The following is a 60,948-nucleotide window of genomic DNA, read 5'->3' on the forward strand; positions in this document are numbered from 1 at the left end:
GCCAGCCCACATTAAGAGGCAAGGGCATCGGTCTTATCACTGTCCCACACTGGGTTGCTGGGGCTGTAGATTAGGAGGCTGTGAGCTGGCTAGTTGACAGACCCTTTTGCCAGGTCTATTGATCTTTTCCTCAGTGGCACTGGGAGCCTAAAGCTTCAGCCCTTGGTGGTCTTCTTATTTAAAAGAAAAAAGAAAGGAAGAAACAAAGGAAGGAAGGAAGGAAGGAAGGAAGGAAGGAAGGAAGGAAGGAAGGAAGGAAGGAAGGAAGGAAGGAAGGAAGGAAGGAAGGAAGGAAGGAAGGAAGGAAGGAAGGAAGGAAGGAAGGAAGGAAGGAAGGAAGGAAGGAAGGAAGAAAGGAAGAAAGAAAGAAAGAAAGAAAGAAAGAAAGAAAGAAAGAAAGAAAGAAAGAAAGAAAGAAAGAAAGAAAGAAAGAAAGAAAGAAAGAAAGAAAGAAAGAAAGAAAGAAAGAAAGAAAGAAAGAAAGAAAGAAAGAAAGAAAGAAAGAAAGAAAGAAAGAAAGAAAGAAAGGAAGGAAGGAAGGAAGGAAGGAAGGAAGGAAGGAAGGAAGGAAGGAAGGAAGGAAGGAAGGAAGAAAGGAAGAAAGGAAGAAAGAAAGAAAGAAAGAAAGAAAGAAAGAAAGAAAGAAAGAAAGAAAGAAAGAAAGAAAGAAAGAAAGAAAGAAAGAAAGAAAGAAAGAAAGAAAGAGAAAAGAAAGAAAGAAAGAAAGAAAGAAAGAAAGAAAGAAAGAAAGAAAGAAAGAAAGAAAGAAAGAAAGAAAGAAAGAAAGAAAGAAAGAAAGAAAGAAAGAAAGAAAGAAAGAAAGAAAGAAAGAAAGTTAGTTGTTGTAAAATGAGTCAGACCAGCCTTTCATTTTCACTCACTGGCTGACTTTTTTGGAAGTTGTACCATCTGACAAGACTCAAAAGTGAAAGGAGCAGACACTGTGGATTTTTTTTAAAGATACATGTTTGGCTGATACTTTTTTAACTTTGCCATCACTTCCTAATGACATTTCTTCCCATCTTGTAAAAATCTTCTCTTATAAAAAAGTTAAGCAAAACAACTAGCACACTGACTGTGCTTGACAACACATGCCTCATTCCATATCTATAAACCATGGTTTTTTTACAAGAGAGGGAACCATGTTCTGATGTCACTATTGGTGACTGCAGTGATCTGAATCCTGATGTCTCCCAATATTATTTTTCTTTACATTATTGTGATCAGTGGGCAAATTATCAGATTCCCAGTCTAAATATTAAGTGCTCAATCCTTTGTTGAGTCATTTCAGTTGTATCCAACTCTTTCTTGGCAAAGAATGTAAGGTGGTTTGTCATTTCCTTTTCCAGTTGAGTTTACTGATAAGGACTGTGGCAAACAGAGTTAAGTGACTTGCCCAAGGTCACCCAGCTACTAAATGTCTGAGTCCAGATTTAAACTCAGAAGATGAGTCTTTCTGGTTCCAAGCCCAGTGCTCTATCCACTGCACCACCTATCTGCCCACTTAATACTTACTTATCTATCTAAATTGTTCAACTGATTGTTTATTGCTCCTTACATCTCTTCATACATTTTCCTCGAATGCTTCACATAGCTTTCATACACTCTTCCTCCCTGGCCTTGCTGGGCTGCTAAAAAAGCACAGTCATAATCTAAACATTTTAAGAGCAGCTCAAGTAGAGAATTGAAATCTGCAAGCCAAGGTTTCAAATCCTGCCTCTGATACTTACAACTAACTATTTAGCCTCTCTTCCTCAGTTTCCTCGGCTATAAAAGAACTAGATTAGATGGCTTCTAAAGCATCTTTTTTTTTTTTTAAACCCTTACCTTCCATCTTGGAATCAATACTATGTATTGGTTCCAAGGCAAAAGAGTGGGAAGGGCTAGGCAATGGGGGTCAAGTGACTTACCCAGGATCACACAGCTGGGATGTGTTTGAGGTCAGATTTGAACCTAGGACCTCCCATCTCTAGGCCTGGCTTTCAGGCTTCTAAAGCTTCTTGAAGATCATATATCCACGAATCTATAAAACTAACTAAAGGCCTGATTTTCAAAAATAACCAGATCAAGTTTTCTTCAAAAAACTCAAATTGGTATTTTGGAGCTGGAAAGGATTCTAGGCATCACATAATGATCATTGCTTTTTATCATTATTATTTGATAAATGGTTATTTTTATCTAAAAAATTAGGATATAATTTATAGAACCTACCTTTTCAGGGCTGCTAGAAAGATCAAATATGACATTTTTTAAACCTTAAAGCACTGGGTTTATTTCGTCATCGTTACTGTTCGATAGTTACAGAACAATCTGATGCTTCATGACACAATTTGTAGTTTTCTTGGCAACAGTACTAGAGTGGTTTGCCATTTACTACTCCAGCTTATTTTACAGATGAGGAAACTGAGACAAAGAGAGTTGATTGACTTTCTCTGGGTCACATATCTAGTAAATGTCTGAGGGTGGATTTGAACTCCAGTCTTCCTGACTCCAAGCCTGGTGCCCTATCCACTTTGCCACCTAATTTCCCTCTTTGTATGACCTCATACTAAGGGAACAGTGTACTTATGCAGCAAAGTCTTGCTAGTCATCCAAGTGTTTGATGTTAGTAGCATTTTGATAGATGAAGTCAATGGTTTAAGGCCAAAAGGCTATAAAGCCCAAATGCCTATTTTTCTCTCTCCTATAGGGTTTCAGCATGAAGAGGGCAAAGCTATAGGAATGAACACTTAATGCCAGGATATTGAATTCAAAGCTTCTCTGAGAACACATCTAGGGCAAACGTATGGCTAAGTGAATTGATTCCTGTTCAGGAACTGACAACCAAAAGCCAAATCAGTAGGAGAGCTTTAAGAACTATAAGGAAATCCTTTTTTTCTTAGCTTTAAATTTTATTGATTTTTAACATTTTATTTTTATAGTTTGAATTCTAGATTTTCTCCCTCTCTCCAGCCCTTCCTTCACCCATCAAGAATGCAACCAGTATGATACAATACGATATCAATTATACATGTGAAGTCATACAAAACATAATTCCATATTAGTCACGTTGCAAGAAATAAAGCAAGAAATAGTAAAAATGAAAAAGTATTTATTCTTCAATTTGCACGCAGAGTTCATCAGTTCTGTCTCTGCACGTAGATAACATTTTTCACCGTGGGTCCTTTGGAATTATCTTGGATCCTTGCATTGATCAAAGTAGCTAAGTCTTTCACATTTGGTCATCGTTATATTATTGCTCTTATTGTATACAGTGTTCTTCTGGTTCTGTTCATTTCACTTTGCATCCGTTCATACAAGTTTTCCCCAGTTTCTGAAGGAAAATACTAATGGAAAATGGGAGAGAAACAAATTTAGAAGCCCCCTTTTGTGACTCATTTTGACGGAAAGTCTGGCACATGGCAGAGATTCAGTAAATGTTTGTGAATTGGATGGAAGGCAGGATCATGTCTACCCGAAAGCTCCCAGACATCTGGGTATCCAGATGAGTTCCTCCATTCACTCCTTCCATGAACATTTATTTATCACCCACTATGTACAGATAATTGGGCTGGTTGCTGAAGGAGGAGCACTACAAAGATGGTTGACACAGTCTCTGTCCTCATATTCGGTGCCAGCTCGACGTGCCTATGCATCTATGTATTTATAGGATTCGGGCTTCAGTTTTCCCATTTGCATGATAAGTGAGTTGGACTAGACAGTTTGTAAAGGCCATTTTAGCTCTGACAACCTATGACTAATATTTGCCTCACTTAGCTGTCTAATGAGTTGAATCCAAAATTCTTTTAATTTGGGGGGGAGACAGCACAGGCTGGGGAAGTAGGTGCAGCGGGGGAAAACCTTCAAGAGAAAAACAGCAAATGTACAGTGGAATCAGGAGGGTCTGATGTGTTTGAAGATCCCAGGCAATAGTTTTCAGGGGATTAGGAAACAAAGTACATTTTTATCTTCCACTTATAAGCATTCCTATCCCACAGCACATGAAAGACAAATAAGATGCCTGCCCAATATAATAGGTCAGATGAAGCAGTCCAGCTTTTTTGGCAAGTGGAAAAGGCATTTCAAATAGTCTAGATGGGGAAGAAAGGTTAGCATTTTATGAAAAATAGAACGTAAGATCCATGAGGACAAGAACTGTCATTTGTCTAGGATATGGTTTTTGCTAAATGCTGAAAAATGTAAACATTACATTAAGTGTGAAAATGGATTTAATTTTCAGGCTTATGGACTTAACAATGAGTCATTTAGAGATGACCTAACTTGAGGGACGCTGCCTCTTCCTATATACCCTACTCACACTTTTTTTCCCAAACAATATCATGCCATCCAAATTGGAGAGAGGCAGCTGGTGGCTGCTTACATGCTCCCAAGTCACGCTTAAATAAATAGAACCAGAAATCACATTCCCAAAGGAAGCAGGAGAACCATCAACAGCTGCCTGGGGCGCCAGGAGAATGTCCTGACAGATGAATAAAGAAGGAGCTGGTGTCATGCCTGGAATTTGAGGTTTGCAGGACCAACGGTTAACCAAGGACCAAAGCAGAGCATTTCTCTGTCTAATGGGCTCTGGGTGCCCATTGGAAATCGAGACTTCTGAACTAGGCCACATATGAACATGAAGAGGAAAATGTTACTAAGAATCTTTCAGGTTTTCTGATTGTCTCATAAAGGAGAGAGACAAAGACAGACAGAGAGACAAAGGAAGTGAGACAGACAGACAGAGAAAAAGAAATGGACTTGAGGATTTAGCTTCTCTCTTCCATCCTCAAAAAATAGTGACATCAATATTTTAGGGATCTGTGATTTCAGGGGTGTTGGGTACTCCATTCACAGAGATCACAACTCTTCTATGACTTGGTAAATAGTCTTTGAGAGGGTGTGATGGAAAAATGGGTTGCCCTCAGGGTCAAGCTTCTGATAATGGACCTCTCTGAACTTTTGCTTCCCAACAGATTTAATCAGCCATGGGGCCTGGGTTCCAAATCCTTCACTCTTGGTAGGAACCATCTTGGTTTGTGTTCCATGGCATTGTGGAAGGGCTTGAGTTCTCTGGATAATAAAGAAAAGTTAAGACCTGCTGTTTACCAGGTATGGCGGGGGAGAGGGAGGGTACTCTCGTGAATTAATTAAGCACTAGTTTAATTATGACACAAAAATCTTAAAATCTTCATTGGAAAAGGGATCCCTCCCAGGTCAAATCTTAAGTGGCACACAGCAAACATTTAATAAATGCTTGTTGACTTACTGACTGCATATATGAACACATATCTCTGGAGATTTCTGCAGAAACTAGTTCTTTGCTAGGCAGCATCCAATGGGGAGAATGTCAAAATGTGAAACAGGAACAAGCAGAAATTTATTTTATTCAAATCAACTGAACATCACACATGGGTCACTCTCAGAGCTGAGACTTCAGAGCTCCTCTAATCAAGCACTACCTGAAGCAGACATCTCCTCCAACCCTGGCAAGTGTTGTCCAGCCTAGGCTTGAATACCTCATTTGGTGGGGAACTCATTCTCTCTCCTGAGCAATCTACTTCATTTCTGGACAAACATAGTTGATGAGAAGCTTTGCCCTGTATCAAATGCAAATCTTCACACTCACATCTTCTGGTTTCTGCTCAGACCAGGTAGAAAAAAATATCATCCCTCTTCTTTGAGGCAGTCCTTGAGATACTTAAATATTGCTATCACAAGGGAAGCTAGATAGCACAGTGGATAGAGTGCCAGGCTTGGAGTCAGAAGATCATGGGTTCAAATCTGACCTCAGACATTTTTTAGCTGTATGACCTTGGACAAGTCACTTTCCCAAACCTTTACTGTTCTTCTGCCTTACAATTCAATCTATTCCAGGACAGAAGGTAAAAGTTTAAAAAATATTGCTTTCATGTCTTTCTGGATCTTCCCTTCTTCAGGATAAACAATTCCAGTTCATAAATCATGAGATTATAGAACTAGATCTAAAAGGCATGTCAGAGGTCATCCAATCCAACCTTCTTATTTTATATATATATATATATATTTATTTATTTATTTATTTATTATTCAGCCCTTCTCTTCCCTCTCCACATGATAGAAGGCATCATCTGGCAAAATATATAGATTACATATATCTATTTCCACTTCTTAGTTCATCAACCTCACTTTATAGATGAGGAAAATTATGGCCAGTGAGAGCATGTGATTTTCCCAGAGTTCTTTTGATGGATTCTCAGATGGCATGGATTCCAAGTCACTCGTTCTCCTTTGGGCTTCTCTCATTTCTCTCTTTCCTCAAACATGCCCCCCAGAAAATGAAGGGCCATCCATTCCCAAAGAATGGAAATACAACCAACACCCTCCCACTTGCAACTCTATGGAACATAATAGTCTTAGCATTTCATGAGTCAGTGAGTTTGTGAAGAAAAGACCTTTGAGAGCTCAGGTCATCATAAACATGGATTATCCTTGTTTGAAAGTGCTAGTTCATGAAGAGAGGTCTACACAAGTGAAAGCTTTTGGTAACCAGTTCTCACACCTTATACCTGCTCCTTACAAGCCTTGGCAAAAACACAGACATTCCAGGGGCAGCTAGTTGGCTCACTGGGTAGAGTTCCAGTCTTGCTGATGGGAGGTTCAAACCTGGTCTCCAACACTCCCAGTTCTATGATCCTGGGTAAGTCATTTAACCCCAATGTCCTAGCCCTTACTTTGTAGTCTAAGATTTTAAGAAAGAAGGTGAGGGTTTTGAGAGAGAGACAGAGAGAGAGACAGAGAAGGAGGGAGGGAGGGAGAGAGAGAGAGAGACAGAGAGAGAGAGAGAGAGAGAGAGAGAGAGAGAGAGAGAGACAGAGAGAGAGAGAGAGAGAGAAGGGGGAGGGAGGGAGAGAAGGGAGAGAGAGGGAGAAGGAGAGAAAAGAGAGAGAGAGAGAAAGACAGAGAGACAGAGACAGACAGACAGAGACAGAGGGAGAGGGAGGGAGGGAGAGAAGGGAGAGGGAGAGAAAGAGGGATAGTGATGAGAGAGGGAGAAGGAGAGGGAGAGGGGAGAGAAAGAGAGAAGAGAGACTCCAATTTCCCTGAATCTCTCACAAGAGAAATGATAAATGGGGTACCATCTCCATGGAGCCAGCAACTGACTACATGAGCTGTGCTGATCAAAGACCCCATCTCTTGCCTGGAAGTCTCTCTAGTCAATCAATGAGGCTGCCCTTCCAACTTACTTGTTTCCCAAACTTAAACATGGAAAATATGTGACTGAATGATTATAGTTTCTTACAATCAAAGGCTTCAGGCTCTCTTATCCTGGCCAGGGAAAGAAGAAGGAACAAGTCCTTTTATATGACATTTTAGAGGAAGAACCCAGACATCCAAATCCCTAGCTAGATCCTAACTGAGATTAACATAGGACAGACCAGTCCAGGATTTCAATAGCTAATATAATTATGCCTAATGAGTTAACAGGACCAAGAGAACCCCTGAGGGATCCTAGCAGAATCCCAGAGGGATCCCCAAGTTCAATGCCACTGTCTTCAGTGTAGTCTCTAGAGAAGGCTTTAGATGAGCCCAGACATTACCGGGCATCCACTCATGCATGGATGAGACATGCAAATGTTTTCTGTTAACTCAGGCTGGGAAGGGGGGGCAGGAAGAGTCCCCCTAATGGGTGACAGGAGAAAGCCCTTTGGCCAGAGTTCTTTCTGTTATACCTTCGGGGCCAGGCCTCACCCCATTCAACCTGTGTGGGAAGGGCAGAGATGAAGAAAGGAGGAAGGTCTGCCAGGCTCTGGCCACCTCAAGGAATGCAATGTGCCTCTGCTTTTAATAACAAGCATTAAAATAATCATTCTAAAAATGTCATCTATCAGGCCTGGAAAGCCACTCTGTGGATGGCAAGGCCTATTTTTAGTTGTTTACGATTCAGGTCACAGAATGAACCAATTTCAATTGTTCAATGGGGGAGGGTGGATGTTGGGGGTGGATGTGGCGGGAAATAGAGATTTGTTTTTATTTTTCTTCTCTGCTTTCAGACTTTTTCCATTGGCTCCATGGTTACCAGGCAGATGCCACAGCCGTTTTAAGGTCAAGGGGGAGTAGATAGCAGTGGTGCAGTCTATCAGGAAGCAAAGGAACTATCTGGTGAGGCATGGGGGACCCAGGGGCCAGCTGGGTGCTGATGCATGAAGGCCATTCTCCACCATCAGTTGACTTTGTTGTTCCAACTCTTTTCAGGATGCTTCTGAATCTGGGATTAGGGCTTTTAACTTATTTATTTATTTGGGAAACAAAGAAACCCCTGCCTCAGCAAGATTCAATTGGGCCATGAAATAAAGGCAGAAAGGGCCCCAGAGTTGGGGGGGGGGGGGCAGGGTAAAGATTGGAGAAAGGGACAATTAGCACGTACTTTTTTTTAATGTGGGGAGAAAAAGTTAAAACATTAATTTGGGTGTCCCCTCTCCTCCCTAATTGTCGCCTTGGAAGTAAATAACACAAAAGGGAGGCCTTTTGGTTAAAAGAGCACTGGATTTGGAGTTTGGGTTCAAGTTCCTGTTCTGCTATTGACTGGCTTCATGATCCTGAATGAATCATTCAACTTCCCTGGGCTTTAGTATCTTTATCTGTATAATGAAAGGATTGAACTAAATAATCTCTCTTAAAAAACAAACAACCCTTACATTCAGTCTTAAAATAAGTATCTATTCTAAGGCAGAAGAATGGTAAAGGCTAAGCAATTTGGGCTGTGACTTGGCCAGGGTCACACAGATAGGAAGTATCTGAGACCAAATCTGAACCCAGGCACTCCCAACTTCAGGCCTGGAGCTCTTTCCACTGTGCTACCTAGCTGCCCCAACGAATTTCAAATGTAATCATCTCTTCTAGCCTCCTTTTTTGAATTTGTGACTAGCTGGTTCATTGAAGATATGCCTCAATAATCCCTTCTCCCACATTCTAAATTCCACTAGGGAATTTTTCAAAGCAGAGAAAGCTGAGAAAGAGGCCTCCATGAAAAAGACCCAATAGTTAGTCTATCTCTGCATAGGACCAACAGGTTTGCCAAGAAACCTTTTCTTGGTCCCCTCCCTCTAGACTGGTACCAGTCCCCTCTATTGGTTGAGGCAGGGAAATTATAGCTATATAAAAAGAATTGACCTATAGACTAGTTGGTAGCAGGGCTACTAATTTGGAGTTTTTCTCCAAGGCTCCCATATGCAAGGATCTAATTGACTGGAACAGGCATCCCCAACCCACCCACACCCCAGCCTCAGGCCGCCCATTCCCAGTGCTGACCTTCTCCTGACCTGGAAAACTGGCAGGTTTATACCTAATCTTCATTTCCTGTAGGGTGAGAATTTTTGCCAAAAGCCAGATCTGCCTTCCCAGTCCTCTTCCTGCCAGTTCTGCCCACTCTGTCCATTCTACCTTCTCTGAACAGAAAAGGGGTTATTGTAGAAAATGAACATTCTAGCTCAGAGGAGTGGTCAAGTTGAGCTAGGGCTGATCCGCTACTTAGGGTACCATCTTGGTCTTTGTCATTCTTACCTCATCTTTTTCATTCCTCTTCTATTCTTCCATTTGTCTTCCCCCTTTCTTTTCTCCTTCTTGCATTTCTAGGTCTTTGACCTTGCTTTTCGGAAGGCCCTCTCTTTCCTCCAAATTCAACCTCTATCTACTCTTCAAACCCCAGTGCAAAACCTAATTTATCCATGAAGCGTTCCCTCAAACACTCCAAATCATGTAACTCAATCAATTCCTTCTCTCGACTCCATTCTACTTTATTTCTTGGGGGGCAGAGGGGCCAGGAACCCTTCTTACAAGCAGAGTAATCCAAAAAGCAGAATAGTGGAGTGGGTTCCCATTCCTGAGAAGCCTTCATTTGTCAAGTATGTTGTAGAGAAGATTCTTCCTCAAGTATGAATTGAACCAGATGACCATGAGGTTCCTTCATCTCTGAAATCCTGTGATGCTGTGATCTTTACCATTCACTATGGCACCGGTCATTTGCTGCCTTGTGACTCTCCTGGATTGTTTTACTTGTTTTATTCCCCAGATAGATTGTGATCTTCCTGGAGACAGAGATGGTACCTTCTATTCTTTTGAATTCACCATACCACCAAGTCTAGGGCTGGTCTCATGGGAGATGCTCCTCCATCCCTACACTGCCATACGCCAAGGGTCCACGATTTCCCCAGTGTGTTGATCATCCCCTAGTAGCACAAAGAGTGACCCCTCTATTCCTTAGACAGCCTTCATGATTTGCTTGAGTAGAAAAATTGGTTATCCTGGGATCAAACTGATGATGAGCTTTTTTGTTCCCATTTGACACATTTAGGAACCTCATCATCCTGTAAGATCAAATCAGCCCGTGTTCAGACCTCCTTAGTGCCCCGTGCTCCTCTGTCTGAAGAGCAGAGAAGAGTTCTTCCCTAAATCTCCATTTAAGGAGGGTTCCCAGGCCAGTCATCCCTTCATTTCCTACTTGTTTATGATCATCTCTGGACTTCTCATGCCCCATGGAATGCCTTCCTCCCCATCCCCTTTTTCGCTTCTTTTTATGTGCCATCATCTTCTATTAGACTGTAAGCTCCTTGAGGACAAAGACTTTCTTTTTTCATATTTGTATCCCCAGTATTTAGCACAGTGTCTGACATGTTAGTAAATATTTAATGACTGATTAGCGATTTGTTTGGGACTTGGCAGGGGTTTTGAAAAACCAACATAACCTCCATAATACAACAGGCCAGGAGCCATCAGAGAAGGGCTTTAGAGGGGCTCCATAAATAATCTCTGCTGGGTTTGGTGATTGCCTGACGCAGCCAGTCTTTAGGGTTCATAACAGACTTCATGGAATGTAAGCACAATGAGGGCAGACTATTTCATGTTTGTCCTTGTATCTCTCTTACAACCTTGCACTTTGTAGATACTTAATAAACACTCACTGGATTGAACTGGTCAATCCTCATGCATGGATAGCTATCAGAAACTTTGTCTATATGATATACCCAATAGTCCAGAGACTATGTGACTGACCACTGGAAGAGGCTCAAAGGTCAAGGAAACTAAATTCTTGCTGCTTGATGATAAGCCATGGTTTGAGAATAAAACCAAACAAAATATGGTTTCTCTTGTCTAAAAAGACTAATTATTGAAGTTTTCTTCAAAGGACAGAGAGGTATTTACCCTCCCCAAAGCCCCCTCCCCAACTCAAAAAAAGGTGAAACATTTTGATTTTAGTTTTTCATTTGACCTGAAAAAAGAATCTGTTAACTATACTTGCCTGGAATTCTCTAGAATCCCAAAACACAGAACCTTGCCTTTGTCCCGGGGGGATTTTTAAAAAGCTATTAAAGTCCCAGGGGCTAATAATTTCTTTAGACCTTGTTGGTGTCACTAGGCTGATAGTAACACACCCTGAGGTTTCCAACAGGAAACATTCAGTCCCCACAAGTGTCTTAACAAGATAAGTCACATCACAGTGTCTGGAGCTCATGAGTATCACCCTAACCCCCTCCCCTCACCCACTGATACTTTATCAAGACAGCAAATGTTTTTTAATGGCTGGGTCAGGAGCTTTGGGTTAACCTTGCTGACCCCCATCAGTGTTTTCAAAATAGAAGCATAAGGAGGTGGAGGGTGGCTCTGTAAAGAGAAGTAAAGCTCTAGAGACACCAGCGTCTAGATTCAGACCTTGGAAATCTGAAACCACTCTCAGTCAGATGTTGGGATATTCCCTATACGTGGAAATAGGAATTTTCCATATATAAAAATAGAATCAACTGGCAAAGGCAAAGGGATGAGTAGTGCTGAACACGCTACAGCAGAGAGCCCTTACGAGAAACTAGTAAAAGGTTCAACTCTTCTTGGATCCGTCCTATGGTGCCCACTAAAAAAGGCCAGGTGTCTGCGCTCCCTTTAAAGCACAGGAGTGCTCCCTAGGAACCGTGATCTGAAGAGCACAGCAAAACAGCATTTTATTGAGTGAGAGAACATTCAGGCTTAGCTCAGGTGAAATGTTGGGTATGTGTGTTGAAAACAGGGTGGACTTTGGGACAAGAAACCTGAATTATAGGCCCAGCTCTATCCTACAACTTGTTCTAGCATCTTTAGAAACCCTTCAAGTTTCTGAGAGGCTTAGCAGACCCTTTGCCCAGCTCTGGCCTAAAACACTCAAGTCTCATATCTAATCATTCACCAAGTCCTGTCCATCTTTCCTCTCTCATTAGTACTAGGTACACAGAACCACAGAATCTCTGAACTGGAAGAAGCCATCCAAGAGAATTTGCTTATGCTCTTGATATTATGGATGATACTGCCATCCAAAGACAAACTAACTGTTTACTGACCATCCCACTGCCATCATCCTAGCTCAGTTCTTTATTAACCTTGTACCTCGACTGCTGAAATGGCCTCTTTTTAAAATACCCTTTCATTTATATTTTAATTTTATTCACGCATCTTGTGTTGCCACAATATGCCTTTTCCAACACCCCCCTTTAAAAAAGCACAATCTTCCAGTTAGTGAACAGAAAGGAAAGATATGTCCTTGAACTTAGACAGTAAGTAAAGCCTCTGCCTTCAATCTCTCTTTCCTTTCTTAATTATCTTATCTGGTCAATCAATTACAGTGGAAAATGTACCAGCTCTGAGGTCACAAAATCTGGGCTCCCGATCCTGCTTCTGACACCTTAACAAGCCACTTATTCTTGGGTCTTGGTTTCCTCACTTATTAAATAAGTGTACAGGAAGGTTTCCCAGGCCCTTTTACGATCTATAATCTTAAGCCACCATATTGAGCTTCCTGAAATGTTTTTCATCCTGCTTCTCACTTTCTTACTCAAATACCTTCAATGCGTCCCTGTTGCCCATAGAACAAAGCCCTAATCTCTTAGCCTGGAACTCAAAATGCTCCACAATCTGCACCCCCACCTCTTCCCTAGTCTTTCTTGGCAACCTTATCTTCCAAAAACCTTCTGCTCCTTCTCTCACAAACCGGGTTTTCCTGCTTCTATCAGTACCTATTGTTCCCTCTGCTTGGACTTTCTCCCTACATTTCTCATCAATATCCTACACCCACTTTAAGGTCCATCTCGAATTCCACCTGTTCTGTGAAGCCTCTGGCCAAAGGCGAGTTTTATCTGCCTGGAGCCCTTATAACCCTTTGAATCCCTAGCAAGGCAGTTGGCATCTCGAGCTGAATCCCCAGGCTCAACACTGAGGGGCAGAAAGGACCCTAGAGAACACCTTCTCCAAACCCTTCTCCTTAAAGCCAGGGAGACTGAGGTCAGAATGCTTACAAGACTTGTCGCAGAAGGCGTGCTAGACACAGAATTCAAACGCTGGGACCTCTTACAGTGGTGCTCTTTTGACCAGGCCTCAGCAATTCTGTAAGCTCCTTTGGGGTAGGGCTAGTGTCATCTTTGCATCTCAAAGTCCAGGCAACATGTAGGACTGATGACCAAAGGCAGGACGGCTCGCCCTGGAGTGCAGGTCTGAGATTTCTGGCCAAAAAAAAAGCTTCCCCTCAATATAGTATTGGGCAAGGGGCAAGTCTTCATTCCTATCAACTTTCACTCTCCTTATAGAACTTCCTCTCTGCTACCATGCAGATAGGGAGCATAGAGGATAGAGCATGAGCCCTAAAGAGAGGAAGACTGGAGTTCAAATCCAACTTGAAATATTTTTGCTCGTCTCTACCTGCCTCCATTTCTTCATCTGTAAAACGAGAATAATAATAGCACTTACATCTCCCAAGGTGGTTATGAGGATAAAATGAGTTAAGAATTGAAAAGTGTTTTGCATACCTTAAAGTACTATAAAAATGCAGGCTAGTGTTAGCATCAGTTGTGCTTGCAGCCTTAGACCAATCAGTAACTGTAACTGAAATTAAATGAAATTAATTATTTGCAGAACTGAATTTGTGCCTCCTCATTATCTGAAATATTTGTAACGCACTTAGCACAATAGATCAGGGGCTTTAGTAGGCCAGCATATAGTACGTATCTAAAAAATGCTTGCTCCCTTCCTAAGCCGGCTCTTTTCCTCTGAACGTAAATGGATTTCAACTATCCAAAAATCTGAATTCCCTTGCCCTAAAGCTCGGTATAAGATTTCTATATCTATCAGGTACTTGGTCTTCATGGAATGGAATACAATGGTTTTCCATTGGGATTGTTATAAAGAAATAAATATAATTTTATTGACATACATATATGTATGTATAGAATATAATTGTGTATAATATATAACATGTATATATCATGTATGCAGATATATAATATATACCATTATATACACATAAAATATACATTTATATTATATACATATTTGTATTTTATGTGCACATTAAATGTTAATTCCATGATATATAACTATGTTTTATATATATATATAGAAACACATAGTATACACACAATAAAATACTGTGTGATAATATAATAAAGCATATGCATTTCATGCACAATATATAACATATTATGTGTTATATATTATTAAGCACATATTAGTTTTTTAATACATGTTAGAACATAATAAACCATTATGTAAATAGTATCATGTAATATGCAATACATGGTATATTACATGTATTGTGCTATTACTCGTTCTGCTTCATAAACATATTACAAGTCCTCCATAAAACAGTATCAAGTACACTAAAATCCTTTTGCTTTGCCTTACCCACCATATAGTATAAGTGGCCTTTGGGCTGGGAAGGTCCCACTGTGAGAGCTCTAGCAGGCTCCAGCAAGCCAGAAAGGGTATGAGGAGAGGTGATGGACCCCATCTATTGTCCTAGGACCAGCCTTGCCAAGCGAAGAAAGGCTCATCATTGGGCAGGCAGCCATCACTTGGAAATGGAATTTGCACCTTTTATTTTTTTAATTCGTGCTTCCATTGCACCTTAAGACTAACAAAGTGTTTGCCTTATAAGAATGTGAAGTATTTTATAAACAAGTAAACTGAGGGTTCAAGTAGAATATGCAGCACTGATTAAGCACTTGCCAGGGTCGAGCCCTGTGCTAAAAAGCATAGAGAATATACAAATAGGAAAACAAGACCATCCCTCTTTCAGAGATCTCCAGTTCTAATTAGAAGAGACAGCATTAAAGTGAGTTCAAAGGAAGGACACAAAGGCCTGGTAGTTCTCCCGGTGAAGCTTCAGGGAGGATGGCAAGGCCACTATTGATATAATAGTAGTTAATATTTATAACAGTTGCCATGTTCCAGTCATTTTGCCAGGCACTTTACAATTATCTCAGTTGATTCTCACAACCCTCGGAGGTGTTATTATTATTCCCATTTTACAGATGAATAAACAAAGGCAAACAGAGATCAAGTGACTTGCTCTGAATCAAACAGCCAATAAAAGGTCTGAAGTCATAATTCAAGGGCTCCTTTCTCCAGACCCAGTACTCTACTATGCCACCTAACTCTCCCTAAATGGGATGGGAGAAAATGATGAAAAATGGGGTACAGGCCAGGGCTACGCTCTAGAGCCTTGTGGAAATCTCTAGGACAGTTGGGGATGTGGGCAGATTTGCCCACAGCATTGTTCCTCAGCTCTCAAGAGTGACTATTTGGCAAGTTTTCTTCATCATAACAGTCCATCTCAGAAATCCAGTTCAAGGTAAGCCCCTGCACTTGCGTGTGTTCATGTAGGTAGGTGGGGAGTTTACTGGCCAAATGCAAGAAGGAGGTGTTTAAAATGACTAAGACTCAATCCATTACAGGTCACTGCCAATCAGACCTTTTCTTACTCCCAGATTCAAGCAAAAATCCTAGAACACCTCCACCAGGTAGGTCTCCCTGCTACCAAATAAGTTCTTGAGCAGGTTCTAGCAAAGAGCAAAGCAGTCAGTTCCCTCCCTTTCTGACAATTCTCTGTTACAGGCTCTCCTGAGGTTTGGGAAAGCTACATTGCCCACAGAGAGCCCAGCCCTGGCTGCTTTTTAGGAGGAAGGAAATAGAGATAAGTATTTCTATAACTAGGCTAAATCTTCCAAAATGGCTCTTAAAACCCTGAAACCAAGAATGTCTCAAACAAGCTCCAAGGGACGATAAAAATCCAAAAAGCATGAGCCCAAACATTCTAGGGACACAGCTACAGGTAATGGGTGATAGCCTCACACCCAAAGCTGAGCAAACCAGAAAGTAGGGCTGGGTCCCTACATGGAAATGCTTTGGTTTCTACCCATGAAAAATAAGATGGATTCAATTATTTTCTCTCTAGATCCCTTCCAGAGCTAACATTTGAGGATTGGGGCTTTTGGAAACCTAATGTTAAAGCCTTCTGTCTCCCTTCATTTTATCCTACAACCAAGGACAGTGTGGGTATGGAAAATGGCTAAAGGCAGCAGGACTGTATTAGAATAGCTAGACTGAGCAATTCCTGAAGAAAACAGCTACAATGGCAGAGCACAGAAATGGTCTTTGCTTTCTCTTATCCCTAAAACAAGAGTGGATCCCACTTTATTCCACCATCATCAGCTTATTTATGTCTTGACAAGTGTGTCTTCCCTTTTGGGGAGGGTGAGAGGGGTGCACGATAGACAATTATCACATTGAAGAACAATCTTAAACAGTTTATTGCTTTCTTGGTAAAAATCCACTTAACTTATATAGACTGTTTTCTTTATTTAGACAGCTGTCGTACCACAGGCATAAAATGTCCTTTTACCTTTTGTTCAAATAGATTAACACCATTGATCAGTTCCTGGCATTCTCCTTGGCTCTGCTGGCTCCCAGCCTACAAACTTCCTTTATTTTACATAAATACTGTCATCATTTTCTCTCCATAGGTTGCAGCAATAACAAAGTATACAATATGTTCTGGATTCCTGGGGGTGATAGGGAGAAGCGAGTAGGTTTGTTTGGATTTTTTTCTCCATTTCAAAAATATACTTAAATTTTGAGATCTGAACAGTGTAACAATTAAAATAAGAAAAATATTACAGTGCATCATTGACTATAGGAATATTTTGCTTTCCGCTCCAAGGACAATATTCCCTTTTGCATGTTGAAAGTGATTCAGTCTTTTTTTTTTTTAAGAAACTTACCTACAAACAATAATTTAGTAAATGAGAATTAAACAAGGCAGATACTACCAACCTTCTGTCTGCAATTCACAGCTCATGCGAACAAAATCGCAATAAATATTCAAAAAATAGTTCTTTCATTTTTTTCAGTAAGGCATCTTGAGTATTATTACAAAGTTTTTTTGTACAACCAGAAGGGAGAGGGGAGGCAGGAGAAGATTGTTACGCTGGTCGGCTGAGTATCTCTTGGTACCTCACAGTAAAGCGCAGATTTGCAAGGTTGACATGACAGGAGTAATGGGAAGAGAGAGAGAAGAAAGTTGTTGGAAGGTGAGACAAATTGGAAGCTGACCACAAAATTGTGCAAGTAACTGTATGGTTTTCTGTTAATATTTTTCCATCACTTTTAGGTTATCATCAGAGATCACTTGTCCTGATTTAAAAAAAAAAAAACAGAACTCTCTTCTTCCATGAGCATAGTAAAGATTTGAAAGGGTTTTTGCCTACCCATAATACTATATAAATAGCTTAGGTATTCATATGCACCTAATAAGTTTTTCGGGTGTTTGCTTAGGGGTTTCTTGTCTATTTTATGTGGGTTTTGTTGTGTCTATCTGCTTTTTGCTGGTTTTTTTGTGTTTTGGCTTTGCTTTGTCTCATCCCTGTTTGAGCATCTTGCTGTATCCTCCAGAGGTCAGACTCTCCTTCCGTCGGTCTCCTCACTGCATCCTGTCAGGCTGCAGCTGTGGGGGCTGATACTGCACAAAGGCAGTGGTGGCAGCCGCGGGGTTGGTGGTGGCGAGGGGAGCCTGCACGGCGCTGGTATAGCCGTATCCCACGAAGCCGGCAGCAGGAGACGAGGCATAAGGATACTGGTCATAGGCAGCCGTGGTATACTGGGTATAGGCTTGGTTTGCTGCAGTGTAGTCTATGTAGGGAGACGCAATCGACTGGACAGGAGCGGGGATCACCACGCTGGGCTGGACAATGGCTTGTGGGTAAATATAGTGCGGGGTGAGCCTGTGGAGCCAAAGCAAAGTGGAGAAAAACCAAGAAAAAGTCAGAAGGTTGAAGAAGGATGCGGAGAATTCCTCGGTTAAATTCACAAAACCAGCAGTCACTGTGGACAAAATTCTCTAGGACCCAATTCAGTTTAAGCTAGGCAGGGGGATTTAGTGGGAAAAAACCCACAGATTTAAGGGAGAAAGAGTCCCAGCTCTGATGCTCTACAGCCACAGGACTATGAATAAGTCTACCTTTAGGAACCTAAATTTACTTACCTATAAAATGGGGATGAAACTTAGACCATTACTAACAGCAGCGTTCAAAAAGAAGCATTTTTGTAAAAAATGAGCAGGTAAATAAGATTAATTGGGTCTTAACAGCCTATAAAAGCACAGCCTCCTTCGTGAAGCCCATCCCACAATGTTTTTTTTTTCCTTTTTTCAGACTTTATCAGTCATTTGGCCCTTAGGGCAATAATCGCTCCCTTTCTGCTACTTGTATCCATCCTTTGGCACTTAGCTCATGTTGGCTTCTGAGGCCTCGTGTCTGCACCCTTCCAGTTGTTAAACATTTTAATTCTTCTATGATAGCCTATTCATCCAAGCCCCAAGTAGACATAAGCCACTGGAGTGTTGGAACTGGGTGTATGGGTGTAGAAAGATCTGTTGACTCCAGCCCTTGGACTTATTAAATGTTTTGTTGAATGCATACTAAGTTACTTGCTGTGTGTGTGTGGAGATTACAGAGGAAAGGCATAACTAGAGAAAACACAAAACCTGCTCTTAAGAAGCTACAATCGATTTTAAGGGGGCCTGGAGGGTGGTAAGAGAAGAAAACATGTAAAGCCTAATGATTCAAGAATGAATGATAAAGAGAATATAGGAGAAGTGCAGAAGAGAGGTCCAGGGAAAGAATTGTAACAAAAATGTGGGACAGGAATGAAGCACTGAATGACTGAATAGGGCACTTGGGAAAAGAGAAGATAAGCTGCACTACTTAAGTTAGAACAAAAGATGGATGGTACACTTAGAGGACTCTTAAGGCTAGGTCAGTCCTCCTTTTCTTCTAATACTATGTACCAGAGGCCTTTCTTGTGGAGGACAGGGCTTTACTTTTCAGTCTAGCTAGAAATCAGGAAAGAACTGAAGAACAGGAGAAGAGGAGGAAGGGAGGAAAGGAGAAAGGGAGGATGGAGAGAGAGAGAGAGAGAGAGAGAGAGAGAGAGAGAGAGAGAGAGAGAGAGAGAGAGAGAGAGAGAGTTTTCTCAGTCATGTACAACTCTTTGTAACCCCTTCTGGGATTTTCTTGGTTGAGATACTGGAGTGCTTTGCCATTCCTTCTCCAACTCATTTGACAGATGAGGAAACTGAGGCAAATAGAATGAAGGGATTTATTCAAGGTCACACAGCTGATAAGTTTCTGAGGTCAGATTTGGATCCAGGAAGAGGAGTCTTCCTGATTCTAATTCCAGTGCTCTAACTACTGAGTCACCTCAGTTGAGGAAACTTGTCCAGGGTCACATTTCCAGCTGGTGTCCATGGCTTGGATTTAAACTCAGGTCCTCCTGGCTCTGTGTCCAGCGCTCTATCTGCTGGACTACCTAGCTGCCTTCTACAATGGTACAATCTAGGTTCAAATCCCTAACGTGTGCACTTCATCTCTCTGGGCCTCAGTCTCCATAAATAAAATAAAGAGTACACCCAATGGCTCTAGCTCCTATATGATCCTCACCATGAGATAATTGATTAAATAGGTTTTGTAGAAAAATGCAACATTCCATAAAGATGGGAATCAAAATGTCCATGAAGGCATTTCAAAAATTCTAAAGTATGATGGGAAACCTAAAAAGCAATAGCATCAAGGGGGGGAAAATATTCAAAGTTCTCTAGGCCTTCAAACTCTGGGAGACACAGACTTTGGGCTAAGATTCTCTAGTCAGGTATTATTATATCCACACTGGCTTGTCAGCCCCTGATCCGAGTGAGGGCTTCATTGAGGCTCCCACTGGCTACCTAGAGCTCCTGGGTCCTGCCCTGCAGTCCTCATTTAGGGAACACTTTAAATGCCCTTGTCTACCTTCATACCACTCCTCGCTCTGGTGGTGCCCATTGTAAAAGCCAGCATTAATTCTGTTTACTTTCCTAGGGAGGTATTCCTCCTGCAGTTACCATGTCAACACACCCAAGCCCTTCAGGAACCGCAGACTCACATTACAGTCTGCAAGGGTGACCTTTGGTGATGTTTGTCTCTTCAGTCCCCAGGAACCCAAGGTAGGAGGGAAAGAGAAAAGCCTTTACCCTTTTCTCTGGCCAGCCCTGCTAGACCAAAGAAACAATAAAGGATTCCCACCTTCTGGAGGCCAGGAAGTCATGCTGGAAGGCAGGAGTGAGCTCTAAGAACTGCCTTTTCCCTCCTTTCTGAGTATGTGTAAGGAATTCAGTCCCTCCTTCCTTGGGATCTAGAAGAGACCTCACAGGCCATCAAATTCACCTCTTCGCTTTATAGGCGAGGAGCACAGAGACTACTGGGGAGATTTTAGGTGCTTGTCCAGACCATAATATCAGAATTGGGATTTGAACCTCAGTCCTGACTTCAGTCAGTTCTTTTTACATGGCACCATCAGTCACCTCTCCAGTCCATCCAGAGAGATTCCAATTCTCTATCTTTGGTTAACTCTACTCCCTCCTTCCTAGGGAAGGGTGCTATTTCCCAGGCCTCTCTATTTTTTCTTCCATATTTGCAAATTTAATGATTTTTATTAAGAAAACATACACATTTGTTTCTCTTAAAAATCAGTGACTTGAACTCCAAGCCCTGCTAGGTTAAGAAGAGGAAAGGAAGAATCAAGAGGAGACCGACAAAACAGTTATCATTCTCCCACACACCCTCCATGGCAATTTTAAGGATTATCAGGATGGTTTCAGCTACTACTAAGCCTCCATCTTGGCTCCACCCCCTCCATGGCAATTTTAGGAGGATGCAGCACGCTATAGTCCTGTCGGCTAAGGATGCTGACATTTTCCCTCATATCCCTCTCCTATGGATCTCGGTGGGGTTAAATTAGATTATCTCTAAGGTCCCTTGCAGCTTTAAAAACTGTACAGAGTTTTTATGATATTTCCATATGATCTGAAGCATAATGAAAAAACACTGGGACAGCAGGCCTTGTTTGGCCCCCCTTCCCTTCCCTGTATGTCTCCTGCCTCCCTTTCTCTCATTTTGTACCACAAACCTTCCCCTCCTTTGCCCCCCAAATGGGAAGGTGGCCTACAGCAGGGAAGGGGCACTGTGGTCCCAGAGAGGACCCAGACCACTGGTCTATCCCAGAGCAGCTAATTTCTGTCAATATTTACGACTTCAGCCTAGCCTCAAATGGAATTTAAACAAACAAACAGCCACAAGATAAGGCAGCCTCCTGGGCCTAGTTCTAATCAGGCAAGCCTCCCCTGGTTCTGGGACCAGCGGCTTATCTGCTCCGCTCACAGCTGGGGAGAAGGCTTGGGGGTGGAGGGTGGGACACCCCGGCAGGGAGGGTGAAGCTGAAGCACCAGTTCTCTGCCCAGCTCTTCCCATTTCACCATCCTGGACCAGTGTGGGCCAAGTTCCCCCAGGCCAGTTAGGCAGAAGTCCCAAGATACCAGGCCTGGTGCCAGACAGAAAGACTCAAGGGATCCCATTATCCCAGGGAAAGAAAGGGTTTGCCTGGGGAAAAAGAAGGCAACTGGCTCCAGCTAATAATAATAATAATATAAATAATCTATCATTAGGCATCTAAATACCTACTAAATGCCAGGGACTGGAGAGACAAAGACAAAAAAAGAAATTGTCCCTGCCTCCAAAGAGCATAAAGGGGAAAATAGCATGTATATATAAATAGAAGCAAAACAAACACAGGGATACAAGGTAAATTGAGTGGGGTAGAGGGGAGGAGGCTAGCAGGAGGGGGGAATCAGGAACATCCCCAGTGGAAGGTGGAAGTTGAGCTGAGAATTAAACTAACAATGGGATCACTGTTCAGAGCCAGGCAGAGACCTTAAAGTTATCTGGGAGCCACTGGCTTTTAAGGTCTCTTATGGATAGAAGGCAGTGGATAAAGCTCCAGGCTGGAATTGGGAGGACTTGAACGGTTCAAGTTTAGGTTCAGACATTTTCCAGCTGTGTGACCCTGGGCAAGTCATTTAACCTCATTTGCCTAACCCTTGCCTTTCTGTCTTAAGAGTTGTTACTAAGAAAGAAAGTAAAAGTTGGGAGGGAAAAGGTTATTTGGTCCAACCCTCTCATTTTAGAGATGAGGAAAAGTGAGACAGTATCCCAAGGTCACAACTAGCAGAGCCGATGTGAACCTGTCATTCTATTGCTGCTACTAACCACAATTCATATTTATAACGTGTAAAGCACACATTTTGTTTTTCCTATTTTTTCCCCCAAAATGGGGAGGAGGTGAGAGAGATCAAAGATGGGTGTTTGTTGATTAAAAAAATAAAATTTAATTTTAAAAAGTTCTATTGGGTGTCCCAAAAGTCTGTAATATAGCAACGTCTCCAACAAGTGGTCAAGCAGCCTCCTGAGTCAACCTATTCCACTTTTAGACAGCCCTAATTGCTAGCAAGTTTTTTTATTACAAGCAACCAAAAATCTCCCTCCATCACAACCCTCCAGCCCCTGATTTGAGTCGTGCATTATGTGGCTAAGAGGAACAAGGTAGCAATAGTGGAAAGAGATCTGGTTCTGGGTGGAGAGTGTGCCATCTGTGCTTTTCCTCTGTAGGTCTCAGTTTTCCCATCTACAAAATGAGGTGTGTGGACCGGATCATCTCCTGCTTCTGCTTCCAGTTCTAAATTCTATGCTCACATGAATCTAAACCCTCTTGCACGACAGCTTTTTAGATACTCTGGGCCTCCCTTTTTTCCTTAAAATGATGATCAAAGGGACCAGGCAAGAGTGATGTTCAAAGGGAGTGTGATACTGCGTATAAAACTCTTAGACAGTCTTGAAGCATTTCAGGAAACTGAGGCTGAGCAGGAGAGTCCCCAGCATCAACCACAGTCCTTTAACTCCAGCCAGAGCTCGTTCCCACTCCCCTTGGGGGCTCAGAGCACACACTATATTCCAGATTCTGGCAGACAAAAGCTGACTATTGTAGGGCTGTCACCTTTCATCCTATGTACACTGTGTGACTCTCTTGATGGAGCATCGTATGACATTAGCTTTCTCTCGGTGGCCGTGTCACGCCGATGACTCACACTGAACTTGCTAAAATGCCCAATCTATTTTTTTTCCACTCACAGCTGCCTGGCTATGTCTCTACCCCTCTGAAACTGTGAAGATGATTTTTCTGAAACCAAGTACTGAATGATACAGGAATCCTCAAACTATTAGTTTAGTTTTTAAGGCTTGATGGCTCAAAACTGTACTAAGTCTTTGGGGACATCTTACATATTTTTCTCTTAAATTTCTTTTTACATTTGATGGAGTTTTTTCTGATCTATCAAGATCTTTGGGGATCTGAACTGTCAGCCGGTGTCTTAACCATCACTTATAATGTTGTGCTATCTTTGCTACCTCAGTGGGCTGTGTGACTCCCCCAAATTATCAGGGTCCTGACTTGTAATCTCCAATAAAGGAAGAAACTTGGTCTGACTCAGTTATGCCAAGATACCCAGGACTTCTCCTGGAAGACCATATTAGGAGTCCTGTATTAAACCTTCACCCCCATCCCCAAATCTCCCCAAAACTTGAAAGGCAAAGGTTTCCTCCTGGAGAAAATGGACAGAGTCCTTTTAATCCTCACCTGACACATAATCCTAAATGCCTACACCGGGCACTCCGACACCGATTGGGACCTAGAAAATCACAGAGGGCCAAGCTAATATTCACCTCGTGGTAAATTCCTGGTGTCAGCAAAATTGCAGGGGAAATGTTTAGCCTTAACTAAGGAAACAAGTTATTTTCAAGAACTAGAACTAGGCAGCACCACTCATCCAAGTGATCTATCACACTAATGATAAACTGCACCTAAATCATAAAAGGGTTTGGGATTTCCTCAATGCGTGTCCTCCTTCCACCAGTTATGCACACTACAACCCTTCTTCATCCTATTAGGCTATGAACTTCATGACCTATCGGGCCTGGAAAATTCAGCCTGGGGCCCAAGCGATGATGACTCCTTCTAAACTTAGCAAGGCTACTCCTCTGATGACAAGACATCCAGCTCAGTCCAGAAGCCCTCTGAGCCTGGGAGAACCTGCCAAAGCTCTCTGCAGGGAGAGCCCTTGAGTACACAGTGTCACCTCTGAGCCTCAACAAGGAAGAGCTTAACGGAAGATTGACAAATTATTCTTAGCCATTCATTAAAGTTCCAGCCAAAGACCTGCCAATGGAATTGACCCTAGGTTCTCCTCCTGCATCCTGGGCTACGCCAGCGAGCCCAAGTTCTGGCAAATTCCATAAAGTTAGAAAGTATGGGACCCAGGGGCAGCTAGATGGTTCGGGAGATAGGGAGCCAGGGCTGGAGATAGGAAGAGCTGTGTGGTCCCAGGCAAGTCCTTTAACCCCCATTGCCTAGCCCTTACCACTCTTCTGTGTTGGAGCCAATGCTTACTATGGATTGTAAGACAGGAGGTAAGGGTTTTAAAGAAATGAGATCTCAAGGACAGACTATAGACCTGGTATATAAAGACATGTCAATTAAACAACAAATATTTATGAAATACTATGTGCTAGGCACCGTGCTAAGTAGTGGGGATACAAAAAAGCTAAAACACCGGCCTCTGCCCTCAAGGAACTTACATTCTAGTGATGGAAAGAATGAGCAAAGAGCTACAGACACTCTCTTTAGATACACAGACATAGATAGATAGATAGATAGATAGATAGATAGATAGATAGATAGATAGATAGATAGATGAATAGGTAGACAGGTAGATAGATAGATAGATGAATAGGTAAACAGGTAGATAGATAGATAGATAGATAGATAGATAGATAGATAGATAGATAGATAGATAGATAGATAGATAGATGAATAGGTAGACAGGTAGATAGATAGATAGATAGATGAATAGGTAAACAGGTAGATAGATAGATAGATAGATAGATAGATAGATAGATAGATAGATAGATAGATAGACAGACAGACAGGCAGACAGGCAGGCGGATGGATGGATAGATAGAGAGACAGTCAGACAGACAGACAGACAGGCAGGCAGGCAGGCAGGCAGGCAGGCAGATGGATAGATAGATAGATAGATAGATAGATAGATAGATAGATAGATAGATAGATAGATAGATAGATAGATAGATGGATAGGTAGGTAGATAGATAGATAGATAGATAGATAGATAGATAGATGGATGGATAGGTAGATAGATAGATAGATAGATAGATAGATAGATAGATAGATAGATATAGATGGATAGGTGGATGGTTACATAGATAGAGATAGGGAGACAAATAGATCTTTGGATATAGATAGATAAACAGAAAGAGATGGAGAAAGAAAGGCAGATCTACAGATGAATGGACCAACAGATAGACAGACAGACAAATGGATATAGATCTATGAATGGATGGGTAGATAAATCGAAAAACAGATAGAGATAAATAAATCTATGGATGAATGGATAGTTAGACAAACAGATAAGCAGACAGTCACAGGCATAGAGACAGATTTAAACACACACAGTATATATGGAAAGTAACCTCACAGAGAAGTCATGAACAATGGGGCAAGAAGCCTGCAAAGGTCTCTTGCATAAGGTAGGGTCTGAGCTGAATCTTGAAGGAAAGTAGGAGTCCAGGGAGGTACAGGTACAAAGGGAGGGCACATTCCAAGCAAGGGAGAAAAGGAAGGCAAAGGACAGAAATAGGAAATGGAATGTCACGGGCAAGAAACAATAAGGAAGCCAGTGCTGCTGCATCTCAGAATATATGGAGGGGAGTCCTGTGTGAGAAGACTCTAAAGGCTAGGGGGGGCTTTAAAAGCCAAATAATGTTTTGTATTTGCTCCTGGGAGTAAGAAGGGAACAGGGGGGGGGGGGTTAGTGATTAGGAAGGTCAGTTTAAAAAGCTCTCTTCAGCACCTGAGTAAAAGATGAACTGGAGAAGGGAGAAGCTTCAGACAGAAGACCAATCAAGTATCTATTTTAACAGGACAGATATAAGGGAAGGAGAGCCTGAACCAGGATGGAGGCTATGTGGATGGAAAAAAGAAGACATATACAAGAGAAGCAGTGAAAGTAGAAATAAGACTAGGCAACAAGGTGGATACATAAGTAAATAAAGGCTGAGAGGATTGTTCCAGCACTAATAGAGAAGGACAAAGGAGGGGAGCATTTGGGGAGAAAAGAGGAGGTGTATCTTGGACACTGAATTTAAGATGTCTACACATCATCATCCAGTTTGAGATGTCCAAGACAAGAAGAGAGGTTAGGGCTGGATGTACAGATCTGGGGATAATCTTCAGAGAGATAGGAGCTAATGAGATCATTGAGGGAAATAATACTAGGGAAGAGATGAGGGCCTAGAACAATCTTAAGGAATACCCAGAGTTAGTAGGTCTGGCCTGGAAGAAGATAAAGTAAAAACTGAGAAGTTAGATAGGTAGGAGAATCAAGAGAAAACAAGAGTTACAAAAACCTAGAGAGGAGAGATTATGGAGGACAAGAAGAGAATGGCAAAGTCAAAGGTAGCAGAAGGAGCAGCTGGTAGCTCAGAGGATTGAGAGACAGGCCTAGAGATAGGAGATCCTGAGTTCAGATTTGACCTCAGATACTTTCTAGCTGTGTAACCCCCGGAAAATCCTTTAACCCCCATTATCTAGCCCTTACTGTTCCTCTGCCTTGGAACTAATACCCAGTATTGATTGTAAGACCAAAGATAAAGCTTTAAAAAAAAAAGGTAGTAAAGAGGTCACAAAGGGGAAAAAATGAAAAAGCTATTCAATTTGGAAAGACAACCCAACAGATTGGGAAAGACACATCACAAGACAATTAGCCATCAGGTGATGATTTATTTTGATTATGGCAAGTCATGAAACTGCAAAAGGGCTGTGAAAAACACAGGGAGAAGAAGCACTGAAATCATAGATCTCTGTAAGTTATTGAAATAATTCATTAAAGCAGGCCCTGCAGGACTTCTATTCAACAACACTTTGTTTAACCATTAGCCTAAGATTTTCTATATGCATTTGAAAGTAACTTAGAATCATTTATTCTTAAATACAGCTTTCATTCCTCCTGTCCCTTAATTGATATGGTATCACTCACTCCTCCCCACCACCCTACTAAAGTATAATTTCACCCTTTTTTAACTCACTTTTGACAGAAGACAAACAGGGTTAAAAGTGACTTGCTCACACTTAACCATCATTGCCTTGTCCTTACAAAACAATACACAGTATTGATTCTAAGATGGAAGGTAAGGGTTTAAAAAAAAGTTACTTGCCCAGAGTCACACAGATAAGATAGATCTGAGGGTTTTTTCCAATTCTGGGCTCTTTCATTCAGTTGTTAGTTTATTTTTTGTAAATAACCTTTACCTTTTCTCTTAGAATCAATACCGTATTCTGTATCTGTTCAAAGGCAGAAAAGCTACAAGGGCTAGGATAGGCAATTGTAGAGGTTGGTGATTTGCCCAGGGTCACACAGCTAGGAAGTATCAGAAGCCACATTTGAACCCAGGACCTTCTATATCTCCACACTCGGCTCTCTATCCACTGAACCACCTTCTGGCAGAGCTCAAGGGTAGCCACGCTGTAGCAGACACCCAGTGATGGGTAGTTCCTATGACGGTTTCAGGTTGGTTCTGTGGCTCCTTATCCCCTGAAGCCCTACCCAAGTGTTAGAGAAAGGAACACAACTAAAATGAAGACGTTATCTGCTAGAATGAAGTAAAAATAACAAAGAAAATTATAGACACGATTACTTTTTTTTTTTTAGTTTGGGAAAGAAATTATCTGGCAATAACTAATGTAAAAACAAAGGGCAGCAACAAAACTTTAAGGTGCAACTATCTACAAAAATACTACCACAAAGAAAAAATGACTTCACTTCTCTGATTCTCTCTCAATTTTTACATCTCAAAACAAGGAATTAGTAGGCATTCTTTCCTGTCAATAATATTCCCTAATACAAGACTCCAATATATATTCCAGGCCAATGTCCATTCACCTAAGATTGAGGACAAATTGAACTGTATGCTTGAGAAATGATTATTTATAGTAGTCCAAATGGGATAAGATGTGAAAAGTCAGGGCCACCAAATGTAAAAGGACTGACAATTAGACAGCATGTTAGGTTTTAAAAATGCTTTTTGTAATCTCTTTGACCCTCTATACAACAGACACTAGAGGTCACAGAATTTGAGTTACAACAGAATTTAGGCAGCCTAATAGAGTCCAGCCTATACCCAAAAGGAATCCCTTCCCTAACATACCTGGCCAGCAGCAGTCCAGTCTGTGCTTAAGGGCCTCCCCACCGAGGAGTGCTGGGTTCTCTTTAATTGGAGGTCCTCAGGCAGAGGGCGGATGACCACTTGGATTATCACCCTCATAGTACAGTTACGAAAATGAGCCATGAGAAGAAGCAAAACTCAAACTTAGACCTCTCCAGACATTCTCCAAATGTAACACTTTTTTCCCCCCATGAGATCAAGTTTAAGGAAGCTGACAGAATTATTCCGAAGGAACTCAATTATTCAGCATTTCTAACTAGCCATTTTTCCTCTGGCTCATGATAAAATTTAATCTGTTGGAACTTAAACTAGAGTCACACTATAGATCAGGCATCAACTTAATTGACTGTCCCCCTTGCCTGCTTGGTGGAGCCTTAGCCTGGCATTCAAGCTCCTCCAATATCTGCCTCAGTGAAAACTTAACTCTATTACATATAAACTCTCTTCCTCTCTCTTTCTCCCTCTCTCTCACACACACACACACCATTCCCCACAGTATCCCAAACACATCTTTTGCATCCAACCTCTCAATGCCCCTATTCGCACAGTTAATTTCCCCTGCATATCTCCTCTCCACTTATCTAAATCCTCCCCATTTTTTTTACCCTTATATTTGATCTTGGAATCAATACTAAATATTGGTTCCAAGGTAGAGGAGTGGTAAAGGCTAGGCACTGGGTGTTAAGTGCTCAAGGTCACACAGCCAGAAAGTATCTGAGGCCACATTTGAACCCAGGACCTCCTGTCTCTGGGGCTGGCGCTCAATCCACTGAGCCACCCAGCTGCCTTTATTCCCTATCCTTGAATGTCCAGAGTTCAACTCCTCACTCTTCCATGATGTCTTCATTGATTTCCTGAGTTCCTAGGAATCTCTCCTCCCTCTGAACTTGCGACTTTCCATAGTGTATTATTTGGCTTTTAGCCTATCCTTCCTTGAACATATTCCTGACTCCAGCTGTGATGCAGTGGGAAAAGTAATGAATTTGGAGTCCAAAGACCAGCTCCAATATTTTATCTACTATCTACAAGTTGTATGATTCTGAGCACATCCATCTCTTTCCTCTCTGAACCTCAGAATCCTTATGTCTAAAATAACCTGTAGAATTTTCCTTACAGGGCTTTTGTGAGAAAAAACAAACCAGATAGTAGAGAAAAAGCATCTTGTCAATTAAAAAATACTGCTTCAAAGAAAAAAAAATTATTTCCATCTCTCTGATTCTTCCTCCATTTCTACATCTGTTAAATGTAATAACTTACTTTAGGGAGATAACAACTTGCAGTTCCTAATTTAGAACTACTATAAAGGAACCCCACTTAGTAAACCTTTAAAAAAATTAAAGGTGGGAGGTATTGTCTCTAAATATAGTTGTATAGGTTCGGTCTCCCCAATTAGACTACAATCTATGAGGGCTGAGTTTATCTTAGACTTCTCTATCTCTATCACCAGGACTCACCAAAGCAGACAATTCAATATTTGAAGATTAGATTAAAAGCCAAAAGACTGATCTGTCAGGGGACAGAAGAGTGAACAACTGTGGGGAAGGGCAGTGTTGGGGATTCCCAATGACTAAGCTCCAGTGGAGACATATATCAGACAAACCTGAGAAGAACTCAAAGGGCTCCCACCGGGGACCACAAACAACAAATGTCCAGAGCTGACTCCCCACGCAGAATCTGAGTATCACAGCCTCTGAATAGAAGAAGCTAGCCCAAATCACCAAGATTAGAAAGCACATTTTCATCACAGAGCTAATAAGAACAACTAATCACACCGATATAGTATTTTACAGTTAACAAAGGATTCTCCCCAGACAATCCTGATCAGCAGGAAGGCCATGTTTGGCTTTTGGTTTCCACATCTGGAAAAGGGGGATAAAAAGTTAAGAGTTGCTCAGGATCACAGAGCTAAGTACAGTTACCCCTTCAACATAGTGTACATGCTTCCACAATCTGTGAAATCTGCATAAAAAATTTTGGCCCTCCCTTTATACTAAAGAAGTCCACATTTTTTCTTTTTCTTCTAAGGGGTACCTTATTGTAAATTTTAGGTTAAGTATGCATTCCTGAGTTTCTAAATTTTTCCTGTGTCCTCCAACTTCCACAAAACTTCCCCAAATTTAATTTCTTATGCTGACGCATGATATATCAAAACCACGATGGGGAAAAGTCACACTGTGGAAGGAATAACTGTACTAACAGAGATGAGCCTTGAACCCACAGCTCACTGGCCAAGCAAAGTGCTCTTCCCACTGCACATGAGACTTTCCATTTTGGGCTGTGAGCACTAAAAGTCCAAAGACCTGGTTTTTAGGCGTAGCTCCACCTCTGTTTCACTAGCCCCTTAACTGCCACCTCCTTCTGGGCCTCAGTTTCCTTAACTAGTCAGATTTACTTAGGTCACTCATATTCTATGGTTCTATATCATGCAAATTAAATCTATAGCAACTCAGCTGGTGTTAACCTGGCTTCCCTCTCCAGATTAACACCAGCTGAGGAGCTGCACATTTAATTTCCTATTAAATTTGGGCAACAAACAGAGCTACCTATTTTTTACAGGCTTTGAAGGTCATAAGCACCATCCTTGTATCTGGTCAAGACTGTGCCTAACCCCTCCCAGGCAGCTGCATTGTTGTCTGAAACTAAGAAGCTTTTCCTCAAAAGGTGGGAGATGGGGCACTGCCATCCACAGTTGGTAAGTATTTGGGGGGGATACTATTTTACATCAGAAGCCCAAGAAGAGACCTGATGACTTGGAATAATGCCCTCCCACACAAAGACAAGACAGCTTTTCAGAACTCTTTAGCCAAGGTGTGGGTGACACCAGGGTAGAAGAGTGAAGAAGTCTTGGTCTTCTTGGTCCTCTGGGGACTAATGATGAGCGAGCCAGGAAAACACCTATTTTCCCACAACCTCCTTTTAAAAACCCGTATCTTTTGTCTTAGTATCAATTCTAAGATAGAAGAGCAGCAGTAAGAACTAGGCAATTAGGGTTAAGTGACTTGTCATGGATCACACAGCCGGGAAGTGTCTGAGGCTAGATTTGAACCCCAGTCTCTCCAACTCCAGACCTGACACTCCACTGCGTTCCCCAAAATATCTATATCCTGTCTATCAAACCCCCTCTCTGCCCCAGCTACAGAACAGAAATATGATAGAATCCACTCCCATCCAACCCAATGATATGCAAAGCACTATGTGAAGCACTAGGCATGCAAGGATAAAATATAAAAAAAGTTCCTGCCCTCCAGGAGTTTCTATTCTACTGGTGAAACTTTGCAAATCGTTTTCTCTTTTACATCCTCACCACAATTTTGTTTTCCATCTGCATTGTACACTCTAGTCAAACTAGCTTTCTCTGTTCCCCTCTCAGTCTTTGCGCCGGCTTTCCCTATGCCCAAGAGCGTATCATCATGAAGCCTAGCCTGACCCCATTAGCTGCCACGGGCTTTCTTTGCAAACTCCCTTGAAAGTGATTTTATTTGTATCCATGTCTTATTTAATTTTGTATACACACAAACCCACACACATCCTTTATTTCCCCCATGAACATGGAAGCTCCTAGCAAGCAGGGGTTGTCTCATTCATTTTGTGTTTGTATCCCCAGCGCCAGGCATATAGTGAACGCTTAATAAATGCTTTCTGATTGATAAAATATAAGATAATCTAAAAAGAGAGAGTTCTATTAGGGAGATAAGAAAAGGTTTCCCACAAGATGTCCCATGTGAGAAAGACCTTGAATGAAGCTAGGAATTCTAAGAGTTTCAAGCACATTCCAGGCATGGGAAACAGATAGTCTTTGCAATCACAAAGACATGAAATGTCAAGTTTAGGGAACATCAGGCAGGCTTCTTTTGCTGGAATGTCAAATGTATTAAAGAGCAGAACATGAAATAAGCCAAGAAAGGTGGGTGAGGACCATATCATGGGAGGCTTTGTTACTAGGGTGAAGAATGTATAATGACGTGCTCAATTTTTTTTGTTTTTTTTTTCTGTTTTGTTTTTTAGGAAGGGGGGCTATACAAAGATGGACAAGAGAGGAGACACATTAGATACCAAGAGTCTTAACCTGGAGACTATTGCACCAGCTAGGGTGCGAGACAATGAGGATGCAAACAGAAAAGGGAGAAGATCCAAAAGGTATTAATGAGGATTGGACTGAATTTGGGGAAGGGGGCGGTGAGGGAGAGAAAAGAATGGAAGATGACTCCAAAATTCTGAACCTGGATGATTAGAATGTTCAAGGTGCCCTCAACAGAAATGAAGGCATTTGGAAGAAGGGTAGTAGGCAATTATATTTAGGAAATTTAAGATGATAAGATCTGCTTTAAGTATCACAAAAATTTAAAAATTGAAAGGGATCTCAGCAGTCATTTAATTCAACCTTTACCCCAAAGTAATATGGGATATAACATACCTAATAAGCATTCATTCAATCTCTGATTGAAAACCTCCAATAGAGGGGAATCCACCACCTCCCAAAAAGCTCCATTTATTAGGAAGTTTTCCCTAACATCAAGTTCAAATTATGCTCTTTCCAACTTCCACTATACTGTGCCGCACTCTGCCTTCTAAGGCTAAAAAGATCAATATAAAAGCTCTTCAAACTCCTCAATCCATCTGTCACTAAACCCCACTCCCCCATTTCCAAGCCCTACACACTGCAGGCTTCTCTTCCCCAGATTAAACATCATCCAAAAACATCTAACAGTCAATGACACATGAAAAATGGAATAGCTCATTGGCTATGGGAGGGGGGTGGGAGGAGGGCAGGGAAAGAACATGAATCATGTAACCATGGAAAAATATTCTAAATTAAAGAAATAAGCTTAATTAAAAAAGAAAAAAGAAAAAATCCAACAGGCAATTAGTTTTTGCTATAGGTTTGGAACTCAGGAGAGAGGTTAGGGATGGATATATGGATGTGTGAATCATCTGCATAGAGATGATTGAATCACTGATGCCATGGGAGGAAAGGAGAAGTGAGAAAGAGGAAAGAAAATACATAGAGGGATGGGGGGACAGGAAGAAGGAAAGCGGGATAGAGAGAAAGTAGAGGGAAAGAAAAAAGAGAGACAGGGGAAGAGGAAAAGGAGTAGACAGAGAAATCAAGAGAGAAAGAATGAGAACACACATGATGGAGAAAAAATGAACTTTATTTGAAAGAGAAGGAAATGCCACCATATGAATCCAATAGGTTCTTAGAGAAAAATAAATAAATAAACGCAAACAACTTGAATGTGAAACTTCTGAACACTTGGATACCATTTTAATAAATTAATAAAAGCCACTGCCAAGTCATGGGAATGATTGGCATCTGCAAAATAGAGAGCATGAATGAGCTTTGGTCGCTCTGTATCCCGCCCACTCTAGAGATGTTCAGCCCAGAATTGTCCATTTTCCTATCTTTCAAGCACTCGGATGCAAAGGCCTCTTGGAAATGGCACAACACCCAGCAGACAAATGCCACCCCCTGGCAGTGACCTCCATTTGGGAGACAGAGAAACAAAGTCCTTTATGTTCACTGGCAAAGGCATGCACACCCAGGACGCCCGTCAGAGGAACTTGGCTTTCAGAGTAGCATTGCTCAAAAGAGACTGCTTTAAGTAAATAAGTGCAATTCCAAATACTTCACATTCTCCCTGCTCAGGCTAGAGGAACGTGTTGGTGGTTTGGCACACGCCACCTCCGGTGACAGCTAGGTGGCTACGTAATGGTCCGGATATGATGGCAGGCTTCTATGGGGCCTGAATAATGCATCAAAATTCAGCTCACTGTTCCCTCCCCATCAGGCCTGGGCTACAGAACATGACTTCTCTCTTCTTCAGGCAGAGGAGATCAGGCCGGTGAGAAGACTCAACTCTGAATCGATGGAGAAAATCAACCCCCGAGCCGAGCCTGAGCCAAGCTTCAGCCGAGTCCTTCAAACAGACCATCACTAGAAGGTTCTAGCTTTAGAAGATGGCCAGGAAGGTGTAGGTCAGGGGTGAGAAGGGCCAAATAGGACTCTACCACTAGCTCATTGGAGAATTCTGGGTTCCATTTTCCCTGTTTATACAGCAAAAGGGCAGAAGTCCTACAGACAGTCTCTAATACTTAGAGAATTATTTCTAGCCCAACTCCTTTATTTTACAAACATCCAAATTTACAAATACAAAAATCCAAACAAGATCCAAAGACCCAAAGGGAAAATGGCTACACCCCAAGTTCCTACAGCAAGGGACAAGATCTGAACCCAGATCTTTCTGATTCCAAGCGCTATGTCTTTTCCACTTCACCAAGGTGTCTCTAAGGTCCCCTCCAGCAGCAGTAATTTACAACAACTGACATTTGGATCCTATATAGTGGGGTTTGAGGAAATCTAAGGAGTTAAAGGAAAGCCCCGTGAACTCCCCTTAGATCTCGGACATGTCAGTGTAGCCTCCTGACTCTGGTATGGACCTGGGGATTTAAAGGATCACAGGATTTAGGGCTGCAAAGGGCCTTGGAGGTCATTTAGTCCAACTCCTCTCATGATGAAGAAACCGAAGCTTAGAGAAACTCTATGATGGACACGAGGCCTAAGCATCCCGACTCCAACCCCAGCACTACCACAGCCATCTGTCTATTTTCTGGAACTAAAAAAGAAGGGACAAATCCAAACAAATCATTCTCCCAAGCACACTGCTTTAGGCTCCAAGAAAGGGGCGATGGCAATTCAGAAATCAATCCAATGATTCGGCAAAATTCATTTTTCTAACAAGGCCCCCTCTCCACAAGCTAAACGTTACCTACAAATGCCATCTGCCCCCATCACTGCTGTGACCCAGGATCTAACCTGCCAGCAAGTTTTGGTTGAGAACTTTTTTGCCAATTAAGAGATTTCTCTGTGTTCTTGGTCACTCCCTCGAGAAAACTTTCTATTTCTCCTCTGCCAAGTTAAGGGCAGGTTTAAGGAATGTGTTGATCTGGGTCCAAACACAGTTTGCAGATTGCTCTACAACACTACTTATTAGAAGGAAGTCATTCCCCCTTAGGGGAGAAACCAGCACAGATGGGCAGAGGACAGATGTGTAAGTGGGCAGATGGTGCTGTAAATTAACAGGGAGAAGGTCCCGGCATCAATAATCCGCAAAAGCGACTCAAACTCAGACAAAGTAGAAAAAGTAAGCCCTGTGTACTTGACTGTCTTTTGTTGAACCTTGGGAAAGCAATGCAGGTTTCTAAAGGCATCTTCTGCATTCCTCTGGTCATGAGGATCACTTAAGGCTAAGAAAATATGGGAAGCCACACGGAACTGCAGAGAACCAAGGGGGTTATCTTGCTAAGAGTCTGCCCTGAACAATGCCACGAGGAGGGGAGGGATCCTCTGGGCCACACAGCACAAACACAAACAGAGCTAACCCTGCCCTCCCTTCCCTTGTTCTTCTCCAGGCAACCAGGGAGCTACATAGTTCATCACCCTGGAAACCCTTAGTACAATACAACGGAAAAGATGTTGGAGGTTCAAATCCTCACTCCTTCCTGAATGTGGAGGGCCAGAGCCTTCTGGGGAAGTCAACCCACCAAGGCTCCTGAAGGACAGAGCAAAGGAGTGTCATCCTCCTTTCGTGGCAATCACATACCTTCCTTGATTCAAACAAGGGGCAGAGAAAACTCTCTGGGATCTACCTCCCCATCCCCAACACCCAAGAAAATATTAAAACAAACAACAAAAACCAAACCTAATATCTGTGTACTTCCTCCTCTTCCCTCCCACTAATCCATAACAAAGACAGATGAAGAAACCTGATCTTTTGGCTAAGAAGTCCAATAAAACGACTGGGCTGAAAGCTGTATCATCATACAGTGGAAAGAGTACTGCCTGAGCAGTCAGAAACCCCAACTAACTGGGAGACTCCAGGTGAGGCACAAACTCCATGGATCTCGGTTTCCTTGCACCACATGAGGACACAACCATTCTGTTGCAAGGAGAAAGAAGTGGCTTATACCTTAAATAGGTTTGTAAACCTTAAAGTTCTATACAAAGGTGAGAAATCAGAAGAGTGAGACAGACCTGAGACATAAGCTAGGGGCCCCCCGAGGAAGAGCCCACAACAGTATCACAATGACCAAGAAGCAAAATATAGCTCAGCTCAGTCAAGGCAAGAACAAAATGCATCTCTTAAAATGCAAAACAGCCTTGAAATACGTCTACACAGTCAGATGAGTCCATTTCACTTTTCTAAAGCCCCCAGGGACCCGAGCTGCTGGATCTTTCTGGGCAAGCAGAGGAGAAGTCTTGCTAAGACCAGGAAACAACAGAAACCACCATCACAGGTTCAAGGAACCCCAGGGCCAAGTCAGGGCTGCATGGTCTGATAAGGTGCTGGCAGTGGGTTCTCATTTGGGTTCTATCAGTTACTTGCTGTGTGGGTTATCCTCCTCCTTAGAATGTAAGCGCTTAAGAAGAGAGGGAGCCAACATGGGCCATATAACTTTGAAAAACTTATGTGGAAATTTGTTATTAAAATAAAAAAAATTAAAAAACACTATTCATAAGCAAAGGATAAACTATGGGAGTGGAAACACCGAGGAAAAGCAACTGCCTGAATACAGCGGTTGAGGGGACATGACAGAGGAGAGACTCTAAATGAACACTCTAATACAAATATTATCAACATAGCAATGGGTTCAAATCAAGAAAACATCTAATGCCCAGTGGACTTACGCGTCAGCTATTGGGGGGGGTGGGGGGGAGGAAAAGAAAATGATCTATGTCTTTAATGAATAATGCTTGGAAATGATCAAATAAAATATATTTTAAAAAAATAAAAAAATGTAATGACAAAATTTAAATTAAGAAAAATTTTTTAAAGAATGTGAGCTCTTTGAGGAAAAAGACTGCTTTTCATTTCTCCTTGTATCCTTCTCTCTAGTACTTAGTTCAGAAAATACTGTTAACCTTGAGAAAAATCACAAATTCTCTGTACCTCACTTTCCTCATTACCCCTTCTCTGAATGTCAACAATAGGTAAAGTCTTGACAAATACAAAAACTGCCCAGAGCCTGCCTGCCAGATCCCATATCCACTCTCCCATGCCCAGGAATGAAGCTAGTGAACACAAAGAGTTGACAAGGCTTTGCTTAAGAAAAGATCATTTCCATTCCTGACAGGGTTTGATTTTCCTAGGTTTCAGCAACGCGTCTGACAAAGCTAGTGTAGAAAATAGAGACATGTGAGTTAGATTCCAGTATAGTTACGTGCGTTCTAAGCTGACCTTATGACTGGACCCCCAAAAGCAGTCATGAATGGGGTTGAAAAAAGCCTTGGGAAGAAGAGAGAGCTGGCCTCCGTCAGAAAGATTTGAGTTCAAACCCATCTGAGACATCCTGGCTGCGTGATCCAGGTGAATTATTTAACCTCTTAGTTCTCCAGGCCACTCAACACTAACTGATCAAATACTTGCTGATTAGCATGGTTGAAAAGAATTTCCTCCCTGGGAGGTGCCAGGACCCACTGAAACAGCACAAACAAAACCAGAAGTTTCCAGCGTTGTATACCAGAAATGTGTGCCATTTAACATTTTTATCAATGACTCAGCTTGTCACAGATGGCATGTTTGTGTACTTATCAAAATGATAGAAGACACTAATTCTAAACAGTATTCAAATGCATTAGATGGCATAATTCAAGAAAGTCTTCCTGGGTTTGACTTTATTAAGATGAAATATAACAGAGACAAATGTAAAATCATATACCTGGGTTCAAAAATCAGTCCCCTAGATAGGATGGGAGTAGGTAAGTAGCTAAGTGGTTCATCTAAAAATATCTTGAGGGGCAGCTCAGAGGCTCAGGAGATGGAGAACCAGGCCTAAAGATGGGAGGTCCTGGGTTCAAATGTGACCTCAGATACTTCTTAGCTGTGTGATCCTGGGCAAGTCACTTAACCCCAACGGCCTAGTTCTTTTGCCTTGGAACCGGTATTGATTCCAAGACAAAAGCTAACGGGTTACCAAAAAAGTAAAAATAAAAATATCTTGGAGATGAGTGTTCTGCAAAGCTCCACATGAGTCCACAGTGGGACACGGACCTACTATATTTGGACCACAAGGCAAATATTGTGCTTCATTTTAGGAAAGACAATGGATGAACGAGTGTTCGGAGGATGGTGAAGGGCCCCAAGATCATGTCTTATGAAGGAAGTAGGAATGCAGAGGCCGGAGAAGGGAAGCCTCGCTGGGAAAGGGGAGGTTGTGGGAGGGGGCCGTGATGCACTTTAAATAATCTGAAGACGGCCGTCTCATGGAAGGTCTAGAAATAAACTCCCTCCCTAAATCTACTGTGGTTCCTCTGCACACCTGCTGCTCTGCTGGATGGATAGCAAATAGGCAGAGGTAAAGAATTTACCAATGCTCACAGCTAGCCGGTCCTTTGATGTTTGCCAGAGGCAAGGCAGGCTTAGGACACCCAGTGACCAGCAGGCGCTCAATAAATGCTTGCTGACCCATACTCCACTTTGGACTGTTATTCCAGGAGTCAAAGACCCTCAGAGGTGAAAAGAATGTCACTTCCTGCCGCTCAGCCTCCAAGGCAAATGCGCCCAACAGCCTTCCCAAGAACAGCCCAGACTGCCTCTCCCACTGAATTTTTATTTCCTAATGACCAGGCCTTCGAGGGGCAGCTCAGGAACTTGGACTGATATCTGAATCCCAGATGCCATCATTACTAAGTGCCCCTGCACAAGGGCCCTTTCACTTTTCTAAGATTCAAATGTCTCATCTATAAAATGTAGACACCACTCCTGGATGTAACTTACACCTCCAAGTTGCTATAAGGAAAACTGCTTTATTGATCTTTAAAAAATTCGAAATTAGGACAGTTAGAAGGCACAGTGGAAAGAGCGATGGGCCTAGATATCAGGAAGATTCATCTCAAGTTCAAATCCAGCCTTAAACAGTTACTAGTTGTGTGACTCTAAACAAGTTCTTTAACCCTGTGTGCCTCAGTTTCCTCATCTGTAAAATGAGCTGGAGAAGGAAATGGCAAACCACTCTGGTATCTTTGCCAAGAAAACTCCAAATGGGTGATAGTCAGACATGGCCAAACATCAACTAACAAAATAGAAATGTGAGTTATTCTACTTCTTCTGTACTCTCTCCTGCCACATACAACATTAAATAAGAACAAATCAATAATTATACTGCTCAACAATAACAGTACCACCACTATGGCTCTGTCAGGACTGGAACCCTGGTCTTTTGACTCCAAATCCAGTGTTTTTCCTACTATACCCCATCCTGTCTCCTACCAATAAATACTCCCTGATTATCAGAAGGGAACAGACTAATCATTTTTTTTAAACCTTTACCTTCTATCTTAGAATCAATACCAAGTATTGGTTCCAAGTCAGAAGAATGAAAAAGGCAAGACAACTGGGGTGATGATGAGGATCATCAAACTGAGGAAAACAGTCAAAAATGACTTGTCCAATTCTGAGGGTCTTATGAGAAAGACACTATCCACATCCAGAGGAAGAACTGTGGGAATAGAAACACAGAAGAAAAACAACTGCCTGATCACGTGGGTCGATGGGGATGTGACTGGAGATGTGACTCTGGACAATCACCCTAGTGCAAATACTAATAATATGGAAATAGGTCTTGATCAATGACACATGTAAAACCTGGTGGAATTGCTCATTGGCTATGGGGGAGGGGGGAGTGGAGGGAAAGAACATGAATCATGTAACCATGGAAAAATAGTCTAAATTAATTAATGAAATAAAATTTTTCAATTAAAAAAAATTACTTGTCCAGGGTTATGATGTATCTGAAGCCAAATATGAACCCAGGACCTGGCTATCCTCTGCGCCACCTATCTGTCCCTGAATAAACCTTTATATGGCACTTTCTAAGTGCCAGGTACTGTTCTAAGCTAAGCACTTTACAAATATCCCATTTGACACTCAAAACAATGTTGCAAGGTAATGGCTTATCATCCCCATTTTACAGTTTGAGAAACGGAGGCAAACAAAGCTTAAGTGCCTTGCCCAGGGTCCAGTAACTAGTGTCTGAGGTTGGATTTGAACTCAGACCCTCCTGATCCCAGGCCCAACACTCTATCCACAACACCACCAAACTGCCTAGCACATCATTTTAATCATTACAGTAAGAATGCTCTCATTCATTTATTAAACAAATGTGATGGAAATCTATAAAGAATCACACATGTGTACGTATATATATACATACGTAAATATATAAAAATATATACATATGTATAAAATATTTATATGCTCAACAATAGGAGTAGTAGGAGAAAGAACTAGGATAAAGATAAACATCTCCCTCTCTCTGAAATGAAGACAAAGGCCTTTTTTTTTTAATTGTGCTCTGGCCCTTATATTCCCATTTGTTTTGCTGTGGATATTTAAACTTTTTGGAAACATGTTATTTCCTGAAAATATTCTAATAAGAAAAAATGACTTGCCTATTAAAAAATACACACACACACGTACCAAAAAAGTAAAGTGATATATCCATTAAACCTGTGTGTGTGTGTGTGTGTGTGTGTGTCTGTCTGTCTGTCTGTCTGTCTGTCTGTCTCTCTATGTGGCCCTACCTTTGGGGCAGGAGCAAATTTTAAACTCCAAAAGGACTGGACAGGGGCCTCCTCATCTGCCTACAGTGGTCTCCAGGAGTTCTTCCTCCCTTAGGCCAGGGGGGCAGGCCAAGGCCAGGGCCGGGGACCGCTGTGAGCCTGATGACTTAGGAGAACAATTCAGGCACAGGAAAAGGACCCAAACCCCACTCCATACCAGGTGTCACCCAATAAATGGATGAGCTACAACTCTGGGGTGATGGCATAGGAAAAAACCTCCACAAAACATTAGATTTGGACCCAGAAGCCCTGGCTCCTGAGTTCTGTTGACTATCAGCGTGAAAGAGTCACTTTAATTTCTTTAACCAGGTCTCAAAGGCCTCATCCGGTCCCAAATTCTAGGATCTAGTCTATTAACTTCCTGGGGTAGTTTCTTCATTATATATTTTTAATATATATTTTTCCTTATATCTTTTTATGCATTTTTCCTCATGGTATCTTTATATTTTTCCCTAATCTTTTTATTTTTTCCCTCGATATATTTATATGTATTTTCTCATATCTTATACATTTTTTCTCATGATATCTTTTTTTCCCTCATACCTTTTTTTCTTATGATATCTATATATATTTTCCCTATCTTTTTCTATTTTTTCTCATATCTTTATACATTTTCCCTCATATCTTTTAGTTATTTTTTCCTCATATCTTTATATATTTTTCCTCATATCTTTTAATATTTTTTCCTTGTGATATTTTTATATAGAGAGATATTTTTCCCTCATGATATCTTAACCCGTAATGACCCCTAATTCCTTCAATTTCCTTCTAGCAGCTCTAAAATGCTCATGTTCAAAGGCTGAGCTGTGCCCTCATGCCCCTTCCTTTCTTCAGACGGCATCCCCCGTAGCCGTAGCCACAATGAGCAAGGCTGGAGTGGCCTGGCCAGCCCACTCTCTGGGCTCTGGTGGGATTCAAGGTAGCACGGCTGTTGGGTTTGCCTTCTGTTGCCAATGCCCAACAGTGGCTGAATGCAAAGCAGCAACTTCCACTGCCCGAGTGCAGAGCACCTAAAATAAAACTCCATACTCGGCGTGTCTGGGGCCGGGCTGGAAGATGTCTCCTGAAGCTTCAGGCCTGGGTGTTCTTTCACTCCCGGAATAAGAGGAAATATTTCTAAATTGCAAACGTGTAGGCCAGTAGGGGATGGGGAGGGGCCTGAGCTTGGGAACACGCCACTGGAAAATACTGCTGAAAATAACTGCAAAAGAAAGGGGGGGATCTTTTTTTCTGTTAGTGGGCCTGGCAAACAACAGGTGCAGGGTGAGGCTGTCCCCAAGGGGGGCTCCTGATGGAGAAGGCCCATGCCCCTGCCCCCCCACCTCTGCTTCGGAGAAGCCCTAAAACAGGAAATTAGGGGGTGGGGGTGGGAAGACAAAAAGAGGCGGGGAAAGGGGGTACAGGGACACTGCTTGTCAAAGGCATCCTGAAAGTAAAAACAACCCATATGACTGTCTGAAAGAGTGTCACCACAAAAGAGTTTTGATTTCCTTCTCTTTATTTTTCCCCTCTCTGTGCCAAAGGAGCAGCAAGGAGGAAGCCAAGACCCTCCCCAGCCCCCCTGGCCCAGAACCAGGGGGATCCCAGCCCCTCAGGAACAAGGTGGCCCTTTTTGGGGAGAGAACATTTCCAAAAGCTTCCAGGCCAAAAGCAGGCCTCAGGCTCCAGGGGTTTCCTTTGTCACTAACTCATGCACCTGAGAGATCTCAGATGGCCTAGCTATGCCTATGGCCAAGGCCAGCACTGTGCCTGGGGGAGTACCCCATTCAGGGAGCCCTGGACGTCTAGTACTTGTTTTCTTTTATTATTCCCTCAAAATGGCAAAGAGGGACTCTGCAGGCCAGTACTCACTACTCTCTATGGTCTCAGGACCACCCCCAACCCGGCTTTAGTTATTCTGCTCAGGGATGTTAGAAAGTCCTAGGTTTCCACCCCAGAAATACCTGCAATTACATATCACTAACAATTACATCTTCTTTTAAAAGTGAAAAACAAAAAGCCAACTTGGAGCTTAATAGGTTATCCATGTGGCCTTGAGGCAAGACACTTAACCTCTCTGGGATTCAGCCTTCTCATTCATAAAATGAGGGAGTTTGATTAGATAATCTCTAAAAGTACTTTCTAGCTGTTAAAAAAAAATCCCTTAATAATTTACAGGATCTTCTTTTTTTTTCCTTAACTATATACATATATTTTATCATATATCTTTAAACATACATTTATAATTAAATATATACAAATATATTCTAAATATATATATTTTACCAGTTCCATGTAATAACAAATTTCTACATAACTTTTCCTAAGTTATATGATTGAACTTATCCCCCTCCTTACTTAACGTTCCCCTCCATGGTGCTGGCAGGTTATCCAATTTGGGTTATACTTATATGATCATACAAACATATTGTTCATTTTTATAAATGATTAATCTTATAAAACCGAGGCTCCAAAATACAAACCCAAATAAACAATTGAAAAATCAAATTGCAGGGACTTTTGAATCATGGCTGAATCTTTTGTGATCCTAGATTTAGAACGGAAAGGGCCCTACCCACTATCTAGTCCACCTTTTTCATTTTACAATTGATGAAACAGAGACCTAGGGAAGCCGGGCAATTAGCAGGTTGGTGTCAGAGGTAAGATCTGAATGAAGGGCTGCGATTCCAAAACTGCACTGGTATTTTCCACTTATCATGCTGTTGTGGATCAAACTGGTTGTAATTTATACATTAAACACATTTTTTTTCTCTAATAAAGAGGTGTCACCTATCCTACTGAATTCCCACCCAACTTAAATTTTACATTCCTTGATGCCTTTATTACATGAAAAATCCCTACCCCCTTTTTTTTGGGGGGGGAGGCAATATGGTAAAACTTGTAAATATTTATGCTGTTTCTAAAAAATTCATAATTGAAGGAAATGCTAGACTTTCTTCTGCTGCTATACCTGCAGCCTCTTCTCTCACTGGTGAGTCCCTCCAGAGCCTCCTCTTATAGGAAAGGCTGATCTTCGCTGCCTTCCTAGCTACATGCCTTTCAGGATGCCATGCTTCATCTCGACTCTTGCCCTGGAACCTTCTGGGCTAGGCCAGCCCCCTTCTCTGGCTGGTGGATTCTTCCTGGGACATCCATGGGGGGAGAGGGAGGCTGGGGGGGGGGGGGCTATGCTGGTCAATCTTCATGCTGCCTTTCCATACATCAGTACTCACCAGGTGCTTTCAGCTTCTCCTCCCCTGCCCAGCTCCCTTTGGTGTGTTAGCTTTCCCCATGAGATTGTAAGCTCCTCAAGGACAGGGCCTGGCTTTGTTTCTGCTGATATCTTTATCTCCAGCACTGAGCTCAGTGCCTGGCACATAGTAAGTGCTTAGTGAGTATGTGTTGACTTGTTTCCACTTAAATTAAAATTAGTCAAAATAAAGATTTAATTTCCCCCCATTCAAATCTTAACCCCAGATAATGAATCTCTACCCTATAGGGCAACTAAGTGGCTCAGTGGATATAGAGACAGGAGGTCCTGGGTTCAAATCTGTCCTCAGACGCTTCCTTTCTATGTGACCCTAGGCAAGACAATTAACACCCCCATTGCCTAGCCCTTACCACATTTCTGCCCTGGAATTGATGCTTAGTTTAAAAAATAATAATCCTTACTCTAGATAACACCTCTCTACTTCCCTGATGTACTTCTGAATATTTTGTATTACAGCTACCTATAAGCACAATATAATGAATGGTGACCAAGAAGTAATATAAAAGATATCATCCAGGAAATAAATGATCAGAAAAAGGAGGCAGATTGGTCATGAAGTGGCAGTGAAAGAGAAGAGATAGAAACTTGAGCACTTACACACAGTTTAAAAAAGCCTATAAAGCACTTTCTGTTAGAGGTGATGGAATCAGACTAGGGAAAGATAGTGTGTATTTTTTGGATATGGCCAATGAGAGAATTTGTATTGCTTGACTCTATAGATTTGTTATAAGGACTTTATTTTTCTGTATTTTTCAACAGAGGAAGTAAGGAAGGGGAAAACGAAAGAAGGTGGACTCTGGTTAATTAAAAAATGAAATTAAAAAATTTTTAAAGCCCTGTAGAATCAATTAGCAAGTGCCTATGCAAAGCATGGGAGTCATAAAAAACAAAACAAAGTAGGTCCTGCTTTTGTGAAGTTAACATTCTCTATTGCTGAGGAGGATGGCATGTAGATGTGTAAGTATAAACTTTGGCCTGGCTCCAATCTTGTTTTTTATATTATTTCCTTTCGTGGAAGGAAAACTGGTCTTAGGCAAACTGGACTACTAACTTGCCACTGAATTCAGTACCCCATCATTCAGTACCCTCTCATTGCCATCTCTCAGAATTTTATTTTTCTTGAGTTCTGCTCAAATGCCATCCTCTTCCAAGAAGCCTCCTTTGATTTCTCTAGCTTTTACTATTCCTTTTTTCTTCAAATTTTCTTGTTATTTTGACTGCATTTATTTCCAGATCCTCTGACTCCAAACCCACTATCCCTTCCATATCAACTCTTTAATTTTATAGCCCCTCAGTAGAGGCATCTGGTGGCTCAATGGATAGAACACTGGGCCAGAAGCCAGAAAGATAAAAGTTCAAACCCAGCCTCAGACACTCACTTGGCATTGTGCCCCTAAGCAAGTCATTTCACCTGTTTGCCTCAGTTTCCTCATTGTAAGATGGGGGAAACAATAGCACCTACCTCCCAGGGTGGTTGTGAGATATTTTTAAAAAGCCCTTAGAACAGTGCCTGGCATCTAGTAGGCGCCAAATAAATGCATATTTCCATCCCCTATTAGAATGTAAGTTCATTGACAGTTGAAACGGTTTTGTCTTTGCACCCTCATGTCTAATCTAGTGCCATACACATACATTTCATACACACATGCACAAATATAATAGATGCTCAACAAGTGTTTTTGGAATGAACTGAACCACAGTCATACAACAAAAGAAACAGCACCAAAGTCCTTTAAAAAATTCCAGAATTCTCTGACATGTATTATTAATGTGCTTTACTTACTCCGTGGAAGGGCTTTGAAAAGTTTATTGGAGAAGCAAGGGACAGCAGGAAGTGGTTAATTCGCTGGCCTGGCAGGGCAGTCCAGACTGCCCGGCTAGCCCTCACCCCCACCCCAATCACCAATTATCAGACCTTTCGTTCCGCGTGTGGCTTTTCCAGGCAGACAAAGGCAAAGCTGAGTCAGACTGCTTTCCTTTCCCCAATTGTGTGGGGAAAGACAAAAAGGGCGCTGACAGCCAAACTCTTGGGGCTCAGCAAGCAAACACCTGACCGCTTGCCTAGGAAACCAGGCATGAGGCTATTAGCAGCCCAGGGTCACACGGGCGGACACACGCACTCCCTCTCCTCCCCCTCCAGCTAACTCTACTGCCAGGACACAAGGCAGCCCGATCCTGGCTCGCCCCCTTCTGTCCCCTCCCCACCTGCTCCTCTTCCAAAGCCTCCTCCCTCTGGCAACTAATCTATCATGGAGAGGCCACGTTTTGGTGCGCAGCAAATGGCAACCACCTAGAGTTAGTAACAAGTGCTGGTGTCAGAGCCCAGGAACAAAAATGTATCAACGTTCACCTAGACAATTACACACGGTTAAATGTGTAACCTCCGGGCACCGGGAGACAGAGCATGGCGGGGAGCCAGGGCTACCGTGATCAGAAACGCTCAGGATGGAAGGAAAGGCTTCCCACGTGGATTATACACAGGGAAAAGAATTCCGCGACTCCCTCAGCCTCCCCTCCGAGTCAAAATATCAATCCTTCATGCTGCTCAGCTACTTTCACATCTTCCCCCCCTCCTTTGACCCTCATCACAGGCAGGAAGAATTACTGCCCCATATCTTACAGATGGAGGGTCAGCTAAGTGGCACAGGGAATAAAGGGACAGGCTTCAAATCCAGCCTCAGTCATTTACCAGCTGTGTGACCCTAGGCAAGTCATTTGCTCCTCTTTGTCTCCGTTTCCTCATCTATAAAATGAACTGGAGAAGGAAATGGCAAGCCACTCTAGTACCTTTGCCAAGGAAGCCCTAAATGGGGTCACAGAGTCAGATGTGACTGAAAAACAACTGAATAATGATTTTACAGATGAAAAAACTAAGGTTTGGAGATTAAGAGACCCTTTGAACCTACCCTGGAATCCTGACTGAAGGTCCATAGCATTGTCTCTCTACCCCCATCCTCCCCAGCCTCCTCCATCCAACCTATTTCCCTCCTACCATAGTTTGTTTTTTCCCCACTCACATATATTTAATATTTAATATCACATGGTCTAAAAATATTTAATTCAAATACAAGGTACCAGCCCCTCCCGGATCATATTAAGTATCATCTGCCAGGGGGTAGACTAGGAATACTGACATGGTCTAAAAGGGAAATGGGCTGCCTCAAGATGTAGTGAGCTCCCTGTCACCAACTCTGCAAGCAGAAGCTGGCCATCTACTTGTCAAGAAGGCTAGAAAAGGGATCTCAGATCAGGAGGCTCCCAATGGGAGCACCTCTGATTCAATAAACTATCGAGTTTGTGTATTTTATTCAAACGAAGCATAAAACCATCCAGTCCACACATCACTTTAACAAGATGCAACATCACAGATCCAACAAGCAAGCTGTTTCCCCCACCCTTTCCCGAATAGGGGCCACAGAACAATTAGTATCATCCAGAAAGCGATGAGCCAAGGAACTGAAACGTCAACTATTTTTTCCAAGGACACGATAACATGGACTCAATTAGGGAAAGGTAGCCGGGAGCTCACAGGGGTGAGTCTCGCTTGCTCTGTAAGCCTCGACCTTCCGCCCCCCAACTTTTCTCCAAAAAAAAAAAAAGAAGAAAGGAAAAAAAAGAAAACCGCTATCAATATTCTCTTTCTGCAATGGTACAAAGAGACCTACATCAATCATGAGGCACTTGAATGCAAGTGGTATGACAGGCTCTATTATTCTCCTGAAGTACACTCGTCCTCTTTCCGAACAGCTGCCAGACCCTATTAGATGTACAGAGTGAGGGCTGAGCAGGGATGGGATGGGCTATTGAAAGGGGACAGACAATAGGCCCCCTTACACGGGCTAGTCAGTCTCGGCACAACATCTGGCCAAAATCAATTTTTGACCTAATGTTACTTTCATTTGCTATCAGACGAGGCTTTCTCTGTAGGCTGACATCTCCTTGAACATTAGGGCCTGTCCTAGGCTGCCCCCAGAAGACTCTGGGAGTGTGGCTGGCCTCCGCTCACACATGGCAGCCAAGCCTCGGACCATGAAGAAGTCTATTTTCATGGTCTTGGGCTCTGCGGTGCGTTTTTTCTCCCTGGCCCTTCTGAATTCTAGAGAAAGTGGTCTTATTTCTTTAGGAAAGGGAGTTTAGGAATGACAGAAGTTTGGGACTTTGGGGAACCAGAGTAAAGCCAGAAAACAAATGCTATTTAGACTGGAGAATTTTAGGCTAATGGATTGCTACCTTCATAAAAAATAAATAACAGGAAGTTTATGATTTGGCTCCTCCTCTCCAAGAACTATCCACCCCCCCCCCAAAAAAGTCATATTCACTTACCCATAAGACCTCTGGATAAAAGCAGGGTGCAACTGCTGAACACCAATTGTAAAACCTAAAAAACAAGATGTTGGAAGTCTAAGAGGAAATACGCAAGGCAATTAAATGGGCTGTTTGCACATGTGTGTCCATACCCTCTAAGCTGAACCACAAGCTGTCATATACACCAGTCATTTCTAACATGCATCTCCCGATTCAAAAGAGAGAGCTAGACAAGGTCCCCATCTGGCCACACAGCCCTCCTCTAGGCAGACTTGGCCGCACTATTTGACTGCAGAGGTTGGTACCAAAACCTTCCCTCCTTTCTCATTTGGTTTCCTAAAGGAAGTGACACAGCTCGGGAGGGCAATAATAGTAACCACTCATATTTCTACACCGCCTTCTTCCCAACAACCCTGGGAAGCAGGCAGGGGAATTATTTTCCCCTTTTAATTGTTGAGGAAAACTAGGAGAGTTTACCTACAGTCACATGGCTAAGTGGCAGAACAGGGACTTGAACCAAGATCTGGGGACTCCTCATTCAGCACTCTATTCTTTTTTTTTTTAAATAAAAACCCTTATCTTCCATCTTGGAATCAATACTGTGTATTGGCTCCAAGGCAGAAGAGTGGTAAGGGCTAGGTAATGGGGGTCAAGTGACTTGCCCAGGGTCACACAGCTAGGAAGTGTCTGAGGCCACATTTGAACCCAGGATCTCCTGTCTAGGCCTGGCTCCCAATCCACTGAGTTACCCAGCTCCTCCTCTTCACTCTATTCTAAGAGAACTGCCATTGTGTCTTTGGTTCAAGTTCTCTCCTGGCTCCCAGGAACCCTCCCTAGATCTAGGGCTCACTCTTCCAAATAAAGAGTTTCTCCCTCTAACCTGAGCCCAAATCGCAGTGATGACTGATCTCTCTGATACAATAGCTCGTTCAAAGAGGATGAGGCAGAACTGATGAACAAGCATTCTGTATTTCACTACCAATAAATAAGTATGCAGAACAGAATAAGGTGAGCAAAGGAAAGATGGAGGTAAAAAACAACCCAAGTGGTTCCTCTCACCAGTGTGAATACTTCTTGGCTTGGCTCCAAGGTATGCCAAATTAACGTTTGCTTTCCGGCCATCTATGATGGGATTGGGGTCTTTACAAGCTCTCTCCGCTGCAGCCCGGTCTGCCATTGTGACCTGCAAGCAAGCACAAGAGTTCTCAAGGCTCCTACCCACAAAGGTCTTCTCTGGACAGTGAAGTCTCCCCATCTTGGGAGTCCCTCAGAATGAGTAAGCAAGCAAGGAGGAAGCTCACTCCAAAGGGCACTCTGGGTGTTTTTCCTTCCCACACCAGCTGCCCCAATGCCCACGGAGACAGTTCCTCTGACTTTCCTCACTGCCAGCCTGGGCACTGCCTACAGTGCAAACAACAACAACAAAGACTCGCAGCAAGGGCAACAAAGCACCTTCTTTCTTTGCTCATCAAGCCAAGGGCCCCAGGGGGACAAGACCTTCAGGTAGGTCTGAAAGTTTCAAAAGCCTCCCAAATACCAGAAGGGCAGAAACCAAAGGGGGTCAAGTGGAGGGCTCCAGACTCCGGTTAGAGGCCGCCCCATCCCATCGAGTCTCCCAACTTCTCCCCCTGGGAGGAGCAGGCTGGCCAGTAAAACATGGTGTCACAGAACAGTCCCGAGGAGGGCTTAGGAAGCAAGGATCAACTTGAACATGGTGTCCCTTCCCTTTCAAGCTCTGGGGAGAAAACGCCGGGGTAAAGAACGGAGGGGACGAGCCTCCCTCCTCCCTCCTAGGGCCTCTCGCAGGATGAGGGTAAGCAGGCTCAAAGACCAGGAACTGAGGGGGGCTACAGATAAGCCTTTATTTATTTTTTAAAACCTCCTCCTGCATGTCTAGAGTTTGCTCTGAAATGAAAATGTTCTGTGAGCCACCTGCAGGTGCGGGAACGGGGCAGCCGCTGAGCGCCAGAGCTGTGCTCTCCGGATAAGGAGCCACAGGGAGGGAGGGAGGGTCTCCGTGTGCCCTGTGGTTGGGCTAAGTGTGTGCTCAGTAGGAGAGAGCACTCCGGGGGAGGAGAGACGGGAGGAGGAGGGGCAGTTGAAAAGCTGGGGTAGGAGTCGAGTTCAGAGATGGAAGAGTGAACGGCTCACTAGTTTACACGGCCCCAAACAGCAACTCCAGCTGAAAGCTTACAGATAAGATGGGGGGGAGGAGGGGGGAGAAGGGGGTGAAGCGGAGGAGGGGAGAAAGAGACTAGGAAGCCCAGTTCTGATGACAGGTACTATGACGAAGATGCCAACACCCCGGCACACGGCTGATACAAATGCACTTATTTATTGATTTAAAATCTTCTAGAGTTCAGCCCCAAAGGAAAGACACGTGCGACTTGGGAGGTCGGGATGGGGTGAATCTACAGGCAATTTGAACTCTTCCAACCCCCAAGTTTTAGGCTTCCAAAGGAGAGGGGGTAGGGATTGGTGCCTAGCTAGGGAGCGGGGTCACTTACAAAGCCATAGCCCCGGGACTTGCCCGTCTGGCGGTCGGTGATAACTACTGCCTCCTCGATGTCCCCGAAGCCCTCGAAGTACTTCCTCAAGGAAGAGTCGGTAGTGTGGTAGGGCAGCCCCCCGACAAAAATCTTGGTAAACGTGGTATCCTTCTGTAGAGTGTGCATGGTGCCGGCCGGGGGCCGCCCGCCGCTCAGCGAGCACGGCGCCTGTTGGAGAAGCATCCGCGCCGGGGCCGCGGCCAGACGGAGACCGGGGGCCCCGGGGGAGCGGCGCTCGGGCTAGGCGTGGGCGCCCACCACCCTCTTTCCCCCAAAAAAGTGTCCCTCGAAATGGATCTCCTTCCCGTTCAAGACGTAAGGAAAATCCGAGCGCTTCCTCCAAGTTCAGTGCATCCGAGAGGTGAGAAGCAGGTGGTGCAAGGGGACTCAAGCACGCGCAGCAAGGCAGAGGAGAGAAAAGTCCCGGGCACTAGCGTACCCGGCGCGAACAGACCTCGCGCCGCTGGGGAATCGCCACCCAGGCGGCAGCCCCGGCTCTTTGTAAGCAGCACCGCCCCCTCCCGCCTTCAGCCCGCCTCGGGCCCGCCTTCAGCCCGCCCCTGGACGCAGCGACCTCTGGGAATCGTAGTCCCTCACCCAGCCCGGCCCTACCCTGCCCAGCCCAGTCCTTGTCCAGCCCAACCCAACTCTAGGCCAGTCCAAAGAACCCAACCCTCAAGGATTCAAGAAAGGGGTTTCATAGTTCTTCGTTAGCAAGTGATGAGTGAAAAATAAAAGGCAGAGGGGGTGGTAGAGATCCCTGGGTTCCCTAAGGGGTTTCCAAAATTTGGTGTCACAGAATTTAGCATTGTAAGAACTAGTCAAAGATCCTCTCTTCTGGCCATATCAGCTCTTTTTACAAAAATGGAAACTGAAGCAGAGAGCTTGTCCCAAAAGTCTTGGTGCACTTTTGAATCATCCTGTATAACCAGCAGATTATAAATTGCAGAAATAAACATGAATTCTGGGCAAAGTCCAAGTTAAAATGAAGAACTTTATCCAACATACAGGAGGGAGGGAGGGAGGAAATGAAGGAGGGAGAGAGGGGGGGGGGAGGGAGGGAAAGAAAGAAAGAAAGAAAGAAAAAGGAAGGAAGGAAGGAAGGAAGGAAGGAAGGAAGGAAGGAAGGAAGGAAGGAAGGAAGGAAGGAAGGAAGGAAGGAAGGAAGGAAGGAAGGAAAGAAAGAAAGAAAGAAAGAAAGAAAGAAAGAAAGAAAGAAAGAAAGAAAGAAAGAAAGAAAGAAAGAAAGAAAGAAAGAAAGAAAGAAAGAAAGAAAGAAAGAAAGAAAGAAAGAAAGAAAGAAAGAAAGAAAGAAAGAAAGAAAGAAAGAAAGAAAGAAAGAAAGAAAAGTTTGCATGGGAAGCACTTTTTATGCTAGTTATGAGTGCTCTTTAATCATGCTCAACCGTCTGAGAAATATGAGGTAATTTGCAAATGCTTTGCCTGCTACAATCAGTGAAAAACCTGGGCATAAGGATGGGATTACAGCTGACTTGGCGAGATACCCGGACCACTGACCTCTCCATAACACCCTCTTGTCTACCCTAACCCGAATGGATAACGGCCAGAGAGCATGTTCCGCAAGCGGGCCAAGCCAACCCTTATCTCCGACTACAAGTCCCAGGAGCCTTAGCAGATGTCATGGCCCTTGCCAGCTTCTAGACATGCAAAAGAGCTTTGGGTTGGAGACTTGCGGGCCCAAAGTTGATTTGCTCCGGGCTGCTAGGGTAATTTGCCTAAGAAATGAATGTTGCAAAACAAAGCAAAAAAGTTTGCGCCCCCGGAGCGCGTCTCTGGAAGAAGCTTCGGGTAGGGGGGTGGGGGCCGCGGGCGTTGCGGACGGTGCAGGCGGTGCAGGCGTTGCTGGCGTTGCTAGCGTTGCTATTGGTCTTCTCCGTATACCTTCAATTCAGATGTTTGGATTGAGGGCCTATACCCAAGGAAGAGTAAGTTTAGAAGAAAGGAAAAGTGGAGGAATATGTATTATTGAGGAGTAATATAACCTCAAACTCGAAACCTATGTGGACAGTGCTGGGGGTGGGGGTGAAGGGGTGCAGGTTGAGGGGAGATATAGACCACAAAGGGAGACGTGAAAATGAGGAGCACACACAACATCCCTCCCTATTCTTCTTGCCCCACATAAAGGGGGAAATCAAGACATAAAGGAAAGGAAATCTGACTTTTCCCAGTGAGATTAAACCAAGGAAGTACCCGATTTCTGTGAGTTGCCCTAGAACTCATCCTATTCCTGCCCCGCCCTAGAAAAGTGATGATTTTGATTTCTTGTGTTTTGAAGAAAGGCGTCATTCAAAGCATCATAGAAAAGGAGAAACTTTAGAGATCATATGATCAGATAGACCGCTCTCACTTCATTTGAAGGGGAAGGGAAGGGGGCAAAATGAGACCCAGGAACAGGAAGTGATTTGCTCACTCTCATAGGTACAGTAATGAACTGACAAGAAACCGACCCATTATACCTAGCCTCCCATTAGGTCTAGTCCATGCCTAGCTTTTTAAAAATATATACATAATCCATTTTAATATAATAATATAATCAATAATGATAATAATAATATAATCAGAGTTGAAAGGAAACTAGAGATTAATGCCATGAAATAGAATCCTTGAATTTCCCAACTGAGCTTGAAGTCATAGGACCTGAGCTCACATATTTGTTCTAAACTCTAAATTCTTAACTCACCTAAAAATTAAGAGTGTTGTAGGAGAGGACTTGTGAGGACACTTTCCAAAATCTAGTTCATTTCCCATTTTGCAGGTGAGAAAAATGAAGCCCAGAGGAAGGAAATGAGCATTTGTAAAGGATCCACTATGTGCTAGGCATTTTACGTCATTTGATCCTCATAACAACCTAGGAACTGGTGTTATAATCCCTATTTTACAGCTGAGGAAAGTGAAGCAAAGGTTAATGACCTTATTATCCAGGCTTTAGTATCTGAGATTAAATTCTAATTCAAGTCCCCCTGACTTCAAGCCCAGCACTCTATCTGCTGTGCCACCCAGCTGCAGCTAAACTAACTGACTTGCCCAATGCCACACAACAGGTGGCAGCTGCCCTAGACTCAAGCTCTTCTAAATCCAGGTCTATTTCCATGGCTATCTCCTCTGTGTAATCTATAAGACCACCTAAATTGAAAACTGGCCAATAGCCACATTAGTTTAATAATCTCTTTAACCACATTGAATGACTCTGATCAGAAATGTTGCAGGATATATTCCATCTAGACATTTGCCAACCAGGGTAATGATGAATGACCACAATAGCCACCTCAGAGAGGAGAGAGCTCCCTAGAGAAAACTCCATAAGTTACCGAATCCCGTGTTGGACAATATCCATGCCAAGCAGTCAGCAAAGAAACTGTAGTCATTGTGACTTTGGCTACGGCCCAGACTTAAGCATGATATATAGTCAACACCTGTCTTTGCAGAATCTGAGTATCAACCAGAAGTTCAGATAATCCTGATTTTGTGTGCAGCCATATGGCCTATGACAGTGACTCCAGAGGCCCTCCCACATCTCATCTGAAAATCAAGGAAAAAATTCAAGCATGTTTGGTGCTGTTTGCTAGTTATGTATTTTATTATCTTTGAAAATTCATTCACTTGGGTGTATATTATCTTTGAAAATTCATTCATTTAGGTATATATATAATCTTTGAAATATATACATATGGGGCATTTTGTATATATATGTATATATGTACACATGTATATGTACAAAATGCCTCTGTGTATATGTATATGTACAAAATGTCACCCTATGTACATGTTTCAAATATACACATGTGCCCAAGTTAATGAATTTTCAAAGATAATATACATATATACTCAAGTTAATGAAATATATATATTTATGGGGGCAAATATAAGTGCTTGCTAATACTTCAGTCCTCAAGTCATCTGCAATTACATTGATATGGTTATTCCCTCCAATATAAGCAGCTCCCCTTCTGTCCTTGAATGTAGAAGTTTTCCAGAATTGCTATGGAGCAGAAAAAAAATAATCATTTGTTTCTTGGCTAGCCATTGGAGAGGAACCTCTTCTTAGTTGGGCTGTTCCTGAGGTGATAAACACACAAGATTTAAAGCTGCTGAACTGTAATGGATACCTTCCCAGAAGTTTTTTTAGGAACTTTGAGACCTTTGGGTCACCTCCACTCCAAGACAGGCCTTTAAAAAGGAGAGCCTTGAAGGAGGAATTCTTGGTAAACTAGACCACGTAGAGCCTGTGTTTAACCTTGTTTTTTCCTCTGTGCCGGGCATTCCCCCATGCCTAGAAAGTTCAAGTCAGTCTAAGTGGTGGGCATGAAGAGGCCCCAGGAATGTTACCAGTGAGGAATTGCACGCTAGAGGCAACAGAAAAGATGCCTCTGGACAGATGGGTAACCAGAAAAAGAGCTGGCCCAGTCATGTATCAAGATCAGAGAGTGAGGGTGCTACATAAAGGCAACACATCTGAAAGCAGGTCCCTAAGAAATGGATGAACCTGTTTGGGAAACCATGGATGAGGATGATGAGGAGTGGGTGGGTTACAGTTAGCTGGGCTGGCAGAAGTGCCTGGAGCCATCAGGGATATTACAGAGGAAGCCCTGGGGAGGGATGAAGGAAATCCACTATTCTGTGGTGTTATGGATAGAGAGGGCCCTTACAGCCAGAGGAGCCGTGCTTGAGCCCTGCCTCTTACACAGACATTTAACCTCTCCTCCCCTAAGCACCCTCAAAGACCATAAATTGCAGAGCAAGTGGAGGACCTGCTTCCCTAGAGTTTCCTCCCTGGGAAGTTTTCATGATACCAATGAAATCAAAATAATGCCTTCCCTCTATTAATTATCTCCAACTTGTCCTGTATACACCTTGTGTGCACAAAGCTATTTGCAGGTTTCCCCCACTGGACTGTGATTTCCTGAGAGCAAGGTCTGTATTTTGCTGATTTTTATATCCCTGGCACTAAGTGCAGCACCTGGCACATAGTAGGCATTTAATAAATGCTTACTGACGGACTAATTTGCCTTATCCTTCACCAATAGACCTTCTTGAGGGCAGGGAATGGAGGATAACAAGAAACACCTTATATTTATATAACTCAGAATTCTTAAAGCATTTTACATAAATGATGATGATGGGGAAGCTATATCCAACGGTCAGGTGCCTCAGACACCAATATAGTTGAGGATCTAAAATAAAGTGCTCTTCTCAGAGTTCACGGGGATTGAATGAGGATATTATATGAATGATTATAAGACATATTATTATATTGTAAGAATTACCACATACATGTATACATAGTATTAATAAGTTATTATTTAATTAATTAATGGTTGATATTAAATCAATGATCTAAAGACATCTATTTTATATATGCCACCCAGGTGGCAAGAAAGCGTGCATGAATTTATAATATATATATAATAATTCATGATAATTTGTAATATGTATAATAATTTATTAGTAAATATGAATTTAACATATATATTCAATAAACCCCCTGCCCCTTAACAAAAAATTATACCATGATTTTTGTAACCAAGGAATAATGTTTGAAATTGACCAAATTAAAAAAAAATAAGTCTGAAAAAAATTATACCACCATTTCCTTCAAACCCCCAAACTGGAAGACATAATTTTAAGCATAAACATAGGGACAAGAGTAAAGAAAATGATGTAAATAGTATAAATAGTAAGGGGGTTTGAGTGGGATGGGGACAGGCAGCCCATGAAAATGCCACAAGTAAGGAGATGGAGTATCTTGTACAAGTTATAGTATGGAGTCCCCCTCACTGGAGCACAGAGAATTAGAAGGTGTAAGAAGACTGGAAAGGTAGCTCAGCTTGGGCCCTAGGGCATCGTCTCCTAGAATAATTGGTCTGTCTTCAGAGTTGGGCTGGTATGTTACTAGGGACCCCAACCAGAAAGGGAAAAAGGGCCAAACCCAAACCAAGCCAAATGAGGGCCCGAAAGGCTGCCAGTACTGGGCATACCCCACTCTCCTTGCCAGGCTGAAGCTTATCTTCCTCCCTTTTGTACTGTCCAGACTCTTGTTCAGTTCATCATCAACCTGGCTCTAACAGGTGGGAAAGGAAGTGTCCCAAAGGGACAGTTTCCTCTCTATTGGAGCTCCCACTTTTCAGTAACCTTATCAGTCCCCCATTAGTCTATCTCCTTTCCAATCTAACCTCCACACACAGCTTTGAAAATAATCTTCCTAAAGAGAACAGGTTTATCACTAAAGATTACAGAATCAGAAGACCTTGATTCAAATCCCACTTAAAAAAATATTTCTAAAACGTATTAATTGTGTGATCTTGAATAAGTCACTTAATCTTGTGGGGCCTCAGTTTCCTCATCTGTAAAAAAGGATTAGATAATATCCTCTGAAGACCTTTCCAGCCCTGAATCTACGATGATATGACATGATGTGATGTCATTGAGCAAAGTAATCAGAATCAGGACAGTGTGCATGATGACTGTAATAATATAAAGAAAAAACAGTAATGAAAGCTTTCCAAATTCTAATAAGTGCAATGACCAAACATACTACATTTAACAATCAACCAACACTCCAGAAAAACAAAATGCAGCTTGGCACACTTTGAAATCATTCTTAACATTTTCTCCATCACTTTCTTAAGTCTAGACAATCAACAAAGCAATAAATCAAGACCTAATTTGTAGCAATTGTGGATTTCTGAGGTATAAATGTATCTTTTTCAGCAGGCTCCAGCACAGCACTGACTAATGGGGAAACAGCACACCTACTTCCTGTCAGCCAAGGAGACTGAATTTTGGGCAAGAATATCCACTTATTGATATTATCAGGTTTATTGGTTAGGCCAGCATCATAACTGATAAAGTGACATAGGTCTGTCTCCTTGACCTTCTCCAGGGACCAGGAAGCTGGGTCAGGCAGCTTAATAAATAGTGTTTTAGGAACTCATTCTTCAGCCCCTCCCTTGAACATCCCAAAACATTTTTTTTCTTGCTCTTTCTTTTTTTTTTAACCCTTACCTTCTGTCTTAGAATCAATATGGTGTATTAGTTCCAAGGCAGAAGAGCTGTAAGGGTTAGGCAACAAGAGTTAAGTAATTTGCCCAGGGTCACATTTGAACCCAGGACCCCCAGTCTCTAGGTCTGGCTCTCAATCCACTGAACCACCTAGTTGTCCCATATTCCATACATTAATAATTGGTGGATAGCTAATTAAGAAGTAGTTTATCAAATCATCTACCTCTCCTCATCCTCACTGGTGGGCCACTGATGGATTTGTCAGGTAAACGGGAAAAGAACCCTTCTCCCCTTCATCTATTAACCAAATGCTGTTTTTTTTTTTAAAGACCTTCTTTGGAATTCTTTAGGACAAAGAAAATACAAAAAGCAGTAGACTAGATGGAAACTCTGACCCAAACCCCAGACACAGAAGTCTACATAGTAATTCTCCCTAATATATAGGAATTGATTTAGGGCCTTTTTACTCTAGAGCCCTGATAAAAGATTTAATATAGTATAGGAAAAATAAATTCTCCCAATGTTGAAGATGAAGCATATATTTCTACATGCAGCCGATGGGTGGCTTTGCTTAACTATATTTATTTGTCTGAGGGGAGAGTTCTCTAGAGGGAATAGAAGGAAAATAATGACTGTGATCTTTAAAAAAGAAAAGAAAAGAAATGTTTTCAAAAGAAAATCTATCTCTACTTTTTCATGCAGGTAAATATATATTTTCACCTTCCCTACCCATAGAATATAAACTTCTGGAGGACAGAGACTGTTCTCTTTTTTTGTCCTGTATCCTCAGGGCCTAGCAACATACCTAGTAAGCACTTACTTTGCTTGTTGGATGAATGGATTTCTAAAGTCCTTTTTGCCTCTTAAATTCTGATTTTTAGGGAATCCTTGTTTCTTCCTACAAAGGAGAATTGGAGAGCAGGGTTGCCTTGCCTTTTCAGATTCCTACCAGTTGGAGAAAAGGAGCTGGGCCCAAGTGGCCCATGGGCCCACGATGCTCACTCTTGCCTCTACACCATCTGTTTGGGTGACTGCCATTAGAGGGCTCCCAAATTGGGTTCCTTCTATTATATTGTTTGGGCAGAATATTGATCAAGAGTTAATGATAATTTTTTTTTCTGCAAGTCTTGGCTGCTACCAGGATAACCTTCACAATCTCTCATTCCCAACACATTCTGGGCGGACATGGTCCTTGGAACTTTGCAACTGCAAATACCTGAATCATCACTAGCCCCATAAGCAAGACTTGTTTCCTTCCAAGGAGGGCAAGTTCCCCCACACTCTGGATATCCCCTTATCCCACAGCCCTCCCAAGTTGGCACCTCCAAGATCTTGTCACTACCTCAGACCCTACATTCTTAGGGTTCACCCCTTCCTCACAATAGTGGGAGAGAAGGTGCAAAGTGAAGTTCAGGCAATCTCCAATCCTAGCATCACTACACTCATGGTTCCACTGTCTCTCACACCATAATAGCCCCCATTCTGTTCTCTACCTGATGAAAAACTTCCTAGCTATGGCTCTGACAAATAAGATGGCCTATAAAAATGTCATGGGTTACTTTGATTGCAGAATCTCATTGTTGTGACCTTGAAGCAAATCTTACCTAGTCCAACCCATTTCTAGACCAGAATCCCCATCAAAACACCAGTAGGCTGGACTCCTGAGATTGAGGGAAGGGACTCTAAAGATAGGATATAATTTCCATTGTAAATAATTTTTATTTTCAAGTGTAGCTAGTCCTGGGAAGAGAATCTAAGGCTTCTGTCTGCAAAGTTACAATAGGGCACATAGGAGGCACTTGATAAATGTTTAGTGGATGAACTAAATGCTTCCTCATGATCTATTCCTTCATGACACCAAGGACAGACTAGCTCTGCACAGATAGATAGGTTTGCTTAGGAGTAAGGAACAAAGTTTCTCTTAGCTGCCTCCATCTGCAAGAATCACAGTGACAAATATGATCTTGTCTAAGACAACAGATGGACCAACTGAATGTTAATGCCAAGTTAAAAAAACAGCAGGAACCAGCAAAAAAGAAAACTTGCTTGAATGAGTATTCAAACAGTGAAGGAATCCAAATCATTCATATTTTTAAACTTTGCAAATTAATTTTAACTCCTTTATAGAAAGGAAAAATATAAAAGTTTTGCACAAACAAAATCAATGCAATCAAGATCAACAACAAATGGGGAGGAAATTTTATAGTAAGTACCTGTGACAAAGGCCTCATTTCTCACATATATAGATGACTGAGTAAAATTTATAACCATATAGAGCATTCCCAAACTGACAAATGATCAAAGAATATGAACAGGCAAGTCTCAGATGAAGAAATTAAAACTACCTTTAATCATTTGAAAAAAAAAAGTTCCAAATCATTATGAATTAAGATAAATGCAAATTAAAACAACTTTGAGTTACCACCTCACATCTATCAGTTTGGCTAATATGATAAAAGAAAAAAGATAATGACAAATGTTGGAGGGGATGTGGAAAAATTGGACACCAATACACTGCTGCTGGCACTCCAAACTAATGTAATTATTTTGGAGAGCAATCTGGAGCCATGCCCAAAGGTCATGAATTAATACATACTCTTTGACCCAGCAATACCATTACTAGGTCTGTATTCCAAAGAGATTAAAGATAGGGGGAAGGACCTACTTGTACAAAAATATTTACAGCAGCTCTTTTTGTGGTGGGAAAGAACTGGATGTCCATCAATTGGAGAATGACTA

At 42.4% G+C, this 60,948-nt stretch overlaps 1 protein-coding gene across 2 annotated transcripts; it reads right to left on the reverse strand.

Annotated features, from left to right (window-relative positions):
* Positions 1-16,541: 16,541 nt before the first annotated feature.
* On the reverse strand, positions 16,542-51,372 carry RBM38 (RNA binding motif protein 38). 2 transcript variants are annotated; one of them, XM_001368848.5, is made up of 4 exons: positions 51,148-51,372; positions 49,700-49,823; positions 48,659-48,713; positions 16,542-18,029 (listed from the first exon to the last, which is right to left on the reverse strand). In XM_001368848.5, exons 1-4 carry the CDS (start codon positions 51,370-51,372, stop codon positions 17,729-17,731), a joined length of 705 nt encoding a protein of 234 aa, XP_001368885.1. In that variant the 3' UTR covers positions 16,542-17,728. The 2 variants fall into 2 exon arrangements, with proteins under 2 accessions (XP_001368885.1, XP_056668903.1); XM_056812925.1 differs by lacking the exon at positions 51,148-51,372 and adding an exon at positions 50,573-50,680.
* Positions 51,373-60,948: the final 9,576 nt, after the last annotated feature.

This window comes from Monodelphis domestica, chromosome 1 (genome assembly GCF_027887165.1).
Source record: "Monodelphis domestica isolate mMonDom1 chromosome 1, mMonDom1.pri, whole genome shotgun sequence".
Taxonomy (NCBI): Eukaryota; Metazoa; Chordata; class Mammalia; order Didelphimorphia; family Didelphidae; genus Monodelphis; species Monodelphis domestica.

Bases quoted from the DNA above. Each gene is read 5' to 3' on its own strand.
- RBM38 (XM_001368848.5), bottom strand. From the start codon at position 51,372: ATGCTTCTCCAACAGGCGCCGTGCTCGCTGAGCGGCGGGCGGCCCCCG. The intron at 49,824-51,147 runs GTAAGTGACCCC...GCTTGCTTGCAG, and splicing joins AGTCCCGGGGCTATGGCTTT to GTCACAATGGCAGACCGGGC. The intron at 48,714-49,699 runs GTGAGAGGAACC...CTTGTTTTTTAG, and splicing joins GCCAAGAAGTATTCACACTG to GTTTTACAATTGGTGTTCAG.